The sequence below is a fragment of the Juglans microcarpa x Juglans regia genome, chromosome 5S (assembly GCF_004785595.1).
Source record: "Juglans microcarpa x Juglans regia isolate MS1-56 chromosome 5S, Jm3101_v1.0, whole genome shotgun sequence".
NCBI classification, from domain to species: domain Eukaryota; kingdom Viridiplantae; phylum Streptophyta; class Magnoliopsida; order Fagales; family Juglandaceae; genus Juglans; species Juglans microcarpa x Juglans regia.
The window spans coordinates 24,054,950-24,127,038 of record NC_054603.1 but is presented as its reverse complement, the minus strand read 5'-3'; the positions used below and the strand labels follow the sequence as shown (position 1 = coordinate 24,127,038).

General features: G+C 37.9%; 5 protein-coding genes and 1 long non-coding RNA gene across 7 annotated transcripts; 3 read left to right on the top strand and 3 right to left on the bottom strand.

Annotated features, from left to right (window-relative positions):
• Window positions 1-21,698: 21,698 nt before the first annotated feature.
• LOC121267238 lies at window positions 21,699-22,346 on the top strand. The gene has a single exon (XM_041171083.1). It carries the CDS (start codon window positions 21,699-21,701, stop codon window positions 22,344-22,346), a length of 648 nt encoding a protein of 215 aa, XP_041027017.1.
• A 10,660-nt stretch (window positions 22,347-33,006) lies between these two features.
• On the bottom strand, window positions 33,007-33,759 carry LOC121267237. The gene has a single exon (XM_041171082.1). The coding sequence runs from the start codon at window positions 33,757-33,759 to the stop codon at window positions 33,007-33,009; it is 753 nt and encodes a 250-aa protein (XP_041027016.1).
• A 3,441-nt stretch (window positions 33,760-37,200) lies between these two features.
• On the bottom strand, window positions 37,201-44,674 carry LOC121267003 (superoxide dismutase [Cu-Zn] 2). 2 transcript variants are annotated; one of them, XR_005940963.1, is made up of 8 exons: window positions 44,492-44,651; window positions 44,318-44,419; window positions 44,080-44,175; window positions 43,964-43,995; window positions 43,612-43,687; window positions 42,416-42,483; window positions 37,738-37,791; window positions 37,201-37,537 (listed from the first exon to the last, which is right to left on the bottom strand). XR_005940963.1 is itself a non-coding variant. In XM_041170887.1 (7 exons), exons 1-7 carry the CDS (start codon window positions 44,571-44,573, stop codon window positions 37,509-37,511), a joined length of 471 nt encoding a protein of 156 aa, XP_041026821.1. In that variant the 5' UTR covers window positions 44,574-44,674; the 3' UTR covers window positions 37,201-37,508. The 2 variants fall into 2 exon arrangements, 1 of the variants encoding a protein (XP_041026821.1); XM_041170887.1 differs by lacking the exon at window positions 42,416-42,483 and having other exon boundaries at window positions 44,492-44,674.
• A 1,634-nt stretch (window positions 44,675-46,308) lies between these two features.
• On the top strand, window positions 46,309-46,758 carry LOC121267236. Its single transcript, XM_041171081.1, has one exon. The coding sequence runs from the start codon at window positions 46,309-46,311 to the stop codon at window positions 46,756-46,758; it is 450 nt and encodes a 149-aa protein (XP_041027015.1).
• A 10,848-nt stretch (window positions 46,759-57,606) lies between these two features.
• On the top strand, window positions 57,607-57,959 carry LOC121267002. The gene is made up of 2 exons (XR_005940962.1): window positions 57,607-57,724; window positions 57,884-57,959. It is a non-coding gene; the product is annotated as an uncharacterized LOC121267002 (long non-coding RNA).
• On the bottom strand, window positions 57,954-62,749 carry LOC121267001 (tubulin alpha-5 chain-like). The gene is made up of 5 exons (XM_041170886.1): window positions 62,493-62,749; window positions 60,469-60,683; window positions 60,174-60,373; window positions 59,195-59,703; window positions 57,954-58,434 (listed from the first exon to the last, which is right to left on the bottom strand). The coding sequence occupies exons 1-5, from the start codon at window positions 62,603-62,605 to the stop codon at window positions 58,122-58,124; spliced, it is 1,350 nt and encodes a 449-aa protein (XP_041026820.1). The 5' UTR covers window positions 62,606-62,749; the 3' UTR covers window positions 57,954-58,121.
• Window positions 62,750-72,089: the final 9,340 nt, after the last annotated feature.

The following is a 72,089-nucleotide window of genomic DNA, read 5'->3' as shown; positions in this document are numbered from 1 at the left end:
TTGGAGTTGATCCAGTTGGAAGAAGTGGGGGATTGACAATCTTGTGGAGGGCAGATACAGATTTGGAACTTCTTAATTATTCATTAAGACATATTAGTGTTTGGATTAGTGATGAGAATCTAAACACTAGGTGGCTCCTTAATGGATTTTATGGCAATCCAGAACTGAGTAGAAGGAAAGAATCATGGGAGTTCTGAAGAGGCTTAAACCCAGTAACACAGCTTGGTTAGTGATTGGCAATTTTAATGAAATTATGTTCCACTATGAGAAAGAATGGGGAAGAGCAAGGCCTGAGAGTTAGATGGAGTTGTTTAGAATAGCTCTTGAAGAGAATCAATTGTTTGATTTGGGATATATTGAAGATATGTACACCTAGAGTAATAAACATGCAGATGGAAGCTTTACAAAAGAGAAATTGGACAGGATAGTAGCAAATAATTGATGGAAAAGTATGTTCAATGGAGTTAGCGTAGAAGGTTTAGCTGCGATATGCTCAGACCATTGACCTCTTGTATTTTCCTTTACAAGAGGTTTTAGGAGGCAGTATAAGAGAAGAACATTTTTTAGATTCGAAGCTAGTTGAATTAAAGAAGAGGAATGTGCAGACTTAATAAAGCAGGAATGGCAAGGTTGTGGTTTATTTTTGCATCATCTGGAAAGAATACAAACAACTCTGAGTAATTGTAGTAGTGCTCTATCCAGGTGGAGCAAGTAGAGAAGCCTAATTATTGAGAAAAAAATCAAAGAAAAATATGAGCTCATTAGAAGGCTACAAGCAATAGAGGGGCCTCAGAATGTAAATATGATCAAAACTCTGTAGGGTGAAGTAGGTGATATGTTAAATCAGGAGGATATAAAGTGGAAGCAAAGAGCTAAGAGAATTTGGAACCAATTTGGATATAGAAATACTAAATTCCCATGCGTGTGCCACCCAAAGGAGGAAGAAAAACCAGATTCTACAAATCATTGACTTTGAATTAGTTCTTAGAACAAACCAAGAAGGGACTCAACAGGCTTTCTAGAACCATTACATAAAAGTCTGTCAAACAATGGATCCCACAGTAGAGGCTTTAGATAATTGTTTACAACGTGTGGAGGCAAGAGTGACAGCTGAGATGAATATGGATTTACAAAAATAATTCACCAGGGTGGAGGTTGAAGAAGCACTTAATTAAATGGCCCCTTTAAAATCCTAGGTCCTGATGGGTTTAGGGCCTATTTCTATCAATCCTACTGGACTTTAGTAGGGGATGAGGTTAGCACAACTATTCTTAAGTTCTTAAATGGTGATGAATTTGTCCCTTCTATAAATTTTACTTTTATTACTTTGATACCTAAAGTACAAAAATCTAAGTCTGTTAGTGAGTTCCGTCCTATAAGTCTATGTAATGTATTGTATAAAATAATAGCTAAAACTATTGCCAATAGACCGAAATAGACTGAAAAAGGTGTTGCCAGTGATCATTTCATCAAATCAAAGTGCCTTCATTCCTAGAAGGCTCAACCCTGACAATATCATTGTGGCGTATGAAGCTCTACATTCTATGAAAACTAGGAAAAAATGTAAAGAATGAAGTATGACTTTAAAATTAGACATCTCTAAAGCATATGATAGGGTAGAATGGAAGTATTTGGAGGGGATTATGAGACTGGGATTTGGTCAGAAGTGGGTGCATTTAGTTATGCAGTGTGTTACAATAGTGAATTACTTAGTGTTAGTGAATGGACAACCATGTGAAAGAATAATTCCTACAAGGGGCTTAAGGCAAGGAGATCCATTATCTCCTTACCTTTTCCTCTTTTGTGCAGAAGGGCTCAGTTCATTGATAAACTTCTTAGAAAATAGAGGAGATATTCGAGGCATATTAGTGTAAAAAGGAGGAAGTAGGAAAAATCATCTTCTTTTTGCATATGACTGCATACTATTTTTGTAGAGCCAACTTAAAAGAATGGGGGAATGTAGCACAATTGTTGGATTAGTATAAACAAGCTTCAGGTCAATGTTTAAATATGCAAAAGGCCAACATCTTCTTCAAGAAAAATACTAGTAGGGATATTCAAACACAGATAGTGAGAGAATCAGGAGCAAGGTTGAGTGGAGATTTTGAGAAAATCTAGGGTTGCCTTAAATGGTTGGAAAGTCAAAATACAAAACCTTTAGGGGGATCAAAGAGAGAGTTTGGCATAAAGTGAATAATTGGAAGAATAACTTTCTCACCCATGCAGGCAAGGAGATCCTCATCAAAGCTATAATACAACCAATCCCTACGTAGGCTATGAGTGTGTTTAAAATACCAAAGCGATTGTGTAAAGAAATAACTGACATTATGGCTAGATTTTGGTGGGGCCATATGAAGCAGGAAAGGAAGATTCAATGAAAAAAGTGGGATCAGATGGGTATATCAAAACTGAAAGAGGGCTTGGATTCAGGTATATTGATTGCTTTAACCAAGCCATGTTGGCTAAGCAATGCTGGAAAATCCTTACTAATCCTACATCTTTGGCAGCCAGAATTATGAAGGAGAAATACTACAAAAGAGGAACCATCATGGAGGCAAAGTTGGGAGCATGTCCATCACAAATATGGAGGAATATATGGAGTTCCAGAAATTTAGTTAGAGAAGGGTTAAGATGGAGGATTGAAAATGGTAGTAATATAAAGATCTGGGGAGATAAATGGTTATCATCACCAAGTACATTCAGTGTACAATCTCTAGTGAAAATTCTTAACAAGGAAGCTAATGTAAATGAACTCATGGAAAGTGAAAAAGGTTGCTAGAATGAGGCTCTAATTAGAGAAATATTTGAAGAAAAAGTGGTAGAAGTTATTTGCAGTTTGCCAGTTAGTGGATTGGGGTCGGAAGATAAATTGATCTGGGACTTTACTAAGAATGGCCTGTTTCAGTCAAGAGTGCATATCACTTAGAAGCCAACAGAAGAAGAAGAGAGGAAAGGAGAAGCATCAAGTAGTAAAGAGAGATCTATTGAATGGAAAAAAATCTGGGATATGAATGTGCCAAATGGAGTCAAAGTTTTTCTTTGGCAAGCCATTAGTAATGCTCTTTCTACCAAAAAGAAGCTGTTTTTGAGGAAAATAACTGATAATGCTAATTGTCCTATCTGTGAAACAGTAGTGGAGACTAGTAGTCATGCTTTATGGAGTTGTCTTGCATCTACTGATGTTTGGGCAGATGTAACACCCCGCCTAATTAACCATTAGAATTAACCTTAAAATGCCCTTAGATTGAGCTTATGATTTTGGGCTTTAAATATTATTATTATTATATTATCTTTTATTGCTTATTTTATTTATTTACTTTAGTGTTGATAGTTAGATTTATTTAGACCATGACACTTAGTGTCATTATTATTAAGCGTGAAGGATTAGAGAAGCAGACCCATTAGTAATTCTATTAAGGCCTTTGTCAAGATCCTTTGGATCAATTGGCAACACCTTAGATTTTCACTAAGAGAATCAAAGATCGAATCCCCCCCTCCCCCATGTAAAAAAAAAAAAAAAAAAAAAAAAATTCTATCAAGGCCTTTAGAACCTTAGGACAATTATGGGCCAAGCTTTAGAAGCCCTAAAACCAAGCTTCTTAGAAAATCAAGACTTGATAGGATAGCCTTGGCCCAAGTATGAGGAATGCATAAGGTCTTTGGGCCAAGCTTGGTATAGATTTGACCCAATTAGGTTAAGGAAAGCCTTTCAAGCCCCATCTTAGTAGATTTTGAGGCCTCTTTTAATCTCTCAAAATCTGGAAACAAGGCCCACTTTCACTCAAAACCCAAAAGCCCATGAATCACTAACCCATACTCATGGCCCTTTTAAGCCCACAAGGCCCAAAATCTTGTTTTGTTCTATTTCACTCTTCAATTTGAAAGTCCAATACACCATGCCATGGATTTTCTCAAGCCTATGTCATACCCTAAGTACCCAAATTAAGTTTTAAAATTTGGTTAAGACCATTAATCACCTTACCCATGATGAGTGATATTTAAACCATGCTTTAGAGCTTAATTTTCTTTCTTAATCTTTTTAGCCTTTTTTATATGAAATTTTCTTGTTTCACTCTTCAATTACATCATTCTTAGATCATATTAAGACCCTAGATAAACCTCCACACATGTCATTAGAAGAAATGACATATCAAATCCCAAATTACACCAATTGGCACACATGTGTGCCCTTTGTGTGCATGGACTGTTTTGCCCTTAATCCTAATCTTTTTGTGCCTTTTCTCAAAGGCACTATGGTCTTTAAACACCTCATATGATCCCTTTAAACCCAGACCAAGCCTTGGATGAGATTTGATTTCAAAAACCAAATAAAAAACCAAAACCGATTGCACCAAAAGGACTAATTGGATGACTATCGAATTGGTTGGGTTTCAACCACCCATTTGCCATGGTTGGGCCACCACCCCATGCCACCTCTAGCACCACCCAATCCCCAAGAAGTCCTCATGGTCATCATGAGCCTTGACTAGATTTTTCACCCAAAGTAGGCACCAAAAACCGTAGGCACCCAAGACCACTTCACTCGGCAACCACCCTCCCTTGCATCATCTTCCTTGAGCTACACCTCTTTGATCACATAACAGCCAACCCTCCACCTTCTACCACCTGAAAAAGCCTTCAAGAAGTGACCTTACACCTACACAAAACAGCCTTGAAGAAGAGTCAAGAAATAAGTCAAGGCTATGATCAAATATGTCCAAGGAAAACCACTTGAACCTGTCAGCCCCCTTGGATGGTTTTGATGGTTTTTCTCCTCTTTCTTCTGCACCACAACTTGACCAGCACCCTTAGGAGCAATGTAGCACCTGAATTGATGAAATCATGGTGATTTTACGGGACTATTCACTCTGCACAAGTGACACCAAGTGATGGATGCAAGTTGAAAACTTTAGCCCTTACACCACCGCCCACCTCAACCAGTCCCCATGGATCAAGGCCAATGTCTCCACCCCCTTGGCCACCTATAAAAAGCCCCTCCATCCCCCTCATTTGTCCACACCTCATCTCCAACTCCCCCTTGAGCATAGAGAGCCATCTTCCCCCTTAGTTTTGAGAGAAACCGAAAGGTGAGTGAGTTTGAGAGTTCTTGGAAGTTCTTGTGAGTTCTTGTGCTAAGAGCTTGAGTGGGCTACGAAATTTATTAGTATTCTTGCCCTGGATCTTAGTTTACATGTCAAATTATGGTTTAAAGTGTTAAAATGATTTTTGGATGAATTTAGAAAAGGTTACCATGCATGATTCAAAACTGGATTTATTAAGGATGGTTTAAGTGTTTAAATTGTATTAAGTGGAAATTTTAGTTATGGTGTGGTGCCCCCAGCCCTCGCTTGGGATTGAACGGTAACTGAGATGCCGGGACATGTAACACAAGGCTACACAGCCTTCGTACATGACAGTAATATACTATGCACCTAAGTACACTAGCAGTATGCAATAGTGTAGCAGCGGAAGATTAATAAAAGTTGGATAAACTAAGCAATGTGATAAGCAATTGCAAAGCAAGTGGCACCATACTAATATTATAACCCAAAAACATTGTCCAAACATAAAGATGAGTCATAAAGGCGTAATTTCCCAAAAATCATGAAGCATAGTCTAAAATTCCCAAAACACGGGATTTCCGCAAAAATAACATAGATCCACAAAAGTTTGCCATAAGTACTGTTGTCTTCTTCTTCTTTTTTTCCTTTTTTTTTTTTCAAAATACTTAAGCTCTCATGCTCTTCATAAAGATTTGGGCTTCACACATTTTTCCAAAACCTTATCCTTGTCCTGGTTGTTACGCCGCTTGAACTCCGCAATGAATTCAAGTATACCTGTCATCTCCCATTCAATGGCCTCGAGACGCTCTAGGATGGAGGGCTCGGGCCGACTCAGAGCCATCTTAGGCACAATCCTCTTTGGAGGAGGAGGTGCCGTTTTCTTCCTCTTGGTCATAGTCGTCATTTACTAAACTTGTCACAACTTCTATCATTCCGGTTGGGGAATGGTAGTTGAAACTACCACAATGAGATTTCAAGAAATATCAGCAAGTAATCACACAACATACCACAGTTAACACAACATACCACAGTTAACACAAGCATACAAAAGATATATCATGATATGCGTGCATGGACATGTACTTAACTTATCCCTTTGACCAGAACTTAACTTATGCACTTGACCATTATCAAAAGACTTGTAACAGAGACTTAAGCTTTTCATAAAAACTTCTTAACTTTTTCTTATTCACGTGAACTTATTCAGAACTTGCCTTATTAGAACATATCACAAAATTTGCATCGAGTGATCCTTAGAACTTATACTCATATTCTTATTCAGGAGTGGATACAACATGGTTCCCCTTAGCACCGCGTGTTCCTGCTAGTTACTGTACATCAACAGTCCGTGCACCATGATGAATACGTCATAAACAGAGATTCATATTAACTCGATCTTACTTCGTCGGGTTACATGCCTTATGCACCCACTAGCGTTAGGTACTTCCTCGCTCCTGTATCATTTAAAAAGAATCCATTCGAGACTCGTCGACGATACTTTGTCGACCCAGGGGTTACCACTTCATTCTTAAGCACTCTAGAGTATACAGAGGAGTTCCACTAGGACATTCCCTCGCCCTAGTACTTGGGGTCGTGATAAAACCTTTTTCTTTGAAAACACTTTGTGAAAACACTTCTTACTCAAATGCATGTGACATGAGACTTAAACATGTTTACTTATACTTGACATGTGACATATGAAATGCCGCGCATGAAACAACCAAGCATAACATATTCATTTCGTAGCATGATAATATAAACCATGAGAGATATCAAAACATATACATGGAACCATGAAAACTTGCTTAGGCAGAAACTCATAGGCACAAAAACATGAAGATTCATCACATAAACATATTCCAAACCTCAAGCATATATTATTAAAATCAAAACATAGTAAACTAAGACATGAAATCATAGGTTTTTGACTAAGTTCGAAAGCTCCAAAACATATTCAAACTGAAACTTCATATTACATAAACCATCAACCTCAAACAAGTGAAAACCGAAACTCATAGGCATATTTCATAGCATTTTCATCATAAATCCGAGATATATAATTCCTTCCTTAGAGTTACTCAAGATCATATTAACATATTCAAACAAACAACCAAGAGATAACAAACAAAGCAATCAAAATCACGGAAGGATTTACACAATCATATACGAATATTAACCAAGAGTAAGTTGAGTGTATACTTACAAAATTCTCGTAAAGGAATATTAACAAGCTGTAAATCCAAACATACTATATTAGAAAGACCATCTAAAACTCTATCTCATGATCTTGAGTGTGTGTGTGGATTTCTAGGGCATCACTTGGTCTTAAACCATTCAGCTTCTAGGGTTTTTAGGTTAATACCCATTCATTTCACTCATAAGGTAAAACAAAACCTAAAGTAGGCAAGAATACATGTGATGGTCGAAACATGGAGGATGAACTCCCCCTTCACTAACCAGCCTCAAAGGTTTCACTTGAAAACCCTAGGTTATTTCCAAGAAAATGGTAGAAAGTATGTGTGTTCTATCTTTTTCAAAGTCTAATGAGATCTGAATCTCATTTTCGGATTGAGGAAAGACTTGTGTATGTGCAAGACTTAGAGGAAACCGATCATTACCTTGCTAATCCTTGGTAGTGCTGAAATCCCTTCTCTTGCAAGGATCCTCCTTATTTGGTTGGAAAGAAAACACAAGAAAATAAAGGAACTTTCAAATGAACATGGGAGAATTGTGTGGAGAGAGTGGAAGCTCATGCATATCCGAAAAATGGCAAGGGAAAAGCCCCCTAGGCGTGAACCCTTCTCTTTATATATGAGACCCTTCACTTCCCTCCTTGCTTGCATCCAAAACCGTTGCATGGATGACAAGAGGCAATGTTTCTTCTTCTCCCTCTCCTTATTGCCGAAATGCCTCTTGGAGTTCTCCACTTGGATTGCATTGGGAAGGGACACTTTGGAGGGTGGTGTGTGGGACTTCTTCTCCTTGGCCGAAATTCCCTTTCTCCCCTTTATGCCCTTCCTTTCCTCAAACAAGTAAATATCTCTTCAAGGGTAACTTGGTAAAACCATACATGCCTTTTCCTATTCCCAACAAGTGACTTTTGGCATGGAAGACAAGTGGCATTGGGCGTGTGCCATAGCCCTAGCCGTCCCCTCTATTTTTTCCTTTCCCAAGATGTTTCATCTTCCAAGTATTCCTTCCCTAGGTGACCTTTCATATACCATTGGTTCAAAATACACTAAGTGATAAGTGGCAAGTGAATGGAATGCTTAGGAGTGTGCTAGCCGAAACCCTAAGGGCAAACTTGTCCTTGATACAAAAAGTCTCTTCACAAAAATCTTTTAGAAACTTGGTGCATGCTTGACACATGGCAAAAACTAACTAAATTCGAAATCCCAAAGGCCTCCCTTCTGTTGCCTATGCAAAACTTCTAAAAAAGCTCTATTTCATTTCCCTAGGCTCCCCTTTCTAAGAAATCTACCTTGGAACTTGAATTCTAGACAAAAACAATGGGCTAGGCGTGTAAGTCCATCCTGGTGCCTTCCTACACCTCTCTTTCCCCCTTAACCCACTTTCAAGACTAGGTTCAAGGTGTAACAATCTCATGGCACATGACACTAACAACTTAGAATTGGATCATGGGCCTAAACCATTGGACCTAAGTTTCCAAATAGGGCCGAAATTCCAAAGTGAACTAGGGCCACTTTCCTCTTGGGCTCAAGTTGCTACATCAAAGGTTCTAAGGCATTCATTTCAAAGTAACTAAGGCTCCTAAAATGCCTTGGCAACCTAGAACAAGTTCTAAGGGCCAAGCCTAGACAAAAACTCAGGTCATCACATATGGCATGTCTTAGCATACTTTGATATGATTTATTAATGCCTTAGAATGATCATGGAATGATAGATTTTTTATTAGAAGCATGCCATGATAGGTTTTGATTCTATCCTGTTTTGATCATCAAAATATGCATGGGTTCGGATGTACTTATTATGGGGTTAGTTGGCTCAGAAAATGTTGATGAGATCTTGGACACTTTGGCCTCTTGTAAGACTAGTTCGGATGTACTTATTTGGACTCAATCTGATAATGGATGTTTTCTACTAAATCGACTTGGGATTATGTTTGCATCAAGGGATCGCATTTAGATTGGCATCCCTGAGTGTGGCATAAGGTGACTATTGTTATATGGAAGGCTTGGTTTTCGGTGTTAAGTGTTGATGATCGTCTCCGCCGTATTGGTATTCCAATCGTCTCTAGGTGTGATTTTTCTTATGTTGTTGGGCATTATGAAGATCAGAACCATGTTCTGTTTGAAGGTGAGCTACCCCATAAGGTGTGGCAGCTCTTTGGAGTCATGTTCAGTGTCCTTGTTGGCAGAACTTGGAAGGATAAGGTGTCCTCTTGGTTTCGTCGAGCAAAATCCTCTACTTAAGTGGTTTTAGTTATGGGGATCATCTCGATGATTATCACCTAGAGACTCTGGAGGAGAAGATGTTCGGCCCGTATGGAGGGTCTTAGTGTCTCTTTACTCGATCTTTTTCATTCCATTAAACACTTGATTGGTTTATTATGTCATGACTCACAAAAAATTTCTAGCTTGTCTAATTTTGATGTGCAGGTGCTTCAATGGTTAAATATTCCTACTGTCACCCCTTTAGCTCGCAAGTGCCGGGTGGTTCAAATTGAATACAGATGGTAACAGTCTTGGCAACTCAGGCTCTTCCGATGTGGGTAGTATCATTAGAGACGATCATGGCAAACTGGTCCAAGCCTTTGCATCTCATATTGGAGTTGGATCTAATAACAAAGTTGAATTACTAGCCCTTCTTCATGGTCTCAAGGTTTGCATCTCTTTGAATTTAAATTTTGTTGAAGTTGAACTTGATTCTTTAATTGTAGTCTCATGGTGGAACCGAAGAAGATGTAGGGTGTGGTACTTGGAGGACTTCTGGGAGGAAATCAATGAGATCAAGGCATCCATGACCTGCTCCATAAAACATATTTTCAGAGAAGGAAATCAAGTGGCAGCCTGGTTGGCTAAACAAGGGGCAGAAGGATCTAATCTTGTTTGGAATAGCTTGGGAGATTCTCCTCGTAGGTTGAAAGGCCTTATCTTATGGACTATTCTGGGCTACGATCCTTATGTTTTTTCTAGTTATTTTTTGTTGCTAGCTGAATTTTTTCGCCTTTTTTTGTGGGATCTGAATTGCAATGTTGGGTTTTTTTTTAAGTTTGATGCATGGGATGCTTCTTTGAATATCTGTATACCTCATGGGTCGTCTTCTGTTACCACAGTATTCCTCCGCTATAAGTGAGGGCAATAAATAAAATTGGGGCTCCGTCCTCTTTTAAAAAAAAAAAAAAGCATGGGTTTTTAGGAAGTTTGTGATTAAGACATGAAGTTTGATGTATTCCACCTAGGCTTGATGATTAAATATTTAGAAACCTTCTGATTAGGATAAGAAGGAAAATACATGTTTTGGGTAAATTTTGTAAGCATGCCTTTGTGATTTGCACTAGAAACACTAAGCTTGATTAATGAAGGGTTAATGAAGATTATGGTTTTTAGCCTTGATTAAGTGTTGGGATGAACTTGTTTACCCAAGAATTGGACTTTATCATGTCATTAAAGACTATAGTGATTGTTTGTGATTAAAGAAAATTACTTCAGCATTGATTCATTGGGATCAATAGTTGAAAACACACTAAGCCATCAACTAAAGTGCATGCCACGGGTTGGGTATGTTTGAGCTAGTTTCATTTTGAATTTTACAATTCTAAGTGTATAGATGGTTTTAGAATATCAGAAATATGAGGTCCATAAAATTTGGTTAAATTTGAGGTTTGTTTGTAAATAGTGTAAATTTAGGGCCTTAGTGACAATCATTGAAAGTTTTGGGGGTATTTTTGTAAATACTCATTTTTAAAACCTTTGTTTGTGAACCTCATCCATAGTAGTATAAATCCTAACTTAGTATGAATTTGATTTCAGATGCTATAATTTTTTTCAAACTCAGGAAGTTTGTAAGTTGGCCTCTAACTTACAGTTTAATAAATTATTTATGATTTATTGATAAATACTTCATTCATGTTATAATTGTCATTTTGAGCATAAAATATCATGTTATATGATAGATTGAGTGTATACTTACATGACATGTGATATTTTCACCATTTTTACATATTACATCTATAAATGTCATTTTCATATGAAAACTTGCTACATATGCACATGTCATGAAATATTTTTTTTCAACATAATATGAAAAATAATTTTATCACGACCCCAAAGGCTAGGATGAGAAATTATTCTAGTGTAACTCATTTGTCCACTCTAGAGTGTTTAAGAATGGAGTGATAACTTCTGGATTGATGAAGAACAGTCAACGGGCTTTGAATGGGTTCTTTTTAAAGAACGCCGGAGCAAAGTCAAATGTTATGACATCTAAGACTAGTGGGTGTATCTGTTATGATATTATGATGTTATGTTATATTATCAATGCATTGAGAACGAGTCTGTAGATAACGTAGTATCAACGTGAGTTATACTACAGTCACGGGCAGGTATTCACATTAAACATGGAGAACTGTGAAGATACCACACGTTACGATATTATGATTAATTATGAATTGCTAATAATGATGAAATGTTATGATGAAATTATGTTTTTGATGGTTGAAGTAAAAATGTTCTCTGTACAAAAATATATATCTCAGTTTTTCTGAAAAATTTAAGGAATCTGGATGGGAGACACACTAATTTTTCTGCATTTCATATTTATCATTCTTCATGCATAATTTATCTTTGTGCAAGTTGGTTGTTTAACTTACTGAGATTTTAAGTAAATCTCACCCCTTGTAGACCTACTATCATTTCACTCAGAATGATAAGTTGTGTCAGAATTCAAAGAGGACGAGGTAGATGGAGCGCTGGATCCTACTGACTGAGGAGGAGGCAGACCTCCAGATGAGACTGGACTTGATCCTTATGTTTATAGTCTTTGTCCTTCATACTCTAGAACGCATGAAGCGGTTCATTTAACTTTGGAGACTTTTATGTTTAGCTTATGCTACTATTTGGTTTTGAACCAATGATGGTCATTAATGCATTGGGATGTTTTTAGTTATTCTGGCATAAGTTACACCCTTAATCCATTGTAAATATTGCATTTTGCTAATTGCATTTATAGGATGCATTGTGTGATGCCCACAGATTCCGCTTGGGATCGGAAGGACATCCGAGGCGTCGGGACATGTAACACAAGGTTACCTGCCCCCTTTTATGACATATAAGATGCAATGTTCCTAACATGCATCTAACATTATGCAATATTCGCAGCAGATAATTTTTTTTTTTGAGCAATACCATGCACCAAACTCATAATATCTCAAATACTTAAAACATACTTCATACATAAAGGCATACTAAACAACTGAGATCACAATACTAGTCCAAAATGGTTGTGAACAAAAGAGTGCTGGAGATTGAACTTCACAAAATACAAGTAGTAATCTAGGGCAACTACATCTATGTCGCACCGTCGCTTAGTCGACCTTTTCCAGTTAAAACGATTCCTGGTTCTCCTTCAGATCTTGTAACAAGATCTACCATTCTGGGGAATGGTAGTTGGGACTACCACAGTGAGATTTGATTACAAATCTCAGCAAGTTAACAAAAAACCTTCACACAGGTTAATTATGTATGCATGGCAATAAAGGTATGAATGCACAATCAAGTCAATAGTAAACATAACATAACCTGACATAACATGACATTAAATAATAAGCATAACGTGACTTGACATATCATGGCATGAACTGACATAACTTGAACTGAAACTGAAACTTAGCTCGACGTGACATAAACTTGAAATTTGACATAAACGTCAGCTTGAACATAACATAATGTGAAACATGAATTGAACGTGAAATACATTAACTTGGAATCTTTCTCAGTAGACTTAATTAATAAAGTGACCATACGGGTGTTGCACGGGTCCCCTTGAGCAGTGTGTCCCTGCCGATTACAGCATCACAACACAGGTGTCTATACCAGTTGTGAGTGCGTTAATACGTACTCCACAATTGCTGTGGCCCCACATATTCTACGTGTCACAATTGATGTGTCTCACGTAGTGTATGCTCCACAATTGTTGTGGCCCCATACTTCATGCTCCAGAGTTATTGTGGCCCCATGATTTGTTTGTGCCACACTTGTTGTGGACACACGTAAAATAAAGTGGCTCCATCGGCGTTAGTGCTTGGCGCACTTCGGTGACTAGCTAGTTAGGCCTCATTCGCAACCTGTTGACAGTACTTCATCAACCCAGAGAATTTTACACCTATTTAGACACTCCAACGTGAACAAAGGAGTTCCACTAGGATATTACCCTATCCTAGCGCTTAGGGTCGTGATTGACATGAATAACTTAACAAGACTGTTCTCGAGATACACAAACTATATTCGAGACGGGATGACATGAATACGAAAGGATAGAAATCCTGATGTAGCGTAACGTAACATGAACGTAAGATAACAAACATGACATATGTCGAGACATAAATGAAACAGACAATATTTCATAACATGACATGCATGTAACAGACAATTTTGTAACATAGAATAACATATAACAGACAGCATTTCATAACATAGTATAACATGTGACAGTGAATATTACGTGATATGACATACGTAATGTGACTACTTGTAATAGATAGTAACATGAGACAGAATATATTGTGTAACAGATAAGTATTTCATGACAGAATAATTCGTGTAAAAGATAAACATGAGATGACATAGCATGGCATGGCATGGCATATAAAACAAAGTGCGAACATAAAATGTAGTTCCCTTACCCATCACACATACACAGTAACCTGATAGTAAGTTAAGAGCTAACTTACCTCGATAGTCGCATTCTACGAAAAAAAAGTGCGAAACACGAGAAACTGAAAGAGGGTATTCTAAAAGTTAGAAATTAATTACTAACGATTAGAAATGTGAAAAGAGATAACTTAGAGTAAAATTACTATTTTACCCTCTACATGTGGGAAAATGATCATTTTACACCCAATTTAAGGATTTCACGTCCTAACTCCAAAAATTACCAAAATTTACATTCTTCATGTAAATTTTATCCTAAACTTAAATATCAACTCAAAAAAATTTAAAACCATTCACAACTATGGAAAACTCACTATGGCCGAGACCTACAGTCATTGTGAGAAAATACCTAAAATGGGTCGAAAATGGCCACGCAAAAAGACACAGAAATCTGCTCGAGAGAGCGCTTTTGAGTTTCTCTCTAAGAACGGGGGAAATAAGTGATAAAATGGAGTAAAGTGTGTCTTGCACGACTTTTGACTCCTAGAGGAGGAAGTTATGGGCTTGAAAGACCCTTGATTGGAGTTGGCTATGTGACATAAAGTGGAGAGTAATGAGGCCAAAGGACTGCCTGCAACAGCTGTGAGAGATGGAGGTTGATGGAGTGGATTTCTCCTTCACATCAAGGCACTATTGAGTGCAGCCAATGGCAGTGGATGGTCTGCCATGTGGGGGAGGAAACTTCTTCAAGAAGTTTTGCCAAGGTGGCCAATTTCGTGGGCCTTGGTGAGCCCCAACAAAGTGGGCTTCAATTTGGAGTTTAAACGTGGTTTGGTTAGGGTTTGAGATGTTATCTAGCCCAAAACCAATTTTTTTGGCCCAATCAAATTTTTCAAAGTTTAAAAAGTTAGATAATGATGTCATAACAAGGATTTGATTAATTAATAGCATGTGAAAGTGATTTAATCAAGTGATTAAATACAATGCTAGAAATCGGATTAAAAAGGGTTTGGAGGCCAACTTTAGGGTTTGGGGAAACCGTTTTGGGTTTTGGTTTCAATCAAGCTTTTGGGGTTTCAATTGGATTCTAACCTTTTAGGGTTTTTCTAGGGTTGAAACCTTCTTTGGTCTGGCACAATTTGGTTGATCAGATGAAACAAAGTTTTGCTTAGGTGGCATGATCTCACACCTTGATTTCCTTCATAAATCTAGCTAATGGTTTCTCTTTGTGCCAAGTGTCTAATACCATTCACTATGTGTAGCTAAGATCTTGCTGAATATCCAAATAAAACTTCTTTAACTTAATTTGGACATTCTACATTGTGATTTTGAAAACACTGCACTAAGTGCGCTAATCGAGGTTACTATTCACTCCAAAAAAAATGCATAAAAACCTAGTATTGAAAAATTCTAAATATTCATATTAACCTATAGTGAACATCATTTACCAAAATTCAACCCTGAAGTGCCCCTAAAAATAATTTCACAATTTCGAACAGATGCTTCGTCCGAAATTATGAAAATGGGTTATTGCGCCATAAAATCCTAAATAATCAACTGAGTCTAATGACGTAGACCATAACGCATTCTGATACTTCTAACTACCTCAAATAATTAAACTTATATTTCTAGCACCATAGTGAGTGATAACAGTAACCATGTTGACAGATTAAAACCTGAGCAATTGGTCTATTCGTAAAAACTTATGGGATTTTCACGAGGTTCCTAAAGTCAATAGAAATTTCACTAGTGAATTTCTAGTGGGTTATTACACATTGCATATTAACTGTCATGTACGGGGGTATGTAACCTTGTGTTACATGCTCCGACACTCTAAGTCTCTGTTCCATCCCAAGCAGAGGTTGGAGGCATCACAGCAGATGATCAAAGTCCTGTTAAAAAATGACACAGCAAAGAGGTTGATTTTTCCAGTATTTGGGAGGATATAATGAATCGGGTAAAGGCATATGAAGTGGAGGAAGATGTTATTTTAAAAAGAATTTGGTATAGAAGGAATAAATTCATTTTTTAAGAGAAGTTTGAGAGCCCAAAATCACTAATAATTTAAGCAAAAAATGAGTTAGATGATTTTCAGCAAGCTCAAGGCACATTGAGTAAGCAAACCAATTCAACTGAAATAGTAAGCGGAGGAGTAAAATAGCAGAAACAAGGTGAAAACTTCCTCAAAGCTAATTGGGATGCATCTTTAGATGTAAAGAACAACAAGATGGGAGCTAGTATAATCATAAGGGATTGGAAAGGGGAGGTAATTGTAACAATGTGTATGAAGGAAGAGTCAATATCCCTTCCATAGATAGCAGAAATTAAAGCTTTACAGAGAGCTATGGTTCTATGTTCAGAAATTGGACTACACAATGATATTTGAAAGTGATGCTAAATCAATGATTACAGAGGTTAACATCTCAGAGGAGAATTGCTCATTGTATGGTCAGCTCATTAAAGACATTAAACGCTTTGGTAGTTGTAGAGACCAGTGGTTCATTAGATTCACACCAAGAGAGGGGAACGTTGTTGCACATTTACCAGCCAAACGAGCATTATTATGTGAAGAAGGGTGGTTTGGATTGAAGAGTATCCAGAGTTCATAAAAAACTGTATTCTTATTGAGAAACAATGTACAGATCTTATCCATATTTGATGAATGAAGTTCTATATTCTTTCAAAAAAAAAGTAGAGACCCATTCCTACTTAAATATGTTTTGTGTTTTGTCTTCCTCCACAACAGACAGCAACACCATTTGATACTTTATACACCAACGTGATTTCCCTTCCGTAATAGTCATCGGCCAGTTAGTCTCAACAATTTTGTCCTCTTCGAAATGTGCAAATGCCGACTTCGGAATCTTCCTAGATGGCTTTTTCAGGATCTCTCTAGACATCGGTTGGTATCGGACTTGCTTCTAGTAATGTGTGCACCCTGTAGCCGATCGTAAATCTCATCAATTGGACTGCCCCTGGTATTGATCTTGTTCTTGATCTTGGGTTTGCTCATCTTCCTCATCATCTTCTTTGTTTCCTTTTAGCTCTTAAGACTGTGATGTGTAATAAACTAAATAGGAAATTCACGATGAATAATAAACTATGAGACTTGTAATGAAATATCAAAACTGTATTAAGATAAATTAGTATTTTCAAGGAATACTCAACCTCACAGAAAAAAGCTTGCTAAATATTCTTCAAGATGAATACAATGAAAACCGTAATTCCGTTTTTCTATATTCCCCCAATCTGCAGGTAACTACCCATGCCAATCAGTGGTTTACAAGTGGACTAATAAACTGAAAGTGACAAAATAGTAAAATACTAAAATAACGTGAACAAACACGCCTTTGGACGGACTCTCCTCCTTTTTCTCTCTCTGGAAAAAGGGTGGAGCGAAGTGAGTGGGACGTGGAAACGGTTATAACGGAAGCAGTGGAATCAGGGTGGTGTAGGGTGGTAAAGAAGAATCCTACGGGGCTGTAGGCATGAGAGTACGATGGTCGAAGGTGTTTGCCAGTGTATCTGCGGAGAAAGGTCTCGTCATAAGCGACCTAAGGTGCTCGGAAGGTGGTCTTTGAGAAGGAAGTGGGCGAGCAATGGAAGAATTTAAGGTTACGGGAAGAAGTCTCTGATATTGTTATTGAAGATAATGTTCCTAAGGAACTGAGATACAAGGAGCAAAGAAGCTTAGTGGGAAGAATGGCTTCATCCAGGACCGTAAGCAGGGAGGCTTTGGAGGCAACAATGGCGAAGCTATGGAGAATCAGTAAGGCAGCTAAGTTCATAGAGGTTAGTTTGAACATGTTTGTGGTCTTTGAAAACCAAGAGGATAAGCAAAGAGTTTCAGTAGGAAGGCCTTGGCTCTTCGATAACAATCTGTTAGTACTAAGGGAGTTTGAGGGTCATATTCCTCTTCATCGCATAAGTTTTGACCATGAAAGCTTTTGGATCAGAATGCATAACTTGCCTTTATCATGCATGATCAAAGAAAGAGGAGTACAGATTGAGAGTACAGTTGGTAAGGTTGAGGAAGTTGACGTTCAGGATGATGGTTGTGGATTGGGAAGTTATCTGAGGGTTTAGATTTATGTGAATTTGACACAACCTTTGGTAAGAGGTCGTACTCTGAAGATAAAGGGAGAGAGCGTCTGGGTCCCTTTTAGCTATGAGAAAATGCCACGCATGTGACGCCCCAACTCCCACGTACAAAAAACACTAGAATCGTGACGTTGGGATGATGACAACAAGGGTCACACATCCCAACGATAGTGTCAAGTGTGTGCAACATACAAAAGTGCACAATAAAAATCGCAGCGGATAATATAAATAAGTCAACTAAGTACCAGAAATTTAAATACAAATATTCAAAACAAATTATCTTTAAAAAAAAAGTTATACAGTCATCCCAAAATATATTACAAAGCCAAATACATAAATAATTGATAAAACAAATCTCAATATACGGGAGCAATCCCAGATCACTCCTTCAACGGAGCCAAGCTAAGGCTCGTCATCCTCATCTACATCAAAATCTACGATACCATAAAATGGTACCACAGGTAAGTAATAATCCAAACAACCCTCGGGATAAAAATGCATTAATGCAACCAACAAGCAGATCCCAAAATCTCATTTTCCCCGAAAATGATTTATTTCCAACACACGCCAAAAATCTCATTTTAGCCAAAAATATAATCCGACATTTTCCCAGAAAATGATATACACAAAATCTAACCATTTATCGGACACTGTAGGCAGGAATCGCAGGCGAGACTATACCACCATTCCTGCTTACCACCATCCCTACCGCGTGTACCGTAGGCGGGACACAACCACCATCCCTGCTTACCACCATCCCTACCGCATGCACCGTAGGCAGGAATCACAGGCGGGACTCTACCACCATCCCTGCTTACCACCATCTCTACAGTTCCTTTTCACACAATGAATATTTATCAGAGCACTGTAGGCGGGAATCACAAGCGGGACTATACCACCATCCCTACCGCGTGCACCATAGGCGGGAATCACAAACGGGACACAACCACCATCCCTATCGCGTGCACCGTAGGAGGGAATTACATGCTGGACTCTACCACCATCCCAGCTTACCACCATCCCTATAGTCTTTTTTCCTTTTTCTCACATGAAAATCCAATTTTCAATAAACACATGAACACGAATGTAATTACACGAAAACCCAGTTTCCTTACAAACATGATCATGCGTGCAAATATGCCATGTACATGAACAACATCATACCAACAACCAACAATGCAAACCAAATACACAACAACTCAGTCCACAATCCATCCGACCCCCGAACTCCTCGGACTCAGTCCAGCATGTCCAACCAGATCACAATAATATGAGTTAGTGCAAAAATATATTTAAATCACGATAGTTCTTTGGAGAAATACTTACTGTGCTATATTATAATTTCCGAAGGATCACAAAGCTGCAAGAAATGATGGCTCAGCAACAAAACAGTGTAAAATACATTGTGGCCGTGGGTCTCAAAAACTCACTTTTGAACGGGGACGAACCAAGACCCGAAATTGATAGGGTAGGGCTTAGAGGTGTCAATGAAGCCAATGGTGGTGGTGGTTTACCGTGGGTGGCGGCGTAGGAGGAGGTTTTAGGTCAAAAAGCCCAAAACGGAAATGTTGATGGATGTGCTTCACCGGTGGCAGATCGGAGCTAAGGATGGGTGCTTTGGGTTGCTAGGAGGTCGAGGATGAAGTGGTGAAAAGATGGTGGCCAAAGGTGGCACGACGGCGGCGCGCGAGCTCAAAGGGCGCCGCGGCTTTGCATCGTGCGAGGGAGGTAATGGCGGTGAGGGAGGAGCTGGGAATGGAGGGGGAAGGCCGCCGATGGGTGGAGAAGGAGGAGGAAGGGGCGGTGAGGTGCACGGCGGTGCAGAAATTCTACAACCCAAATGGGTTTCACACGGCCAATGGGGAGAGAGAGAGAGAGAGAGAGAGAGAGAGCGTGGGGAAGGAAATCCAGGGTGGGGGAGGTCGCCAGAGTGTGGGGAAGGAGGTGGGACGGGCGGTGTCGCCGGATGGTGGAGCACGGCGGCGGGCTGGTGGACGAACGACGCAGACGCAGGGGAGAGAGGGAGAGCAGGTCCCACGGGGAGAGAGAGAGAAGGAAGAAAAAGAAAATGGAGGAAAAAAGAAAAGAGAAGGAAAGAAAAGAGAAAGAAAAAAAAATGAAGGGAAAGAAATGAGGTCCAATCCTCATATCTTGTGTCACAAAAAGGATCCAACGAAAAAGATTTTAAAACAGCATCTCAATTAAAATAATTTAAACGTAATGATAAAATGAAAATAAAATAATTAAATCCAACAATCAATTAATTTAAAATAAGGAACAATTTAAATGCATCACAATAATAAATATTAAGAAAACATATCAAATTTAATTTCCACAATTTAAAGATCATAAAATAAACCATTTAAAAATTCGATAATTTTAAAACAAGAGAATAAATTTTTGAATTAATAAAAATAATTCTTCAATAAAAATATACTAAAATACAGGGTGTTACAACGCATCTGTTTCTCCTATGGATGCATTGCTCATGGGACAAATGGTTGTTGCAGTGTACTAGAGGATTCAGAAAATAAGGAGGAGCAATATGGTACGTGGATGAGGGCCTCTCAGTTTCAAAGGGTTAATAATGCTATTAATCTTTCCAGGAGGAAAGAGGGGTTAAAGACGTGGAGGAGGGAAGATACTAGGTAGGCAGTTTCAAGGTGAGGATAAGAGAGAAAATAAAGATGCAAAGGGGCGGGGGGTAGAGAGGGAGATGAAGGTGAGGGGGAAAAACTGAGTGGTGAGGAAGAGAGAAATGAAGTTTTTTCAGAAAGCTCTAATAAGGGGAGGGAAGAGGATTTTGCTCCTACTACTAATACAGAGAAGGTGAATATGAAGGCAAGGTTAGGGCAAAATCATGTAGAGAAGGGCCTGATAGAACTGTTTGAGGTGGAGCTGAGAGATGAGGCAGTTTTTCAAGCAAGTGGTATGAGCATTGAAAATGGGGAGAGAGAGCTAAGGCCTCTTGAGGATGCAGTTCAGAATAAGGGGTGGAAGGAAGATGAGTAGGCCATAAAAAAAGGAACATGGAAGTGGAAAGCAAGGAAAAATGAAAGAAGGACTGTACAGCAGTTACTATAGTTAATAAAAAAGAAATGACGAATTTGTGGCAGAAGGAAAGGAAAGTGGGACAAATAGGAAAAAAAAGGAAATGTAGCAGTGGTGTGGAGGGAGAAGACAGTGTGGTTGTAGTGGCGGAGGCTGAGTTTCAGCCCCGCCAAGCATTATAAAAATCTTAAGTTGGAACTGCCGAGGATTGGGAAATCCTTGGACAGTTCAAGATCTCTGCATGATGGCAGAGAAAAATAAACCTAGCTTGGTTTTCATTATGGAAACTAAGATTAGAAGAAAAAGGATTGAGTTTCTAAAGAAGAGGTTAAATTGTGAGGGCTATATTACGGTGGATCCAGTGGGAAAAGGTGGTGGTTTGGTATTATTTTGGAAGGTTAATGTGGAATTAGAAATTGTGAACTATTCCCAAAGGCATATCAATGCTTGGATTTGGGATGAAGGGGTTGACAAGCGATGGTTGCTAACTTTGTTATTATGGTCAGCCTGAAAAGGCTAAAAGGAAGGAATCATGGGACTCGTTGAAATCTTTTAAAACACAAACTCAGGTTGGATGGTGTGTGGTGGGGGATTTCAATGAAATCCTTGTTAATAGTGAAAAGGACGAGGAAGAGTGAGACCTGAGGGTCAGATGGTTTTATTTAGGGAGGCTCTCATTGATAGGAACCTTTATGACTTGGGTTGGAAGGGGGACAGATTTACTTGGAGTAATACGCATGGTGATGAATCATTTACCAAGGAAAGGTTAGATAGGGTTATTGCAAACACTGAGTGGAGAGAGGTGTATAAGGAGTCACGGGTTGAAGTTCGGGTGGCTAGTTCTTCTGACCATAAACCTTTGTTAGTTCACTTAATGAAGCAAAAAGAAGCTGAAGGGGTTAAGAGAAGATCTTTTAAGTATAAGGCAAGCTGGGCCTTAGAAGATGATTGTGAACTGGTTCTAAAGACAGCATGGAGGAAGGAAGATCCTTCAAACAAGGTGGTGAAGTTACTGGAGAATAGTAAAGCAGTTTTTCAGAAGTGGAGTAAGAAGCTAAATAATGAAGGAAAAAATGACATTGAGGAAAAATCAAGGTTACTGCAGAGGCTTCAAGAGAATGAAAATAGTGGTAATGCACTAGAGATAAGGAAAGTGAAAGAGGAACTGAATCTGTTGCTGGAAAAAGAGGATCTGAGGTGGCGTCAGAGGGCAAAGACAAATTGGTGCAAGCTTGGAGATAGAAATACAAAGTATTTCCATGCTTGTGCCAAACAAAGGAAAAAAAAGGAATCTTATTAGAGAAGTGATGAATGAAAGTAATAGGAGAGTTACTGGAAATGAAGAAATTGAGCAAACTTTCAGGAGGTACTTTATGAATCTTTTTCAGACAAACAATCCCACTAAAGAGGAGATAGAGGACTGTATTGGAGGCATTGAAGCAAAGGTTACCCCAAACATGAATAATTGGATCTCGAGGAGCTTTTCAAGGGAGGAGGTGGAGGAGGCAATTAAGCAAATGGGACCTCTAAAGTCCCTGGGTCCAGATAGATTTGGAGCTTGCTTTTTCCCAAACCATTGGAAGGTAGTAGCTGAAGAAGTGTGCCAGGTAGCCTTATCTATTCTAAATGGTAACTCTATGGATTATGCTCTTAATTATACTTTCATTGCTTTGATTCCAAAAGTGAAAAACCCTAAGATGGTCAGTGATTTTAGACCAATTAGTATGTGTAATGTCATTTATAAAATTGTGTCAAAAGCTATCACTAATAGATTCAAGAAAATGTTATCAACTATCATTTCTCCCACTCAAAGTGCTTTTCTACCTGGGAAAATGATTAGTGACAACATTATGATAGCTTATGAAATACTTCATTCAATGAAAACAAGGAAGAAGGGGAGGGTGGGAAGTATGGCCATCAAGTTAGATATGTCCAAGGCCTATGACCGAGTGGAACGGAAGTTCTTAGAGGCAGTAGTGGTAAGACTTGGTTTTTGTGAGAGATGGGTGAAGCTCATAATGAAATGTGTATGTTCAGTAACTTTTTCTGTGTTGATTAATGGAAAGGTTGGTCACATTTTTAAGCCTTCAAAGGGGTTAAGGCAAGGTGACCCTTTGTCACCTTACCTCTTCATCCTTTGTGCTGAGGGGCTGAGCTCGATGCTTAATAGCTATGAGAAATAGAATCTGATTAGAGGTGTACAAGTGACTCGAGGGGGACTAGTATCAATCATCTCCTCTTTGCAGATGATTGTATACTATTTGGAAGAGCCAAGTTGGAAGAATCGGATAAGATTCAAGAGCTGTTAAATAAATATGAACAAGCCTCAGGACAATTTCTGAACAAAGGGAAGACTTCTGTTTTCTTTAGTAGCAATACCAATGAGGATAAGAAAAGGATTATGGTGGCTGGGGCTTCTGTGGTTGGTGGTAGTTATGAGAGATATTTAGGTCTTCCAGCTCTGGTAGGAAGATCTAAATACAACTCTTTTAGAGTATTAAAAGATAGGGTCTGGCAGAGGATTTCCAGCTGGAAAAACAGCTTCCTTTCACAAGCTGGAAGAAGTATTGATAAAGGCTGCGCTACAATCCATCCCTACATATACCATGAGTGTGTTCAAGCTCCCTATGAAGTTGTGTAAGGACATGAATGGGTTATTTTCTAAATTCTGGTGGAGGAAGCAACACATGGAGGGGGTATCCAATGGAAGAAATATGAATTTTTGGGATTGCAAAAAGGAAAGGGAGGCCTGGGATTTAGGGACTTGGAGAGCTATAATTTAGCTCTCTTAGCTAAGCAGGGATGGAGGCTTCTTAAATATTCAGATTCTCTAGCAGCCGTGGTTTTTAAGGAAAAGTATTTTGGGCAATCAAATTTTTTGGAGGCAAAGCTTGGCTGTCAACCCTCCTTCTTATGGAGAAGCATTTGGTCTGCAAGAGATTTGCTTCTTGAGGGATTAAGATGGAGAGTGGGGGACGGTAGTAAGATTCAAATTTGGGGCTCTAAATGGATGCCAACACCATCATCTTTTTCAATTCAGTCTACCGTGTCTGTGCTGAGGGAAGATGCAAAGGTGGAAGAGTTGATTGATAAGCAGAATAGGGCATGGGATGAAGGTAGAGTGAGAGCCATTTTTTGAAGTGAAGAGGCTGAGCAAATTCTTAATATTCCCTTAGGTAGAGGTAATGCAAAGGATAAAATAATATGGGGTCCATCAAAGAAATGGGCTTTTACTGTCAGTAGTGCATACTATTTGCAACTTGAAAGATTGAGAAATAGTAGAGGTTCAAGTTCAGATGCAGAAATGGAAGAAAAGAGAAGGAGGAATATTTGGGATTTAGAAGTTCCAGGAGTGGTCAAGCTATTCTTATGGAAAGCAGCATATAATTTGCTTCCCACCAAGAAGAACTCATTTAAAACGAAGGTAGTCCAGGATCCAAGTTGTCCCATCTGTTTTACAGAAGAAGAATCAGTTATGCATGCTCTTTGGGAGTGCAAAGCAGCAAACGATATATGGGCTGATGAGAGAAGCATCATACATAAACTGAGTTGTAAGGAGGCTGATTTTATGCAGCTATGGGAGAAATTGATGGCAAGACTGAGCATGTCACAGCTTGAAGAGATGGCAGTTCTTTTTAGAAGAGTGTGGTTTAGGAGGAATGAATGTGTTTTTGAGGAGAGACTCTCTGGCCCTAGGAAAATCTTTACTTCAACTATAGAAGGACTTGAAGAGTACAGGACTTCTCAGAGGGTTCAAAGGCAGGATGTTCATCCATCAAGTGCAGATAGGAACAGACACAAATGGCAGTTACCAGAGGCTCATTTCGTGAAGGTTAACTGGGATGCATCATTAGCTTTAAAGAGGAAGAGAATGGGAATGGGAATTATGATTAGAGACGAGAAGGGAAAGGCATTGGTAGCTGTTTGTGATCAGAGTAAGCATGTTCAGGATCCATCAGTGGCAGAATGCCATGCACTTTGGAAGGCATTGGAGCTGTGTAATGAGTTGAAAAAAGGTTATGTTTGAAGGAGATGTCAAGGCTATTGTTTCAGCTGTTAACAGTGAGGAAGAGGATCTATCCAGTGTTGGTTTTTTCGTTGATGATATATGTCCAGTATTCAGAAACAGACCAAATTGGTATATACATTTTGCTTATAGAGAAAAAAATAGTGTGGCCCATACATTAGCAAAGGAAGCTTTGAAGCTAGAAGAAGCTAAGATATGGATTGAAGAAATTCCAGGTTTTCTTGTAAACTGCTTGGAAAATGATAAACTTTGTATTACTTAAAGTTTGATTAATGAAGTGTGAGGTTTATTTCAAAAAAAAAAAAAGGTAAAATACTAAAATAACAAACTACAAACATGAGCACATGACTCTTCCCAATTCTTTTCCTGTTATTCACAGCTGCTGTGTTGTCTTCCCAAAAAGCCCCATTTCCTTACTTGAACTTGGACTCATCCGTAGGCCGACCTCCAAGGCCTTTCTGCACCCTCAGAATCAAGCCCAATTCATGGGCCTCATAATAAGCCCTCCCTCTCAAAAAACTTAGCCCACCAGGTAGAGATAAGCTTCTTGAAGCTTCTACAGAACCTCCCAACTGCTAACCTCGACAGAAGCCCCCACCCACTTCACAAGTACCTCCGTGTGAGGTCTGTTTCCATGGCGGCTCACACGTCAGTCCAGCGCTACTTCTGTCTCGGGCAGGACTTCTCCGTCTTCATTGACTGGTGGAAGTGATGGCAAAGGCTAAATCTGGGCCCCCGAGCTTTTGTTTAAGGCAGGAGACATGGAAGACGAGGTGGATCCTTGACTCCACCGCCCCCAGGCACTGGGCCACCCTAAAAAGGCCATAAAACCTGGGGGGAAGTTTTAGATTGTGCCTTGCCACCACTGACTTCTGGAGGTAGGGTTGCAAGCAGAGGTAAACTCATTACCCTACCTCGAATTCTCTCTCTATTCTATGTAAATCTACAAACATTTTCATCCTTTGTTGTGCAAATTGGAGGTTTTCTTTCAAAATTTGTCTGATTTGTTCTCTAGTTCTTAGAGGTTTGTCTACTATGTCATTGGATGTAGTCCCTAGTACATATGTTGTTAGCTTAAGAGGTTGATAACCGTATAAGGCCTCGAAAGGAGACATCTTTGCAGAGGTGTGCTAAGAGGTATTAGACCACCACTCTGCAAGAGATAGCCACTACACCCACTATCTAGGCTTAGCCCCCCACGTAGCATCTTAAGTAACCTTCCACAGCCTTGTTCAAGGCGTCGGTTTGACCATCACTCTGTGGATGGTAAACTGAGCTATAGTTTAGGGAGCTATAGTTTAGGGATGTTCCTTGTAGGGTAAATAAAGCCTTCCAAAACGTACTGAGGAATGTAGGGTCTCTGTCAAACACAATGGCCCTAGGAAAGCCATGCAATTTGAACACCTCCCTTAGAGCATCCTCATTGGCTTGGCCAAATGCATATTTAAAATTTAGCCAATATCACACTTTTTTACATTTGCCTATTCACTTAAATTTAATTTCCACATTGGATTAGCCATTCACTCTCTATATAATAATAAAATATTATTAAATTAATAATTTTTTTAATTTATTTATATCACATTTTATAATTCTACCAATTTAATATTAATAATAATTATATTCTAATTAAAATAATATTAAAAAAATCATATTTTTAAAGGTCATTTAATGCTAATAACCAAAAATTGAGAATAAACTTATCTAAAATTCTATCTAAATTTCTTATTCACTAATCAAATATCTAGCTACACATTCATTTCAATGTCAATAAAAAATCTGCACCTACATAAACACCTACAAGTGGTTGGAGTGAGAAATTAATATTTTAATATTTGGTGAATCAATTGTGATTCTCCATCTTTGGCCAACCACTGTAACATAAATCTAAATTGTTTTAGAGATGCACAATCCAATGTAGGGTTTTTTTGGCACAAATTATCTAAATTTTAGCCATTCTTCAACTTTGGCTAAGCCAATGAGGATGCTCTTAGGTATACTTGAGCAACATCACTAATAGTGTAAAGGTGTGACAGACTCATGGAGTGGCCATACTTTGTGAGCCTGTCACTAACCACTAATATCACATTGGCCCCCTTGGATGATGGGAGGCTCTCCACAGAATCTATAGAAATTTCCTGCCAAGCCTATTCAGGAATGGGAAGGGGCTGTAAGAGGCCTGTAGGAAGGATGTTTTCATTCCTGTTGGCCTGGAAAATGTCACAACATTGACTATGTTTTTTATATCCTTTTTCAACCCATGCCAAAAAAAAAAAAATCTCTCTTGGCACGTTGATAGGTCTTTAGAAACCCAGAGTGACCCGTTGTTGGATTGCCATGTATGAATTGTAAAACCCTCTCATTGAACCTAGAGTCAGGGTTAATAACAAATCTCCCCCTCTTAAGCAGCAGTCCCTGCTGCACTGAGTACCATTTAGGCAAATTCTGATTAGACTGAAACCTTTGTAATGGATCCAATAGCTCAAGGTTAGAGTTGTAACTCTGCTTGAGTTCAATTACCCACTCAGCAGTGGGAAAAGAAATAATGGCTAGTAGTGCATTTTCTTCCTTAGAATCCCCATCCCTTCTTAAGTGGGCATCTGCCACCTTGTTCTCTCTACCCTTCTTGAATTCAATTTTAAAATCCTAGCCCATTAGCTTGGTAACCCACTTTTGCTGTGTTGGGGTACCCACTTTCTGCTCAAGTAGAAATTTTAAGACTTGTTGGTCAGTACCCACTTTTGCATGAGCACTGCCCCTATGCCACATCCACCAGCATCACATTCTATAGTGAATGTTTTTGTAAAATCTAGGAGCCTTAGAACTGGGGGTTGGGAAACTGCCTGTTTAAGCTGCTGGAAGGTCATTGTGGTTTCTTGGGTCCAAGCAAAGGCATTGTTCTTTAGAATGGCCGTTAGGGATGCAGCTATAAGCCCATAGTTTCTAAGGAATTTTCCGTAATACCCAATCAATCCAAGAAACCCCTTAAGGCTTTTAGGGTTCTAGGAATTGGCCACTCTAGCATGGATGCCACCTTGCTAGGATCTGCCTTAACCCCTTCTCTTGACACCACATGCCCCAAGTATTCCACCTCATGTACCCCAAAGGTTCATTTTGATAGCTTGGCATAAAGCTAGGTTTTTGCTAGAACCTCCAATACGTGTCTGAGATGACTCAAGTGATCCTCTAGGCAGTGACTATACACGTATATCATTAAAAAAAAATACCTAGCACAAACATTCTTAAAAAAGGTTTAAAAATTTCATTCATTAACCCTTGGAATGTCAAGGGTGCATTGTTAAGCTCAAATGAGATCACCAAAAACTCATAATGGCCTTCATAGGTACGAAAGGCCATTTTGGAAACATCCTTAGGGGCCACATACATTTGATGGTACCTGGACCTCAAGTCCAGTTTAGAAACTATAATTGAACTGTGAAGTTCGTCAAGCAATTCTCGATAACTAGGATTGGGAATTTATCTTTAATAGTTTTTTGGTTGAGGGCCCTATAGTCCACACAAAGGCGCCAACTTCCCTCTGCTTTACGTAGCAAAAGTATTGGGGAGGAAAAAGGACTTGAGCTTGGTCTAATCATTCCAGACTTTAGCAATTCTGTCAACAGTTTTTCAATCGCAATTTTTTGGTAAAAATGGTATCTATAAGGCCTTGTAGAGATAGAAGGGTTCCTTTTAGAAGGATTTTGTGGTCTTGTGATCTCAATGGTGGTAGACCCATAGGTTCTTCAAAAATACCCTTAAAACTATTGTAATAACAGGTTCACCCTAACATCCATATATGTTTGAGTGTGACTATCAAGCTTTGGCAATAACTCCATAGCTTTTAGCTGTATCAGTATACCCTTGGACCCATGACTAATATTAAATGTCACATTTTCCCCTACCTCAAGGATGTTCTACCCAGCTTCAACCCTTTTTGTCACAACCTCGTCCCGGGAAGGGCGGGATCTCGACGTACACACATTTCCTTTTCTTTTCATTTTTTTCTTTTCTCTCTCTTTTCTCTCTCTAGTAACATGCAATTAGCATGAACATGACACACGTGTACTCTAAATTTCTGATCTAATAAAGGGAACACCTAATAGACATTCTATTCGAATATATTCATCCATAAAAGACTCTCAAAGTTCATACGTTCATAAAAACATAACCCATCATCCATAAACAAAACTGTTCTAGTTAGGGAAGATCTTGAGCTTCTGTCTCTCCCTCTGTAGTAATGCCTTGCTCCCGAGCCTTTCATCATTACCAAGACATTTAAAACATTTAATATAAAAGTGAGTCGAATACTCAGTAAGTAGTACACCATGCAGTGAACATACTAGGCATTTATTCTTTTCTTTTGAAAACATGCATACATAAACATTTAGCTAATTCTTGACAATGCTTTCATGCATAACAGTTTAAGGGATAAGCCGTACTTTCATGCATAAACATTTAAGAAATAACTATGCTTTCATGTATAAACATTGTAAAAAATAATCATACTTTCATATTTCACTTTCTTTGGCCGGTACACACTATTACGCCCAGTGTGTTAGGATTAGCGGTCTTCCTTTGGACCTGGATTCCACCCGTGGCCATAGTTGGGAATCCCTTTCAGTCAGGGGGTAGCACTGGGTGCACTACTAGTACTACTTACCCAGCATTACAATCTACCCATTCCTTTGGTACCCTTTTCATTCATATGGCCGTTACGTATTTTCATACAATAAGACATTCATTCATTCAGTCCTTTCTTTCATTCATTTCAATCCTTTCAGTCATTTTCATTTAACAGTTCATTCATGGAAAACGTTGTTTAAAAGTATGAACTTAAACATCATCTTTTCATTTAACAGTGCATTCACGAACAAAAACATCATTTTAAAAGTATGGGTTTAAACATCATTTTTCATGGCATCTATAAAGCGTTAGTTCATTGGGTAATTTAACATCAGTTCATAGAGACATCTTAGAACGTTCTCCTCGCGTCATTTAAAGCATAAGTTCATATGGACATTTTACAACACTTTCTTCGCGTCATTGAAAGCATCGCTTAAAGCATGAGACGTTCCTTTCCTTTGTAATCAAGACATTTTCATCATCTTTCTTACTCCGATGCACATGCATTTTTTATGAAAATATACATTTCCATGCTGTACTACATATAGAAATAATTAATAAGTTTATTAAGAGAGTATGTATGGAAATCTCATGACTTAGAACCTACGTGCATGTATTACCTTATACACATACATACAATTATAATCGATATGGTGTTTAACAGGGGCTATCAAGAAAGGCTTGTACATATTATATACATTTACTCTTTCTTTAGAAGAACATTTGAAAAGAGAGAGAGACATTCTTTCAAAAAGAGAACTTGGTGTAAGAAGTATGGTCATAGCTACTTACCTCTATGCTCCTCGATACTTCCAACTTCAATATAGATCCTATTTCAATAAATAACATAAACGTGTTAATACTCATACAATAGTTTTTAGCCCTCCATTTAAAAGAGAAAGCCAAAATATTACAATCTAGCGTCCCCCATCCTCTCTGTCCTTCCCCTTTCTCGGACTCGAGAACCCCTGAAGCGCACTGTAAGCATCTCAAGGAAAAGAGAGAAGTCAAATATCGTAGGCTTTAGATAAGATTCCCTAGTAGATAGCTAAGCTATCACAAACTTGAGTAGAAAAATTGAAAGTGCGGAGTACCTCCAAAAGGAAAGACCAATCAACCTGATCATATATTTTAGCCATATCCACTTTGAGAATAATATTACCGCCATGGGCTTTCTTATTAATATAATGCACCATTTCCTGCGTCAGGGAAATATTTTCAAAGATGTTGGGACCCGGAATGAAAGCACCTTGCTCAAGAGAGATCATGCTTGGAAGAAGACTTGTCAACCGATTAACCAGAATTTTTGAACAAATCTTATAGAACACCGAACATAGGCTAATCGGTCTAAACTTATCAAACCCAATAGAAACATCAACCTTCGGGAGTAAAACAATGAAAGAGGCCGAGTAGAACCGAGGCAACTGCTTAGAGAGGAAAAAATCCGAAATAGCTTCAAAGATGTCCACTTTAACAATTTCCCAACATCTCTTAAAGAAACCTGCACCAAAACCATCTGGACCGGAGAACTGTTAGAAGGAATAGAAGACAAAGCCTTAAAGATTTCATCCATAGTCGGAATACAAACAATACGGCCATTATCATCATTTGAAATAACATGCGAGATAAGATAAGACAAGTCCGGCAAAACAAGGGGAGGATCTGCTTGAAGAAAACCAGAGAAATACTCAACCGTACCCTGATGGATGGCTTCAGGTGACTCGAACACGATCCCATCCGCAGCTCTCATGCCAGATATGCGCTTGCGCCTCTTATTAGCCAAACATGCATGAAAAAATTTAGAATTTCTATCACCTTCCACCTTCCATTTTAACTTTGCCATCTGAGCCAAACGAATATCCTCCCTATGTCTCCAAGAAGACAATTCCTGAGAGGTCAAGACTAACTCCCTGTCATCACCAACATTCCATTCATGTTGAAGCCGGCTTTCAAGCCTTTCCACCTACCCCTCAAGATGGGCAATATGAGAGGTAGTTCGACCAAAAACCCTCTTATTCCATTCTCAGAGTACAACCCGAAACTGTTTAAGTTTAATAGCAAGCTTTCATAAACCCCCACCAACCACAGGAACCATCCAAGCCCTCTGTACCCATTCAAAAAATTATGGGTGATCAACCCACATTTGGTGAAAACGAAACGAAGAAGGACCATAAGAGAGAGGATCAGCAAATAATTCAATGTGCATAGGACAATGATTCGAGGTGGACCGAGGAAGATAAGAGCAAATAGCATTAGAAAAAGGGGACAATAAAGTAGCATCCATAAACATCCTATCAAGTTTTGCCCAACTCCGGGATAACCCCTGTTGGCCATTGCACCAGGAGAATTTACTACCCTGAGTTTTCATATCAATCAAACCACTCTGATCTATCCAACTATTAAAATCATCCATAGCAGCCCGAAGCCTAGGCCGACCTCCCCTCCTTTTCGAGTCGGAACGAATAATGTTAAAATCACCTGCAAATAAACAAGGCTCGGCTCCAACATGATTCAAGCACAAATCAGCCCATAACTCCTGTCTATCACTCCAAGAACATTTAGCATAAATGAAATGACATAACAAAACCTGATTACCGGCTTCAACACGAGCCAAAATAAATTGAGAAGTCATACCAGTAATATGAACCACAACGGCATTATTCCAGAATAACCACACTTTCCCACCAACAGCTTCCTTAGACGTGCCATTCTCAAAATTCAAACACCTCATCAACCTGTGAGCTTGATCAAAATTAGTAAAAGGTTCCATTAAAACAACAATAACAGGCTTGAGAGACCCAATCAACTTCTTTAACCGACCTTTAAAGGTACGATTCCCTCTAATGTTCCATACAAAGATGGAGCCAATCATAGAGAAAATTTAGTGGTTCGGGTTTGGACCCGAGTAGAACTCCTGACTTTCACAAACTGTTTTTTTGAATAAGTTCTTTTGGCAACAAAAACACCCTCTGACTCCTTGTGATAATCCTTCTCCTGAGGCAAAACATCCAAACCAAGATCAGGTTCCGGGTCTAAAACCAAGGTCCCTTCAAAAAGCAATTCATTGATATTTTTTGGACTCTCATGCACTTGTGCCTCTACGGCTTCCGGAAAATCCCTTGCTTCACGACATACATTCCCTGTTTCAGTAACTATCTCAGGGACTTGGTGTACAAGAGTAATAGACTGCTCTTGTACGGGACCAACGTAATAGGGTCTCCAGTCAACTCAGCAACCACCCTCTACGTCTGACCAACGATGGAGATTGCTGATTACCCATCTGCAACTCAGACGAGGACGACTGCACCAACTAGAACTCATCAAGAATTTTCCCAGAACTCGTATGACCAGCCACCTCAGAAGACACCACCAAACTCTTATCCTGTTGTATACTCGACGGACCCCCTGCCTCTAGTTCCTTCCCAAACTCATTCTGAACCGTAGCTTGCTGAACCACCTCAATCTCAGGGGTCTTATCCTTCAGATCCTCTCCATTAGTAACACGTTTTTGCCAAACCCAAGTCTTCTCCCCATTCACAGCCTTCCTAACACGGCACGTACGGGAATTATGTCCCTGCACTTTGCATCTACAACAGAAAGCAAGTAGAGTTTCATAAATAATTTCTTGTTTGCGGCTTGAGGGCATACCAGGGACTCCAATCCAGAAAAAGGGGATAGGTTGAACTGCCACATCCATCTCCACACATAGACGAGCTCCATCTGTGCGAGTTACACATCGGGTAGGATTGTCTCTTTTGATGAACTTGCCAATAGGAGCAGTGAAAATACGTAAAAACAACTCATGATAGAAGTTAGGAGGCAAACCTGGGAGCACAATCCAAACCGGAACCATGGAGGGTTCCTCTTCCTCACTGAAGTCAAGATTCCAGTGGAACGCACGATAGAAAACTCCATCTATATCGCAGGCTTCACGAGACAAACCTTTCAGGAAATCATCCTCAGACGAAAAAACGGACAAAGACGTTGCGAGGACGCTGCATAGCAGAGACCATTGGGGTACCTTCCAAACCCCAACGACAGCGTATGAAAGCTCTAATGGCATCCAGAGAGGGACGGATCCTAAGAAACTTTAGGACTATAGAGTATTTGAAAGGCTCAGCCGAATAGGAGATCTCCTCTTTCGAAAACTGAAAATATAAAACACCATCTGAACTCTTAGGCAAACAAGGGGGGACAGCAACCTCGGGGAGAGGCTGGGGCACAGCCACAGCGAGTTCTGCAAAAGAACGTCTCCCAGCCGCGATTGCATGCAGCCCTACATAAAACGAGACCGTATGAGAAAAAGAAAAGAAACCCTAGCAGAGCTCTAGAAACAGCTTTCACATGAAAAATTCTAGATAAAAAGTCATATAAATTCAATACTATAAAAAGTCTAGATATTATATAACTAAATTCAATACTATACTAGTATGTGCTAATTATTATAGAATAATATAATTATACTATAATATGATTAAACTACTAGTCTAGTATATGTAAACATCGTAACATTACTATCATTCATAGTCAAATATAGAAATAATATACTTGGCTAGCTAATAGTGAGTCATATGTAATAGTCTAGTATAATAATATGTAATTAGAAAAATGGGGTAATAGTCTAGTATAATAACATGTAATACTATTATAGTATAATAACATATAATTAGACACTAGAGAATTAGTAATTGTTAATAATCACTAGTAACAATGAAATAGGCCATGTTTGGGAAGTGAGATGACTTGAGACCATCTCATCTATTCTCAAAATTTCTCATAATTTTTTTTCCAAATATCATTCAAACACAAAATATTTTTTAATTTTAAATTTTTAACTTTTTCATCTAATCATTACCTAATCATTACAACTTTTTCAAATTTCCAAACAAAATATATATATATAAAATAAATAAATAAATAAAAACTAGACAGCTTTTCAGATTTCAAAATAAAAATAATTTTAAAAATTATATTTAAACAATTTTTTAATTTTATAATATTTTTATTCAACTTTTTCTCTCTTTTTCCAAAACCCAATAAAGCATCGTAACTCAAGTTCTAACTTTAAGCTCCCCACGAGTCACGACTAGGGCTACAAATGGTCCGGTCCGGTCCGGTCTGGAGATGGACCAAATGTTCATCATTTTTCCGGACCGGACAGGACCGAACACCCAAAGGGAGCTATCGGTCCGATCCGGCTTAATTTTTTTTATTTTTTTAAATAATTAATAAAAAAATTTATTTAAAATACTAAATTAAATTAAGTGACTTATTAATATGGATTATATAACAAACTCAATAAAAAATATTTTATATAGTCAATGATAATAAATTTGATGAAAATTATTTTATTAATTTATATAATTACTATATAATTAACCAATTGATATTATATATTAGTTAATTCATAGAATATTAACAAATGTTAATAATATATTTAAAATTTTATATTGTTAATAGTGATATGTTAGATGAATATATATATATAATATTGTTAATTTATAGAATATTAACAAGTATTAATAATATATTTAAAATTTTATATCGTTAATTGTACAATTATTATATATAAAATATATTTTTTTTTTTCATTCGGTCCGGTCCGGTCCAAAAAAACCTTGGACCATGGACCGGACCGAAAAGTTTCGGTCCTCTAAAATGTGGACTTGACCGGACCGGTCTAAGTCTCGGTCCGGTCCAGTCCGAACCGAAACGGTCGGTCCGACCGGACCGTTTATCACCCCTAGTCACGACCTCAAACTTGGCTCTCCAATCTCTCTCTCTCATCTCCCCCTATCGCTCTATGCATTCGTAGCTCCTTTCTTTTGGCTCGGTCAAGTCATTCTCAACTTACAGTCACCAACCACCACTATCCCTTACTATCAGCTCATTCTCATCCAGGTGTCCCCGACGTCTCCCCTTTTGGGTATTTTTCTCTCTCTCATCACTACCCTTGCTATTTGGAGGATGCATGTGTTTGTGAAACTTAGATCTGTTTCTATTCATACACGCATGATATGAATGGGTATCGGGCCAACTTCTCGGTTTGAAGAGCGAAAGTGATCAAATTAGAATGAGAGCTACTAGAGATACAGAGAGATCCCACAAAGGAATCTCACACACTAATGTGATACACTGCTAATGTGCCACTTTTTTCTCTCTCTTTTTCCCCCCTCTCCTCGTGCCTCTCCCCTCCTCCCCCTTTCCCAACCCCTCACTGACATTATCGTCGCAGCCTCTCACCAACATCGTCGTCGAACCATCCTCACCCCTTGCCAACATTGCTGCCGCACCCCTCACCTTCTTCGCCACTCGCCGACATCACCCTTCACTGCAACTCAGTCATCTTCCTCGCTTCCGTTGGTCAGAAAAATAAATAAATAAATAAAAAATAAAAATAAAAATAAAAAATTAATTGGTGTGAGTTTGTGGGATCCATTTGTTTCTATAGTATTTTTCAACTAAACACAAAATCTGACTCTACACCAACTTCGATCCTTTTTAACAAAGTTGAAGCCGTATCAAATCTTTGGTTAGTCGGAGTTTGGACTCAAACTCCAATTAATTTGTAGTCAAAGTTGGAATTCCTAGATACCGACTGGGACAAAATCGATGCTCAACTGTTAGGGACCTTCTTCCTTCAAGAACAAAAAAGAGAAATAAATAAGAACTAAAAACAAGAAATCCAAGAACGGAAATCTTGTACGAAAAACTCTGGATCTTATTCTAGGCAAAATCTTCCTCTACTGTAATTCTTCTACAAGTTTTTCGATATCATTTTCTTCTTTCTTCCACTATTATATTCTGCTTATACAAAACGCACCATATCACAACTAACGTTCGAATTATACAAAATGCTCCGTTCTATTTATTCACAACACAATCCTAAACGCCCGTTTTGCTAATACAAAATGCCCATTCTCACTTTGTATATAAAACGACTCACTTCATTAACCTACACGCACCGTTTTGAACTCACTATCACCTCCCTTCCCGTGCACATAACATCAACCCTAACTATTGTCAACAGAGTGGCTAGACCACTCCGGATGGTTGGACCAACCCCGCGACTTAGGGAGCGGCATTCCAAGGGTGGCCAGCCACACTATGGCCATTAAGATGAGGCCAAGCCACCCCACTATGGCCACAACAGTTTGCCTGGGCCACCCGCACTTTCCAAGCTAGATGGACCACACGAAAATAGTATTACACGGATGATCCAGCTACCTCCTAGCCACCATTTTTTTTTTTATATAGTTTTTTATACATCTAATTTTTTAGGTTTTAAAATATAAGTTGGGAGGCTTTCTTAGAAAAAAGAATTTAACTGGAATATTTTGATGAAATTCTCACCAAAACATAATATGTTGTTACCAAACCAAGGAAAAAAAGAGAAGATAATATCAATTAAAGATATTCTCATTCCCTTAAGAATAGATGTACCTATTCCGCAAACCAAATGTACCTAATTCTAAGTTGAAAACCAAAGCAACAGTTCACAGAGTTTAAAAAATAATGGACTGGTGCACGATGGCAGTAACTTTTGACAAGCATAACTGGGACGTCTGGTGGCATCCGGCTGTTTTGTATGCCACTGTCATTTATTACCAACAATTTTTCTGAGCTTGCTGTTATGCCACCGTCATGATGATTAATAACCTTACCCCATTGTCATTGATGAGAACTACTTCCAATTTTTATCATGTAAATTCCAAGTGTTTTCCAAGGACATTACAGAAATTTTCTACGTGGTTATTGGGTAATAGTATAAACTACACATTGCATCATGGTTTCTCTTACAAGCAATGCAGCCTAAACTGACGATTGAAGTCCAATGATACCTGACCAAAATTTGATTAAAAAAATGTCAGGCTCTGTATGTATGAGGGATGGAAAAAGAGTTAAATCGAAAAGGTTCAATAGGAACTGCCGCCGGAAGGTTTCACGACTGCATTCCCTACCTTACCCAACCAAGAAGGCTAGTTTTGCTGACCAGTTAGAAATTGCCAGCAAATGCACAAAGCTAAAGAACAGAAATTACCACATCCAACTCTTGCACCTGCATTCCCGGTAGTCTTGCTCAGTTCATGTCCACCTGTTGCATTAGCCTGTATAATTAGCTCAATTTCCAAGAGGAATGTGATGATATACATGTAAACATAAATACAGTTACGGCTGTGTTAAGGATAAAACCAAACAAGGAACTTAGAAATATTTTAGTAATCCTGGATGGCCATGTGCGAGCATATATCTCATAATTCTTGCATTTACCAACGAGAAACAATGCCCACTTTGAGCATGCTTCCAAAAACAATCTTGCAGATAAAAGCTTTCTACACCAGAGGTCCAGGCCACCAAAAACGTCTAGGCATCTTCAAAATAACATCATCCCTTTACTTCATGCATATATAGGAAAGACCCATAAAGGTTTCTTCACGCAATACCAGAAACTATCCTTAATTCCTACCTCAAAATAGAGATCCAAATCCTAAGTCCCATTCTAGGCATTTCTGGCTCACAGGAGTTGCTCATATTTTTCCCATGTAAATTTATCACCTGCACAAAATTCTGTTATGTAATTTCTAGAGAATCTTGGTGAAGAGGCAGAGTTTTTGTAATTGTTTTTTGAGTAAAGACTTTTTGTAATTAGTTATTGCATTTAAAGTTCTCTTCATATTTCTTGCTTGCATGACCTTCCAGAGGCATGATTCCTTAAGGCAGGTGTACCAGACAATCCATACTTGCATGTGATGTTAAGGATGTAAATGCTTCTAAAGTAGAATATGATGGCATACAAAAAACTGGCACTGTTGGTCTAAGTTAAGCTTCTGGTCTAACCAGTTGAATGTAAAAGGATATTCAATGAAAAATCCTCAGCAAAAAGGGTTCACTTCTTTTCTCCTACTATGACACATGAAAGTACAAAGAATCTCCTTGGGTTCCAACACATCAAACACGGTCAAATTTGAACAAACATGGTTTCTATTTTTGGAAAGTCCTTCATAAATAGGGTATTGAAGTTCAAACGAAGGTCTCAAGGTCGAGATTATGAAATTAGGGAACTAAAATGTCTGCTGCTACTTTTGCACTCGGAGAGTATTGAATAGATGAACATTTGGGAGTTATGATCAACACTTAAAATGCCCAAAGGTTGGGGCATTTTCATATTTTCACGATTTTTTATAAAGAATAATGAAATTGGGACATAGAAATCACCTTTTTTTATTGGCACCAGATATACTAATCCTAGAGGTACACACTCTCGGCAATGAGTTTCCTACAAGTACACCTTGAGTAATTCAAGGGAAATTCCCCTAGTCCAATAGCCCGTAGAAATTGTTTGTGCTCAAGGGTTCAAACCTTAGACCTAGAAGGAGCATCCAGCAAGACCAAGGCCCTTACCACTTAAGCCAACCCCTAAGGGTTTTTGTGAATGGTATATTGAGAGAACTTTTCAAAACTTTGTAAATTTATGAGGAAATCATCACAAAACTCTAATCATATTATTATGGGAAGAAGTTAAAAAAAAATTATGTGGGCTATTATTAATGAGGTGGCTGGCCCTAACATGTGGACTAAAGGGATTGGGTTAGGGCCCAATGGGTGGGCTACCACGTATGGATTTTAAGCGTCTTTAAATGGGCCAATGGGTGACCTAAGATGTAGACTGAAGGAATTGAGCTATTATTTTTAAACCCTAGAGCTCAATTTTTAAATGGGTTCATCCTCACGACAGTTTAAGGAGATGCTTGGGGAATGAGATAAGATGAGAATTTTGTGAATAGTAATAAGATGGTTTGTGTATAGTAGTGAGATAGTTTGAGTTAAGTATTTATTGGATTTTAGGAAAAAAGAGAGAAAAAGTTGAATAAAAAATATTATAAAGTTAAAATATTGTTAGAATATAGTTTTTTAATATTACCTTTATTTTAGAATTTGAAAAAGTTGAATTATTTTTGTTTGAAAGTTTGGAAAAGTTGTAATGATTAGTTTGAAAAGTTGTAATGATAAGTTTGAAAGTGATTGTGTTTGAATAATGTTTGGGAAGGAAATAAGACGAGATGAGATAAGATGAAATGAAATGAGATGGGATAAGATGGAAATTGTTTTCAAACATCCCCTAAATTTTAAGGAGTCTTAAAAAAAGTATATGCAACATCCTATCCCTAACAGGAAATGGGTGCAATTCATCTGCACTATAATGTAGAAGTACTAGTCGAACTTAGAGCTCAATGTTATCACTTAGAGATCTGACTTTGCAGCACTCTATGTGGGACTTGGCAGGCTTGCAACGCCATCAAAAACTATCAGAAATACGAAAAACCATCATAAATATTTTCGCACATTTCTGAGTTTACGGCAAAATATCACTACTTAATTACCTATATTGGGATCAATTTTACAATTAATACATAGGGGTCACTGGCTTTGGTAATTAAATTTCAAATACACTGAATTTCATGTGTGATTCAAATCAAAAGTTCTAAGTGCTACAGGAATCCCTAAACTGTGGGCCTGATCTTCCTAGAATTGATTAAGCATTGACTAATCTAGAAATATTGTCAGCATAGTTAAAGATTCAGAATTTGAATATTTTTCATTTTATTTTTTCTTTCAGTCACTATTAAGAAATAAACAGTCAAGCTGGGTTGAAAATAATGATTTTGATTGCCTTGTTTTACATATATTAAAAGTATAAAAAGCATTATGTATGTTAAATCATCGTGAAGGGCACTCCAATTGGCTTCTTTAATAGTTCCCATGGATTGAGACAAGGTGACCCACTATCTCCTTACTATTTTTCATGGTCAGGGAAGCTTTGAGTAGAATGTTGTTCGCTGCCAAAAAAAAATGTTGTCTGCTGTGTTTGGGGGGTGCATTTATGACGGGCTTTTTGGTGAGGGATACTCATAGGGGAATTCTTAACATTTTTCATTTGTTATTTGAGGATGACACAATAATATTTTGTGATGCAGATCAAAATCAAACCTAGTCATTAGGGGCACTCCTGTACTTTGAAGCAGTTTCTGGAATCTAAGAATTGGTCCCAGTGGGTAATGTCAACAATGCGCGGAGTTTGTCTAGTGCTTTGGGATGCAATGTATGTTCTCTAACCATGAAGTACCTTGGTCTACTCCTGGGTGATCCTTTCAAAGCTAAGGCAATTTGGGATGATGTGCTTGAGAAGGTTGAGCATAGATTGGCAAGACGGAAGAGACTATACTTATCAAATGGTGGTCGCACCACATTAATTAAGAATGCCCTTTCAAATTTACCCACTTATTTCCTTTCCTTGTTTCCTCCTCTGGTTGGGGTGGCGAATCGCATTGAGAAGCTTCAATGTGATTTCCCTTAGAGTGGACTAGGTGAAGACTTTAAAGTTCACCTAACTAATTGAGAAAAGGTGTGCACTCCAATTTTCAGTGGAGGTTTGGAGGTTCAAAAAATTTGAGTGCATTCAATTAGAAACTCTAGGGGAAATGGTTATGGCATTATCAACATGAGAAAGAAGCATTGTGGAAGGTGGTGATTGACTCTAAATACGGTAGTGCTTGCGGAGGATGGTGCTCTATGGAGGGGTAAGGAGCTTATGTAGTGGGGCTGTGGAAAAACATTAGAAGTGGTTGGGAACATTTTCGTGGCATACGAGATTTGTGGTGGGGGATGGCTCCAAGATTAGATTCTGGCATTTGTTGCAGAGATAGAGCTCTGAAAGACTCCTTCCCTATGGTTTATAGGATTGCACATGGACAAGAGGCATCGGTGGGGGAATTATTGGAGATCTTAGGCAATACTCTTCAATGGAATGTCTCCTTCCTCAAAGCAGCCCATGATTGGGAAGTGAGCACTTTTTCAGAGTTTTTCAACATGTTGTATTCCACAGAGCGATGAAGCCAAGAGGCAGATCAGATGCTGTGGACTCCTTCTCAGAAAGGGAAATTTTCTGTAAGCTCTTACCATAATAGGACCACCTTTCAAGAAAGCATCTTTTTCCCTTGGAGGAACATTTGGAGTAGTAAGGCACCGTTGAAGATTGCCTTCCTTGGTTGAAGATTGCCTTCTTTGTATGGAAAACTTCCTTGGGGAAAATCTTGACCATGGGCAACCTACATAAATACCAAATTGTTGTTGTAGAATGGTGCTATATGTGCAAGAAAAGTGGTGAAACAGTTGACCATTTACTACCTTGTTTTGAGGAACCTATTCAACATAATAGGGCTAGCATGGGTGATGCCAGGGAAGGTGGTTGATCAGCTTGCCAACTAGAGAAGACTATATGGTGTTCTGCAAATTGCAGTTATTTGGAATATGGTCCCCATTTGCCCTATGTGGAGTATCTGGAGGGAAAGAAATGACAGAAACTTCAAATATAAAGAGCGTTCAATGGAGGAAATCAGGTCCTTTTTTTTTTTCCTTAAATATGTTATTTCTTTGGATAATAGCTATAGATTTCAATGGGCTTAATATTTGGGAATTCCTTGTATCTATTTGTTCTTAGCTCTAGGTAGGTGCATACTCTTGTATACATCCTATGTACTAAGGCTTTGCCTAGTCTTTTATTCTCATCAATCAAATTTCTTACAAATAAAAAAAAGTTATAAAGGTAGTTGCAAGTGTTAGATCTCATATTGGCTACTTACTAGATAAAACTGGGTTTTATACCAGGTGAAATTAGATTTTATTGGTCATTCTAGGAACGTTTCAAAACATAGACCAACTTTTTGGGGTTACAGGACAGATGTGGCTAGCGCTTTCCTTAGCTCGTTACATATGTTATTAGAGCCACCTAGTAAGACAAACCATGTAATATAAGCTGTACGATATGACCCTAACAAAGACATTAAGAATTTAATATTGAAAGTATGTTGGTTCACACTGGGAAAAGGAATAACACATATAAAGTGGGTTAAGTATCCAAAATTGACTATATGCAAAGTGAAATAGACTTTTACAAGTGACTATAGAGATGCTTATATTAACTAGTCTTTTTGGGGTAGTGCAATTACGGTAGAGCTTTCCCTTTATAGTTATGCCATATGTGTAAGAGCTTAGAAATTAAACGTAAAAAGAACTGGGCTTTTCTAGCCCACATAAATGCCCCAAAGCTTCCATTTCTTTAACAAAGTGTCAAAGCTCAATATGCTTCTTCCTCTATTGAGTCAAGATGATGAAATTCCATGAGAAATTGGAGTTCAATATACACTTTAGGTGAAAAGAAAAAACAAAAGTTAGATTTTTGTATAATTACCTAAAAAAAAAAAAAAAGAAGAAGAAGAAGAAGGTTTTGTAATCATAATCATCCTCAATACAAAGATTTAAATTGATTTGACCAATCAAACACCAATTAGTAAGGTAAAATTAGCCAATTTCTTTTGTGTGGGAGACAAAAGCTTGTAAGGTTGAGTAAACAGAATTAGAAGGGGCAAATTAAACTTCCCCCCACCCCCCCCCCCGCGAGGCACAAGGCAAAAAATTCTGATATTGTTTTTTAGAGAAGAAAAATTACGAAATGACTTGGATCTATGGATTTGAAAATTTGAGTACAAGATCATGCAAGGAGTTCTACCCTCATCATGGAAGTCACAAATTCAACCACCTGGGTGTACACAGGTAATGTGAACTTGGTAACTAACATGGTCTCAGAGCTTGGTTTAACCAAAGGGTCTTTAGTTAGAATCCCGGAAACCCCCCAGTGAGTGCCTTCTTCCGTTCTTCCCATGCAAGGCCCACATACTAATATTCAGAGGGATTGCACACAGAAGGGGGGCCATAATGTGAGCTTGATATTTAATGTTGGCCTACTTCCTTGTAGCTTGAACTTCTACGAATGACAGTGTCTAACAGATACTTCGACCATCTAAGTATATATCTCTATGTCCCATAAACATTGTCTGAATGACTTTAATAATCTTACCTCTACCAAGATCATCAGGATCAGCGTGCACAACAACCGCCCTCCCAAGTATGGAATGAGGACCACTGAGCAGAATCTACAGATGATTATGGCAAGAGAGGGAAAATTAAAGATATGAGACAAAAATTCAGGTGAATTAAACCCCGCAATGACACCGTGGAAACATAAAACGTAAAACAACTCGAGGACAGTTTCCAAGAACAAAAATCCATCCATTGGGACTAACAAGAAATCATAAGTACCAATCAGAAGAAACTAACTGGCACGAGAAAAATACATTGAAATAAAAAGGAAAACGTAACAACTATAGAACTGACGTCTGGAACCTGATATTACAACCTAAATTGATTACCTGATCATCCTTGATGGAAATTTCAGCTACTCCTGAAGAGTTGAAATTATGGTATAGATGAGAAGGTATCTCATTACCTCTATAGTATCAAATTACACACACATAACTGCACATACCATCTGGGCCTGCAACAATGTTACCCAAATCACCAGCGTGACGCTCTTTATCTATAGGAGATCCATGATACTTCTTCAGTGGGTTGAAATGAGGACCTAAAATAATAAATTTGAAACATAGCATCCATCCCACAAATTAAACAATACCCATAATCGTAAAGAACATAATATTGCACGAAAGATGAAGATTCAAGACAAAACGTATAGACAGAAACACAGAGAGTGCCAGAGAAGATGCCAGTGGAGTTGCAGCCATTGGTTGTATCGCCAAGAGCGTGAATATGGAAGCCGTGAACCCCAGGTGAGAGTCCGGTAATCCTCCCTTTCACATGGGTTGAGCCTGTAACATACAAGAAAAATCAGTACTAAAACACAAATTCAACTGTCCCATGAATTGGACATAGAGAGAGACCGCAGGGGTTCTGGACAAAATGGAGAGAGCCTCTAATGTTGTTGTCCCCGGAGATGAGAGCCACAGCTTTCACAGTACTCATTGTTGCGCTATGTCGTGTGCGACTGTGCGGGGAGCTTGGGCTTGTTAATACTTCGAGTGCATTCTCCCTGCGTCTTCCAAATTTTGGATAAATTTAAAAAAATGAATCACAAAATTTTTTAATTTATCTCATTTCGTATAATTATTATAATTTTTTTAAATTCTTACATAAAATAAAATAAATAATATATTTTTTAAATTTAAAAATAAAAATAATATTAAAAAATATATTCTAATAATATTTTATTCAATTTTTAACTTCCATCTTAACTCATCTTATCTCATATGTAAAAACTAAATTTATATCTTACCATTTCCATTCTCAAAACAACCGCACAAGGTCGCATGGTAGTTACACAAATATTTTTAAAATTTCTCATTTTTTTTTTAAATCAAACCAAACACCTTTATATTTTAAAAAAGTTCTCTATCAGCTTCTCAATTCATTAAATCATTATCATCGTTATCTAAGCACAATAATCAACATAATTTTTTAACAACTCCAAAATTAAAAAACTATTCAAAAAATTATAATTAAATCAGATTTAACAGCGAAAGCCTCAGGCTCTTTACAATAACCATAAATCCATTCAAGGACCCCATGTGACGTCCTAAAATTTTATTTAGGATTTGACAGAACTTTAAGCGTGAAAATATCTTCATTCATGGCCGTTAAAGATGCAATATAACTAATATCTATCTAATCGTATGTTATATTCGCAATAAATAATTTTTTTCTTTGAACAATACTATGTACCAGAAGTAATATATATCCCAAAACATAAATATATTTTATAAAATTCCCATGGTAATTGATACTCAAAAGTTTACAATACTTATCTAATAGGTCTATAACCACAAAATTATTGGAGATAGCTCCCCAGAAATAATTTCTGAAAATAAAACTATTCTACTAAATTGTTGAGCTGCTCACGTAACTTGGCTATACTGTCCAAAATACATCCAGAAGGCGGATAACCATAATTATCAGTTCTTCATTGTCTTTCTGTGGACTAGTCAGCCTTGTCCAGTCCTCGAAGTGCCGATTCTCAATATCCTCACACATTGTCTAGCATTTTGAGGGGAATAGTATTATTCGAGATAGTGCCATGTAGTACCAAATTTAGTTGATTGTTAAATCACTGTGTGAATTGTTTTTTGGTGAGTTCGACGTGAATTCCTCATCTTCTCGGCATTGTGTTCTGCGACTGGGTATTCTCAGCACTTATGTGCCATTGTGACTGTAGCAGCACCCTCGAGTGGGATTTCTCGACTTCTTCTGGTTGTTCTCGGGGGTTTGTCTTTTGATTCTTGGGGGTCTGTTTTATGAAATTGCTTGTTCTTCATTTCGGTGCTTTGGGTTGCTGCGCCAGCACTTTCTGTTGCTGAGATTGTGGATTTCGGCACTTTATGTTCTTGATTTTGGCATCTTCTCATCTTTTCTGGTTCTGCTCTGGTATTTCAGTGTTGTTACTGGTGACTATCAGCACCGTCTGAGTGCTTCTTGGTTTTTGGCGCAGTCCCTTTTTTTTTTTTTTTTTTTTGGAGTTCTTTGGTATTTGCAGCAACTGGGTTTTTTTTTTTCTCATTATCGATGCCTTTCAAATTATTGCTTTTGGCCTGGGTGTTCTCTCCGAATGTAGGACACATGGTTGTAGCAACTAGATTAATTTTTTTTCAATTCCTTCATCTCGTCACTGCAACAACTCTCTGGTAAACGTTCTTATGGTTGCATCATGTCATCAGATAAGTTTGATTCCTTTCATCTTCGTTTTACTAGAAAGAACTACTCTGCTTGGGAGTTTCAATTTCAATTATTTGTCAAAGGAAAAGAATCGTGGGGTCCTGTTGATGGGACTGATCCTGCCCTTACAGATGTAGCGGCTTTGTCTAAGTGGGAAATCAAGGATGCTCAGGTTATGACCTGGATCCTTAACTCGGTTGAGCCTCACCTTGTTCTTAATCTGAGGCCTTATAAAACTGTCGCAGACATGTGGAAGTACCTAAACAAGGTCTACAATCAAGACAATGCGACTAGGAGGTTTCAATTGGAGTATGAGTTGGTTAATTTCACACAGGGAAGTCTCTCCATTGAGGAATATTTTTCTAGTTTTCAAAATCTTTGGACTGACTATTCTGACATTGTTTATGCTAATGTTCCCACTACAGTTCTCTCTACTATTTGAGCAATGCATGAAACAAGCAAGAGAAATTCTTGATGAAGCTTCGTTCGAACTTTGAAATTGCACATTCTAATCTGATGAATCATCATCCTGTACCATCTCTGGATGCTTGTTTGAGTGAACTTCTACATGAGGAGCAGCATATAGTAACTTAGGCTGCCATGGAACATCGGGCTACTGTTAGTGCACCCATTACTGTGGCTTATGCAACACAAGGGAGGAATAAGGGTAGAGACATGCGTGTTGTCCAGTACTTTAGTTGTAAAACTTTTGGTCATATGGCTCAGGATTGCCCCAAAAAGTTCTGTAACTACTGCAAGAAACAAGGTCATATCATTTCTGCTTGTCCCATTCGACCTGAAAGGAAGCAGGGTACTGCTTATCTTGCCTCCGTTGGTGCCTCTAGTTCTACTGCATTGTCTGCTGTCTGGCCGGTTGTTCCTATTCCTGCTCCTATAGCCTTAGCAAATCCGAACACACTCACACCTGAAATGGTACAATAGATGATCATTTATGCTTTTGGGCTCTCAAGTAATCATAAGGTTTCTTCTAAGCCATGGTATTTAGACTCCGAAACCTCTAACCATATGCCAATACTGTTGTTCCTCTTTTCAATGTCAGAAATTATGATGGAAGTCTGAAAATTAACACCACTAATAGCAGTTCTCTACCTATCAGTGCGGTTGGTGATCTTTCATCTTCCTTAAATGATGTTTTGTGTCTCCTGACCTCTCCACAATCTTATTTCTGTTGGTCAATTGGTTGATAATAATTATAATGTTCATTTCTCTCATTCTGGTTGTGTTGAGTAGGATCAAACGTCAGGGAAGATGATCGCTGAGGGGCCTAAAGTGGGACAACTCTTTCCTCTCCACGTTTCTCCTTCCACCATTATCCCTAGTTTTCCTTTACTTTCATTTGCATGTAATGTTGTTGGTTCTGAAAATAAGATGTAGCATAGACGTCTAGGCCACCCAAACTCTAATGTACTTCGTACTTTGTTTAATTCCGGTTTATTAGGAAATAAAGCTTGTTCTTCTCTTGATCTTTCTTTTGATTGTACATCTTACAAACTTGGCAAAAGTAAAGTTCTACCTTTTCCTCATCATGCATCTCGTGCCTCACAATGTTTCGATATTATTCATAGTGATTTTTGGAGAATTGCACCTATTGTTTCTCATGCGCATTATAAGTACTTTGTTATTTTTATTAATGACTTTAGTCGCTTTACTTGGGTATACTTCCTACGGGCTAAGGTTGAAGTGTTTTCAGTATTTAAGCTCTTTCTTGCACTTCTTGAGACTCAATTCTCTACCAGCATCAAAGTCTTGCGCTTTGATTCTGGCGGAGAATACATGTCTAATGAGTTTCAGGACTTTCTTCAAAGAAAATGGATTATCTCTCAGTGCTCTTTTCCTTCGACACCGCAACAAAATAGTGTTGTTGAGAGGAAAAATCGTCACCTTCTTAATGTGGTAAGAACCCTTTTTACTTGAATCATATGTTCCTCCTTGTTTTTGGTGTGAAGCGCTTTCTACTTCGGTTCATTTGATCAATAGCTTACCCTCTCCTACGTTACATCATGTTTCTCCTTTTTAAGTTGTTTGGCCATTCTCCTTCATATTATGATCTTCGGGCATTTGGTTGTGTTTGTTTAGTGCATCTTCCTGCTCATAAACAATATAAACTTACTGTTCAATCTGTTAAGTGTGCTTTTCTTGGTTATGCTATACCTCAAAAACGTTATGTTTGTTATAATCCTCATGCTCGTTGTATACGAATTTCTAGGAATGTGGTTTTCTTTGAAAATCAATATTTCTTTCCATCTCATGTTGAGTTGTCATCTTCATCTTTATCGCTTATGCGTAGCTTCTTTGATTCTCCAATGATTGTGGAAAGATTTAAACCTGGTTTTATGTATGAACGATGTTGTCGTCACGAGTCTGATTCCACTTCATCTATGCCCCCTCCAGATCTCGACCCGGCACCTGATCCTGCTCCTGTTTCCACCACACTTCGCCTGTTTACTCGTCCTTCTTGACCCCCTAATTGGTACGGTTTCTCATCCCTATCTCTCTCGTAACTACTTTATCCTCCATGTCCATCTCATCTTCCTTCAAATAGGCTATGGAACATGAGTGTTGGCAAACTGCAATGCAAGCAAAACTTTAAGCACTTGAGGATAATCATACTTGGGATATTGTTTCTTGTCCTCCTACAGTCAAGCCCATTGGAAGTAAATAGGTTTTCTCTATAAAGCTTCATTCTGATGGGTCTTTGGATTGATACAAAGCTCACATTGTAGCTTTGGGTAACAAACAGGAATATGGAATTGACTGTGAAGAGATATTTGCTCATTTTGCCAAAATGACCACGGTTCGAACCATCTTAGCAATTGCCGCTTCATAGTCATGGCAACTACATCAGATGAATGTGAAGAATGCATTTCTTCATGGTGATCTCCAAGAAGAGATATACATGAAGCTTCCATCTGGTATGACTACTTCTTCTCCTCGTGATGTTTGTAAGCTGAGGCGTTCTCTGTACAGGCTCAAGCAGGCTCCCCGGGCCTAGTTTGAGAAATTTCATAATACACTTCTTACCTTCAGCCTTACACAAAATCAGTATGATTCCTCTCTTTATTCCACACGTCTGATGCAGGTATAGTTATTCTCTTGGTTTATATGGATGATATTATCATTACTAGCACTGACTGTGGTTTGATTAATAAGTTTCAAAAGATGTTACATGCAACTTTCCATGTGAAAGATCTTGGCCAGCTCACATACTTCTTGGGACTGGAGGTTCATCATCGGGCCAATGGTATTTTCTTGAACCAGCATAAGTATATTCAAGATCTTATCACCTTGGCTGGTTTGGAGGACACTTTTTCTATTGATACACCTACGGAGGTAAATGTCAAATATAGAAAAGATGAAGGGGATCTTCTGGATGATCCTACTCTCTATCGGCGCTTGGTTGGGAGTCTTATATACTTGACCACTACTCGACCGGACATCTCCTATGATGCTCATCAGGTCAACCAGTTTATATCTTCTCCTCAGCACCTTCATCTTGCTGCAATTTGCAGCATTATCTGCTATCTTCGGGGGTCGCCTACTAGTGGATTATTCTTTCCTACAGGCTCATCTATTCAACTTATTGCCTACAGTGATGCTGATTGAGTTGGGTGTCCGAATACGCATCAATCTACTATGGGTTGGTGTATGTTTTTGGGTGATGCCTTAATTTCTTAGAGATGTAAGAAAGAAGATCGTGTTTCTAAATTATCTACTGAGGCTGAGTATCGTGCCATGTTTATTGTTTGTTCTGAAATTGTATATGTTAACAAAATTTTAGTAGACACTTGGTAAGATCTTAGTCACACTTGATAAATAGTGTAAAACACTTGGCACTAATGTGACCACCTGCTCCTTTTTCTCTCGGTTGGTCACGAGTCTTGTCTTTGTGTTCTAAATCCCGAAGCTATGTTTTAAATATTGCAGATGATTTTTAAATGGAGCCCAGTACTTTAAAGCCTTCAAAATATTTTAAATGTCCGAAGTTATTTTAAATGGGATAATTTTAGTGTTATTGAACCAATCTTGATTTTCAAATAAGCCTTTTTATATTGTGAAGTCCCGAAAATAATATAGCTTTAGCAAATCATTTTATTTAAATGATTTTAGTTCTTTAAGAGTATTATTTAGTATTCATTATTTCATTTTATGTTAAAAACTCTATTTGTTTAGATGAAATTATTTCTCTTAAAAATGTTTAGCAAACTTCATCATTTTATTTTATGATGAAAGATTATATTTTTAGAATTTAAGTTGGGTTTTAAATTAGTCTTATTGTATTTCTATTTTAATTTCTATTATTTAGTTAGTTTATTTTCAGTGTTTAAATTTCCACCGTTGGATCAGATTAGATTTAGGACCCCCAGATGAATGGCCTAGATTAAAGCCCCAGCTCCCTCCCTTTTCCCCCTCACTTTTCCTTTCCCTCTCTCTCATCCCTCCCTTCAGCAACCACACGCCCCTCTCTCCCTTCTCCTCGGCTCCTCCCAACGCTGCCAGCTGCTATTGCCGCACCACCACCAGGTCATCACAGGCCATTCCTCCTCCTCGCCGATCTCTCTCTTCCTCCATGAGTCTTTCCTTCTCCTCTCACGAGTTTCCCACTGTCTCCACCTAGATTTGTCACCATGTGCCACCCCACCATGTCGCGATGCCACCAGCCCCTTCGCCGGTGCCTTTTGCCCCACCTAGCTCAGCCCAAGGCCTCCTTTCTCTCTCTCTCTCTCTCTCTCTCTCTCTCTCTCTCTCTCTCGGGTTCAACCCCTTTTGGGTGCCAACACCACCGTGCCTCTCCAGCAAAGCCACCATGAACCGCCACTATGAGCCTTCTCCAACGCCGTGCCCAGCAACCCAAGGCTCTCCCTCTCTCCTTTGCTCAGTTTGGCAACCCACGGCCACCAACTCTCCCAACACTGCCATGCTCCTCCTGAGCCACCACGAGCCTTCCATGACCACCCCTCTCTGTCCCCTCTTCTCTCTCAGTTTCCCTCCAAACAGCCCTTTTCACCACCATACATAGTCGAGCCAGCCCCCAACCACCATGATGAGAGTAAAGTCCACCTCCTACAGCCACCCCGAAACCCTCCAAACCCTAGATCTAGCCGAGAAATCCTAGATATGGTTCTCTGAGATAGTCTAGTTGTAAGGTCACGTCAGTGATTACCAAGGAGCGGCCACGGTCAAAGCTAGTGGCTTCCGACGCCACGGGGCCTTGCCGGACAGTGAGCAACGCAACAGATCATCCCGACCCATGGTATAAACCCTCTTCCTTTTCCTCGTTAGTAATTTTATTGTGAAATTTGATTGTGTTGTAGAGTTCGTTGTGTTGTGGAGTTCGTTGTGTTGGGTTATGTGAACGGAGCAGTTGTGGTGGTTTGTGAGGTTATGTATTGTGAAGTGTATTGTGCCATGTTGTGGACTGTGCTATGTGAAGTATAGCATGAAGTGATGGGATGGGATGTAGTGTGGAGTTTGTCATGAAGTGTTGGGAACTGTGAAGTAATGTCCTAGAGTAGGTGTGATGTGACCGTGTAGTCAGAAGTGACAGAGTGGTGTAATGGTGACGTAAAGGGAGTATGGCAGGATGTCATGAAGTGATGGGGAATACATGTGGAGTTGTGCACGTGATGAGTGAGGAGATGGTGCAGGAGTGAAGTGGCAGGATGCTAGGTGAAGCGATGGATAATGGTGTAGCTTAGAAGTAGTTTCGAGCTACGTTATGTGATGGGAGGTGTAGTTGTAAATGTGGTTATGTCTTGTTAAGTATTGAGATGAACTGTGAAGTTGGACGGGTAGCATGAGGGGTCATGCTAGTCAGGTTTAAGCGAAGGTTAGTATCGGAGTATGGATCTTGTTTACACAAGTGGGCATTAGTGGATTAAATGTTGCTTTTAGGTGATAAAGGGGGTACGATACGTGTGTAAAATGGTTGACACATATGCTGGATAGATTTACCATATGTAATGGATAATCTGTCTTAAGTATGAGTACATGATATTTAAGCCTCAAGGTTTGCTTAAAGTTTTGTATTATGCATGGTTAAGATTACGGTGAAGTATTGGTTAGGTTGTACATGAATAAAGGAAGAGATGTATGTATTGACTTGGATGGGGTTGTATAACTTGGCAAGTCCAGATTATGCATCAAGATAGATGGTTTAGTAGGAAGAGAATGATGGAGGAAATTGTGTGTCTTAGCCTTTAAGGTGAATCAAGGAGGTTCGCCTTGAAGGATAAGAACGTGAAGTAGGAGGTAGTGTTTGGAAAAGGTGACCTCAAGAGAGTCCCAGAAAGAGGAAACATGATAAAAGAAAACATAGAAGATGAAGATAGACGGAAGAGTGTGTCTAAGTGAGGAAAGTCCAAGTGAAGTATAGTTGTGTTTCTAAGTTTAGTTACTTATGCACTAGAAAGAGAATGATATTAAGATTATGTATGCATATAGGTTACCATCTGACACGCACATAAATGGACTACATAAAATGAGTATGGCATGAAGTCTAGGTAGGTATAATGTTCATACTCTTTTAGAGTTTTCCAATAATATGAAAATGAAAAAGGAAATATTTCTCTTTATGATGCTTTATGAAATGATATTTATGAAAGTATGCTAAGTATGAATGTTTAAAGGTATATGTATGTATGGCCTTCCTTGGCAGCCCCTATTTATGTACCCAAAGTAATAGTTGTATGCATGTAAATGGATGTTATATGTAGTATGTATTGTATGTATTTTTCATGAAATGAAATGTTGAGGTTTATGTCTGATGCTTTAAATGATGCGATAAAAGTGTATTTAAATGACGGTATGAACTGATGTTTTAAATGAGGCTATGAAATGAGTTTTAAATGATGCCATGAAATGATGTTTAAGCTCATGCTTTTAAATGATGTTTATGAAATAAATGGACAAATGACTAAAATGAATGAAAAGGAAATGACTGAAATGAATTAATGATGAAATGAAATGTTAAGGTTTATGCTCAATGCTTTTAAATGATATTTGAAGTGACGCGATGAAAGTGTATTTTTAACTAACGCTATGAAAGGGATTTTAAACGAGGCTATGAAACGATTTTAAATGATGCCGTGAACTGATGTTTATCTCATGTTTATGCTTTTAAAGGATGTTTTAAATGATGATGTTTAAGCTTATGCTTTTAAATGATGTTTATCAAATGAATGGACTGATGAATGAAATGAATGAAAAGAAAATGACTGAAAGAAATGAATGAATGAAAAGGAAATGACTGTATAAATAAAAGTAAATGAATGTTTTAATGTATGAAAATACGCAACAGCCATGACTGAATGAATGGTACTAAAAGACTGGGCAGATTGCAATGCCAAGAAAGTAGTACCGGCGGTGCACCCAGTGCTACCCCCTGACTGAAAGGGATTCTCAACCCGTGGCCACGGGCAGAATCCAGGTCCAAAAGAAGACCGCTAACCCTAACACATGAGGCGTAACAGTATAAAACAGCTAAAGGAAAGTGAAAAGAATGAACGAATGAATGAATGCATGTATGCTTTAGTTTCTTTATGAATGAAAGTACAAGGTGTGGGAAACATTTTAAGAAATGAAAACTTTTTTAAAGAAAAATCTCACATTGTAATGTTTTCAAATGAAATGAATGCTTATGTAAAGTATGCATGATGAATGATGAATGCATGAATGAAAACCTATGTTAGTATATTTTGACTATATGAAGTACTGTTTACTGAATATTTGACCCACTTTAGTTTTTATGTATGTCCCTCCCCTTCTCAGGGACAACATGAGGACGAAGGGTTAGAACAGACATGGCCCAAGGGAAGAGTGATTGAAGCCTAGGCAAGTTTTATGTAACATATGAAAGAGTATTTTGTAAAATAACTTTTTATTTAAACTTAATTATTTCCGCTGCAAAACCCTCTCTTATATTTATAGAGTAGATTTTAGTTTTAAACTTAGAATCTTTCATATACTGAGAATGAAAGATAAAAAGTTTTTAAAGGATTAGTAATTCCCATCTTCTTTTCTTAAAAACTATTTTCTAAAAGTTCCACCACGCAGACATGCGTTACAACTAAGAGGAATCTTGAGATGGACATGTGAAAGAATGGAAAGAAAATCAACCATTGTGATCATGCCACCTAAGCCACACTGTGACACCCCAACCTCCGTTTGGGATGGAATGGAGACTTAGAGCGTCGGGACATGCAATACATGGTTAAATACTCCATTCATAACAGTTAATATGCAATGCTTCCTAAAATGCAACTAGCAGTGTGCCATAATCGCAGTGGAATTAACAGTGATAGAAATACTTGATACCAGAATGAACTAAACATCCTAATGATTAATAAACCATAAATAAATACTTCATCACTTAAGAGGTCAACATAAGTTCAACATAAAGTGGGAGATAGAATCTCCCTAATACAAATACTACATAATTAGATCAACTCTCTCATCCGCTCTATAGTGTACCCACCTACGGTTCATAAAACCGTAGACTTTGATGCAGAGGAAGGTTAAGAGCTTGAAGGATGGGCCTCACCTGAGGAGTGAAGACCTAGGGACTTCTTCCTTATGTTGTTGCTATGATGCTGCTTTCTTTTATCTAGTCGGATGACTGTATTAATTTATAGATTATTTTGTTAGAGTTTGTAATTTGAATTTCTGGTACTCTTAGCAATTCATATTGCCCTTTTTTACTTCTCCGCTGCGTTTATAAATGTACACTTTTAAGTTGCATCCTTGCACACACTTGCTTTCACATTGCGCTTGGGGTAGTGATATGTGCGGTCAGCACCTTGGCGTCGCGACTCTCTCCAAATCACACGTAAGGGTTGAGGGTGCCACATGTGGTATCAGAGCGGCTCGGCTCTAGGTAAATTCATAAGTCACTTAGGTACACTACCAGAATTCTATGCTTGGGTAGTGAGGGTTTGGGAAATGGAGGGGAAGAGGCATGGGGGGAGGCGGTAAGGGGAAAAACAAAAAAAAAATAACTCTTAGCTTAAACTGATGTGGCACCTGTAGCACTGTTCCACGTCAGTTTATGGGATCCTTTTGTAGAATCCATTTATGTCTTTAGTAGTTTTCTTGTAACTTACACTATAAGATATACATGAACAATACTCGATCTCAACGCCTTGAGATTGCCTCTCTAAAACTTTAGTTCTCACGTAGATATACAATTGAGGGCAAGAGAGCAAAGGGGTAGGGAGAGGAATTTAAAATGTTTCTTACTTTAGCGTTGACCACAATGACCATCTACGGCTCTAGATTTAAAAAAAAAAAAATTGAGTTTTATTCTTTAGCTTTACTGCTGTTGCAACTGTGTGAAAGTTAAAAATGCATGTTGGTTTGTCGAGAGAGATGTAGTCAGATTTTACTTAATTTTTTGTCATTTAACGAGGTGGATGAGAGCGCTCTAGCGACAACAATAATAACACAAATTCTTTAATTTTAATTAAAAATTAGCAACTAGATTATGAAAGAAAAAAAAAATCAATGTAGTAATGGATATCCAACCATAATTAATATATATAACTCGCCAACACATTTAAATATTCAATTAAAATATGATTAGAGTCCAATAAAATTAATATGGATAAACAAATATAAAAGGAAGTAAAATTCGTTTGTTTTCGCAGATGAGATGAGTTGAGATTAAAGTTAAAAAATTGAATAAAGTATTGTTAGAATATATTTTTTAATATCATTTTTATTTTGAGATTTAGAAAAGTTAAATTATTTACTTTATTTTATATTGGAAGTTGGAAAAGTTATAATAATTAGATGAAGATGAGATGAGATGTTTTCTAAAAACAAACGAGACCTAAAGTGCATTCTGGCAAAAAATACTATAAAATCTATCCATCAAACTTTATTATCAGTTATTAACACTGTTACTACATTTGTTATTGGTGTGGCTATGTCTTAGAGCAAATGATTTATTATATAATAATTCTTTTCGAAAGCCTTTATGTCACACAATATTTACGTAGTATATTTTGATTTAGAAAATAAATTTTAAAATTTAAATATTACAAATCAAATTATATCATATAGATAATGTGTAATATAAAAGCTTTCAAATAGCACTTGTATTCAAACATAGCGGCAAATGAACTTAATCCACTTGACTTTATTTGAGGAAAGAAGGAATAGATGTAAGAAATTGGGCGTATCAACTCAGCAAGGAAACATCCCTGTTACAAAATAAATAATAATAATAATAATAATTACCGTTTTATCTTTGACCTCTAGAAAATATTAAAAACTCCATAGGCTGATGACTAAACTCTTGCAAGATTAGATGGCTAAACTCGAAGTTTCTAATTCAATCAAAGTATCGATCATCCACTCACGTAAAGTCGGTCTATTTTTTCATTTGCCGTAGTACGGATTTGTAATGCCCTGGCACTCGTTAGAATCTTCAGGACAGAAATTGCTAGGGCATGGGTGACAAAGCTCCCTGCATTCATGGTAGTAGAAGCCATTGAAATAGATGGACAGTTGGGCAGCAGAAAATATTGAAAAAGGCATCAGCCGATGGTCTCTGATAACCATAAACAATGGAAGATAATTCTCAACTTTAGTACTTGATTCTTCCATGAAAAAGTCAGTGCACACTTATTTGTAAATAATATATACAGAGAGTAGTGCTAGACTGCCGCCTAGCAATGACCGTTGAGCGTGTCGCCTAGTATAAATTTATCCTTTTATTTTTTCCTTCTTTTTCTTTTCATATTTTTTTAACATATTTAAATATTTTTAAAAAAAATACTCTAATAAAAATCGCTTTCTTAATCATTAAGTAAAAAAACTAAATTAAATACAGGAGAGCGGTCAAAGTGAGAGGGCAAACTCAGACGGCATACTAGCATTTCTCATATATAGATTCTTGCAAGTTGTAAAATGAATGATAAAACATAAACAATCAAGCAATTTTAGGAAGTTAAAATTTGGAAAAGATGCAGTTGTTGCTTATGGAAACTTTTGCAATATCTTCTTGCTATGAAGTAGGATCTTGTAGTCGTTGTTGACCATTGGAGATGAATGTTGTTTTGCCGTGATCATTTTTTCCTTTGTTGTTGAGAAATGACCCTTGGAAAGATTCTTCTTGTGAATACAGAATACCGATTACTGGCATGACTTGCGTTAAAACAAATAGAAAGCATATAACAGCGAGATCAAACAGTTTAGGAGAGAGCGCCAGGGATAGAGTAATATCCCAACCGGAGGAATCACCCTGTGTATTTTTTCCTTTTCGCAATAACTGGAGGAAAGACCTACCCGGCTTAACAATTTCACAAAATCACGGGCATCTCTGATTCTCTCTTGGTTTCATTTCTTTCGGTATAACATTAGTTTCATCTCTAATTTAAGCGCTTCTGGTTATAATGCACTATTATTTCGACATTTTATTCGAACGGTATGTTTCTTTTCTTCATCCCTTTTTCCTCTATTTGAGAAGATGAATAGTTTCACCAAATTGTGCAAACTATGCATATGGAATATCATGCATGGCCGATCAGCAGACAATAAACACTGAGCTCAATTTCACTTGGATAGCACTAGGGATTCTATCAGACATCCAAATTTCAGGTACTTCATCTCAATGGATGAAAACAACTAAAAAACCATCATAATAATAGAACCAGCACACAAAATAGAGAGCGAGAGAGAGCATTCGCCATTTGAAACCATGGATGAAATTATTACAATTTGCAGATTGAGAAAAAAAACTAGATAGATGCAGAAGGATAGGCGGAATGCATAAAAATGATACTCTCAGTAATCTTCTCCCTCATCTTCGTCCTCGACACCTTCTGCCCCAACCTCCTCATAGTCTTTCTCAAGAGCAGCAAGATCCTCACGGGCTTCTGAGAACTCTCCTTCCTCCATTCCTTCACCAACGTACCAGTGGACAAATGCCCTCTTGGCATACATGAGGTCAAATTTGTGGTCAATTCGAGAGAAAACCTCAGCAACGGCTGTATTGTTGCTTATCATACAAACCGCACGCTGCACCTTGGCAAGATCACCACCAGGTACCACAGTTGGTGGCTGGTAGTTGATGCCGCACTTGAAACCAGTTGGGCACCTGAATTTACATGCATAACAATATCTCAATTCATAATGAAAAGATATACAAAAACAAAACCAATCAACAATGGATCAACGACAGAAAACAAACTGACAAGAATCTTATTTATAGCATATGCCCAGAAAAAGCAAAAAAAAAAAAAAAAAAATCAGTATAGTAGTATCACAAAATTGCCCCTGAAAAAAAAAAAAAAAAAAAAAAAAAAAAAAAAAAAAAAAAGAAAAGAAAAGAAAAAATCCCAACCATTGCAATTAGGTCTGCCAATTGATCCAAATCTATAGGTTGACTTGCGAATTGGAGTTTTGTGGTTGAAATGTGTACAATGCACACTTGGGAGTTTTGAAGAATGGGGTGGGCGTTGGGGGTGAGATGGGAGGGGGTGTTTATCTTCATAGTGAGGGTGGACCAGAAGACTATGCAGGGGGAAGGGTGTGGGGTGGGGCTTTGGAAAAGGGGGTGGGGGAAGAGGGAATGAAGGGCTTATGCTTCAGGACCAGTCATTTTCTGCTCTGCATTTCCCTTTTCAAGGATTGGCCCATTATCCATACAATAATTTTGGTTGACGAACTCTTACAAACAATTTGAGCTGAGACTAATTTGTACATTTAGAGGACTGTGTTTTTTTGTAAGCTGTTTGCAGCATTGTAACAAGGTTTCAACTGTTTGAAAAATTTTTGTTCCTTAATAAATAAATTGTTTTCCTGATAAAAAAAAAAAAAAAAAAGAAGAAGAAGAAAGGAAACTAGAGAGAACTGACCAGTCGACAAATTGAACCGTCCGCTTTGTCTTAATGGTAGCAACAGCAGCATTCACATCCTTTGGGACAACATCCCCACGATACATCAAGCAGCATGCCATGTATTTCCCATGTCTTGGATCACACTTGGCCATCATACTTGAGGGCTCAAAGACTGCACTCGTGATCTCAGGAACTGATATTTGCTCATGGTAAGCTTTTGCAGCTGAGATCACTGGGGCATATGACGAGAGCATAAAATGAATACGAGGATACGGTACAAGGTTAGTTTGAAACTCTGTAACGTCCACGTTAATGGCACCATCAAACCTCAAGGAAGTGGTCAAAGAAGAGATTATCTGGGATATCAAACGATTCAAGTTGGTGTAAGTTGGCCTTTCAATGTCCAAGGATCTCCTGCAGATATCATATATAGCTTCGTTGTCCAGAAGAACAGTCACATCTGTGTGTTCAAGTAAAGCATGAGTAGAGAGTACACTGTTGTAAGGTTCCACCACAGCTGTAGATACCTGCACATGGGTTGCGGTATCGGAGTTTCATATGCAAAGCATGAAAACCATCAGGCCAGAAGAAAAATTTAAAAACATAAATGTGGGATTATAAAGGGAAAGTCTATCAAAATCGTCCGTCCAAACAATATTTCTCTTCCTCAAGTGTCTGCTCATGTCCCATTTATTATTGAAGAGTTCCAACAATCTTCAAACTACAGAATTTGCCTTACTGAAAGCCTCAAGTAATCCTTTTAAACTTGGATTATGGAGATGGCCATTTCATGATATCTCTCTCTATTCTTTGACTTCAAATTTTAATTAGTAGGGCAAAACACAATTGATTATCTATGCATAAAAAAATCAGGTAATGGATTGAATTTAAAGAGAAAAGTAACTTCTATCAGATGTTTGGTGTGCTATCTCTAGTAGCCAAACTTCCCTGCATTTGGCCTTTCTGATATTTTTCCAAAAGAATTGTGAGGAAGTACCTGAGGAGAAGGATAGATTGTGAAGCCAAGTTTGGACTTCTTCCCGTAGTCTACCGACAAGCGTTCCAAAAGTAATGAACCCAAACCAGAGCCAGTACCACCACCAACAGCACTAAATACCAAAAAACCTTGCAAACCAGTGCAGTTATCAGCCAATTTTCTTACTCTGTCAAGGCATAAGTCGACAATTTCCCGCCCAACTGCAGCATACAACATGCAATAAGCGGTTTTCAAGACAACAGTAATGAATAGCATGAAATTGCCACACCTGACAGTGCAATAGAAATGCTTATACCAGTATAATGTCCTCTGGCAAAATTGTTCGCAGCATCTTCCTTGCCAGAAATAAGTTGCTCAGGATGAAAAAGTTGTCTATAAGTTCCAGTCCTAACTTCATCAATGACAGTAGGTTCCAGATCAACAAATATGGCTCTAGGCACATGCTTGCCAGCACCAGTCTCACTGAAGAAGGTGTTAAAAGCATCGTGTGCAACACCAACTGTGGTGTCACTGCATGAAAATAACAACGAAACTCATAAGGTCAAAAAAGAAGACTGGAAATAGAAACAAGATGTGTCCAAAACTCGTGTACAGGAAAAAAGAGTTCTCAAGTTGATATCTACAGATACTAACTGAATACCTGTAAATGCACTACAAAGTAATTCAAGAAGACTTTACCAATATCAATCCAATCATCCAGCACACAACTAATAGAGGAATTTCTTAAAATATCCATCTCAATTTAATCTCCGAGTCACGTCAATGTGCCACATCGCTCAAATAAATGATAAAAATTATAATGAAAGGATAAGATAAACAAAAAAGTTTATCAAAGTTGTCAAAACATGTTTTAGCAGTTGCCTTCCTGACCTGATCAACTATCACGTTCTGCGGGCCCTAGCGGAGCCGTAGCAACAGAATCACAAGGCAACGTCCAAGGGATACAGAAGCATCAAAGAAATTAATGCCCCTGGACCACGAACTCGAGATATGATTTCTGCACATTATAATGATGCAAACTCAAGATAGGATGTCCAGTATGTCAAATAACACATTCTTCAGCACATTGATAGGTACAATGTGATTGATGGACAAATTTCCAAGTCATTAGATCAATTTAACCTTTCACCAAGGCAGGAAAAATATATATTGTAAAGTTAATTTTTGAGATTCAATGGCATATCTTTATTGACCTTTGAGGTTTCATGGTGTATGACATATCTTTGAGATCAATTTAACCCTTGAGATTCAATGGCATATAATACAAGAAATAAATTTTAAACTTAATCTCTTTCATTATTTTTGTAATAGATTTCATGGAATTTTACTTTGGTGGGTACAATTGTTAAAGCTCTTTGAAGTAAATTAATAAACTAAAACTTGAAAATTTCTATTTAGCGTCCTCTTAATTATCTACCTTTCACCATCCCCTTATGTGGCCTTAAATAATTAGCAAATAAGTGAAAAACAATAAATGTTTTCCAATCATTTGATGCCACATCAAGGGGATAATGAAATGATGATGATTAAAAAAATGATGAATAGCATTTCTTTAATACCTAAATACTAATTACATTGGCATCACATATTCTCAAATTGCACCTATCAGTCATGTGAATGCGTAAATTCATATACCAATAGACTAGAAATGAGAGGTAAAACCATATCAATTGAGCTTCCTCTAAAGCTAGCAAGAGAAATGAAAAGCAAAAGCCAAAAAACCAACAAGAGAAAGCAAGACCCACTTTAAAAGCTTACTAGCAATAGGTACGATTGGGAAAAATCAGCCACAGGCAAAGTAGCTCAACTCAAGAAAAACCAAAAGGTAACGATTCCTCCATGATAGTGAAAAACAGAACGACCACTACGATGAAAAACACCAATGTATCATTACCAATTGGCGAAGTCATGTCTAACAGCTATAGAACATCTCATAAATTAGGAAATTTTGCAACAACATCGCCTAGCTGGAGATGTTAAAGAAATAAAAAGATACTACAGTACAGCCCCAAAGATCGAGCAATAATAACACGAAACCTAAAAATTCAATTTCGAGAGCGTCAAAAGACGTCTCACCGCACATTTAAGAACAGCGGAAGCAAACTAAGATTTATTCTGAATCAAGGCTAAAAAACGAACGATAAGATACAAAAACCCCAGATATTTGAAACCTTCTATTCTTCAGCATCTCTATTTTATGAAGCGCTCACTCTAGTCTACCAGAAAAACCAGAAACTTCAGAAACCAATATTACTGTAGATGAAATGAAATTGAAAGCGAGCGGGCTAGCGAACAAAAGAGAGCTAGAGAAAGAGAAACCTGGGCATCATTCCGTCAGGTTGAATTCCATGTTCGAGGCAGTAGAGCTCCCAACAGGAATTTCCCACCTGAATCCCTGCTTGACCTATGTGTATGCTTATGATTTCCCGCATCTCTCTCTTTGTCTGAGGAAATCGGGGATTCGGGGGAACGGATTATTGAGGATGAATTAAGGGTGAACCAGATCCAGAAGACAGATATTTTGCTCTGAATGACAGCAAATATCTCTATATATATAATATAGATATTTTGCATATTTTGTGAGGTGGAGCCGGCGAAATATTTAATTTTAATGCAAATATTTAAATGCTTTTTTTAAAACTTTTTTGTTGGGGGCGAGGGACTTGAGGACCCGCCATTTTGAATTTTTCATGCTAACTGGCTGGTGGGGTCCAGCAAAGCTCGGCTGTCGTCCCATTCCTTGCACTTCACTCCGTTATTATTATTATTTTTTTTTTTCCCTAAAGGACCCTCTCAGTCAAGAGTCTCATTATTCCGATCGAGTTTGATTTTGAATATTTTTAATAGAGTCATGTTGATTTGACCAATTGAGAAGGTTAATTAAAATTTATATAATTGATGTTAAAAATATCTTATATTAAATTGGGTAAATTTAAAATAATTTAAATTTTTACTATAGTGGTTGGTCAAATATAGAGAACTACAATTAATTTACCAAACATTAAAATACTAATTTCTCACTCTAAATAAATATTAAAATATTAATTTCTTACTCCAAGCAAAAATACTATTTGGTTTGTAATTATGAAATTTAGATAAAATTTTAAATGAGTTTAATCAAATATTTTTTATTATTAGCATTAAATGATTTTTGAAAATATGATTTTTTTAATATTAATTTAATTAGAATATAATTATTATTAACATTTAACTGGTAGAGATACAAAATGTGATAAAAATAAATTAAATAAAAAATTATTAAATTAATAATATTTTATTATTATATAGATAGTGAATAGATAATCTAATGTGGGGGTTGAATTTAAATAAAATAGGCAAATGTAAAAAAGTGTGATATTGGCTAAATTTTGAAGATAAATTTGGTCAAGCCAATGAAGATGCTCTTAATAGAGTCGGCAGAGTAATCCGCTCAAGTTAGCTCTTTCATTTTTTTTTTATGTTTTTTTAATATATTTAAATATTTTAAAAAATAAAAAAATATATCAATACACTTAAAATCATTTAATCACTAAGTAAAAAAAAATATTGACAAGCAGTCAAATTGAGTAGTACAATTGAGAGGGTAAACTAGTTTTTTCCTTTTTAATAATGAATCGGTATACCAACTCTAAAAATTTTAAAATTTATATCAAACTGATTAATTATTAAAATCAAGATTTTTTATTTTTTCAATTTCGGTTTTGTCGAGTCTAATTTTCTTAATTTTATGGATAAATAAAATTATACTTCAATAAAATTTTAGCAAGTGATTGGTCTATACCGCTCATTTTATATTATATTAATTTTATGTGTCATAAAATTAAAATCTATTCGTTATATTAAAATTCAAATATTATATTAAAAATTATAAGGTTAATTTATGCTATTTCAAAATCAAATGTTATATTAAGACTCATAAGATTAATTTTATATTATATTACATGTTCATAGGGTTCTAATTTCGGTCAGAAGAGATCCAACTCATACTATATTAATTTTATATTATTAGATTAATAAACATGAATAATAAGATTTTAAAATTTTATGTTATCTTAACTAGCAATTTAGCATATAATCTATATAATATTATAAAAAATCATATAAAAAAATTTTATATATGATATAAAAAAATTAAAAATAATATATATATACCGGTCTGGTCCGATTCGAATCGGTGTTCTAAAAATTAAAATCGGAACTAGACCGATCTTCAACCGATTTTACTAAATAGAAACCGGTATCGGAATGGACTAGTTCACCTATTTCTCGATTTTTTTTTTCTTTACAACCCTATACTCAACTAATTTTTGCAATATAAGATTTCTTTTACTTTGTGTGAGAGGCTCTTTTATCTCCACTAGATGAGCCCAAGTGTACCGAGTAAGAGGCCCATATAATGGGCCCGACGATCTAGAAAATTGCAAGTGCACCATACACTCACTATCATGAGATCATACTACACAATGGGATTAATATGGTAACTGTCACAAATCAAAGATATTTACCTCTAAGGAAACAACGAGATATTTGAGATGTTTATCCTCGATATGTTAATCATTTCCTTCTCAAATCATATCTCGGAAATTTGACGATCAAGACCCCAAGATTTGGGGAAGGGTTGAACTATCTTTATCAGTAACAATCCACCCATATATAAAGGACCAACATAGGCAGCCCAAGGTAATAGATTCAGATACATCATTGCAAGGCAATACACACATATTTCTAACTTAGACATCAAAGGTGCACCAAGCCACCCTCTTTCCTTGTTGCAAGTTAGCAGTCGAGATCAATTGGCAGTGAAACACGTTTGAAACTTGTGTATTTATATTTACAAGATTGATGTAGATATGGGCCAATACACAGACTCAAAAAAAGAACCGTGTCTTTTCCAGTTTTCCTCCCTCATTTTTAAGCCAGTAGCCTCCACTCTGACAATTATACAAGCATCCTCTTCGAAGCCATGACTCTAGTTTGTGCAAAACTACATTGTGGCTGAAATGGAACAAAGTTTAAAGCGTTTGATCATTGCCTCAGACCCATCAAAGTTTGATTGTACTGAGAAACACAAAAAGATGGTCGCATTGTTCAACTAATACAATCTACAAATATGAAGTATAAAGTCCAAATAAAATAAAAATATATATATAAAAAGAGTACAAATAGACATCAATGGCGATGAGAGAGAGAGGTGTCAATGGAGGACAAGTTTCTATGTTGAGTATTGAAAGGTTTTGGCTTTAAGGAATTCTCCACACACCAATTGGTGAGGAGTTCATTTGTATTTATAAACCTATTTTACATAGCATTAGTATCCTATTAGAACTGCATATCAGTATCTTATTGCAATTTTCTAACTCTGTACTCATCACAAGTCTTATCATGAAGCTTGGAGCATAGAAGCGTAAACCTAGTAGTCACTAATGGTTTAGTGAATACATCAGCCCCTGATCCTTACTTGAGATAAACTGAACATCAAGAGTGCATTGGGAGACATGCTCATGAAAAAAATAGAAATCAAGCTCAGCATGCTTGATTTGTGCATGAAATATTGGATTTGAAGTGAGATACATAGCACCCACGTTATCACACCATTAGCTTGTTCTAGGCGTGCTACATGGTTGGACTCTATAGCTCAGCATTCTAACTTCTACAGGCATAACCGCCTTGCTTCCATTGTTCAATGTGAAAGAGGTTTCTCCTATTGGGGTCTTAACAATGGTTCGATATGCCCATAAGACTCCTAGTAGTTCTTCAGCCCAATTTCCTTTCATATTCATTAATTTCTTTCTTAAAATCCTGAGCAAGGTTTTGTTAGTTACTTCGACTTGCTCATTGACTAGAGGGTAACCTGGGGAGGAATACTTAAACTTGATTCTTAACTCGGTACATCGATTGCAGGGGTGATCCCAATCGAATTGTAGTCCGTTGTCTAAAAATTATTCTTCAAGGTATACCAAATCGGCATACGACATAGTTGGCCCTTTACCCCTGAGCAGAGGAGTAAATTTGTCGTTGTCGCCTTAGATTACTTCACCAATGGGTGGAAGTAGAAACATTGGCCACTATCATGGTGAACAACATCACCAAATTCTGATGGTAGGGACTTTTAATGTCTTGATCGCTGCTTCCCATGGTAAAGTAGATTCTTCCATACTTGAGGCAGTTTGTGCCAGTTTGTCTGCCTTCCTATTCTCTTCCTGTGGTATTTGCTTAATTTTGAAATACAGGAAATGGTCGCATTTCTCCCATACTAGATACAAATATTTTTTTAGTTTCTCGCCTTTCACCGTGTACTCCCCCATGACTTGATTGACGACCACCTGGGAGTAGACTTTTATATCGACCTCCTTTGCTCCTAGTGTTTCTGTCGTGGCGAGTCTTGCCAGTAATGCTTCATACTCTACCTCGTTATTGGTGGTTTTTAAGGCGAGCTTTATTATGTAGTAGTAGTATTCTCCAGAATCAAGGGTGATATGTACTCCTACCCCCCCCCCCCCCGGCCCCGGGGCTAGAGCATTAGGATGAGCCATTGATAAAGGCCTGCAAAGTGCAGGTCTTCCCGTAAGTGCAACTTGAACCTCTTCCAAGAAGTCGGTAAACTCAGCTATAAAATTTGTCTGGATTTTTCCTTTCATGGCGTTGCGGGGAAGATACTCGATATCAAACTCGGCGTTGCGGGGAAGATACTCGATATCGAACTCACTTAGCTCGACTGACCAATTCATGAGGCGTCCGAAGGCATATGGTTTTTATAGCACTTCCTTCAAGGGGCCTCCGTTAAGATTTTGATTGGGTGGGCTTAGAAGTAGGGCCTTAGTGGTCGGGCAGCCGTCACCAACTCAAATACTAACATGTCCATCCGAGGATGATGCGCCTCGACTCCCCTAAAGGCTCAGCTAGTATAGTACACTAGCCTTTGGTTACCCTTTTCCTCTCTCACCAAAGCCGTTGAGACTCCATCTGGGGAGACCGATATGTATACGTACAGGGTCTCTACCCATCCAACTTAACTTAGGGCCCATTTGCGGATTGAGCTCATCTCAGCTTATCTGAAATCACTTCGTGTGATAGACTACACTGACCATCCAAACACACTCAAAATATATTCATAAGAACTCATCTTAAGTTGGTCTAAATAGTTTCATCACTATTTAGTGAGAAGACACCACACTGACATGAAGTAGAGGGAAGATCAAATCATCGACACCACACTTGACCACTCTCTCTTTCTCGGCACACAAATAACCTTCTTCCCCAAACCCAAGCCCTTCTCGGCACCCCCATCCTTTCTCTTTCCCGTCACTAGTTATTGTCATGCATTTCCAAATTGCTCTGTTCTTCAACGGCTGCACAAAGCTATAAAAATATTTAATATTTTTGATAAATTCGAATTAAATAAATTTGGGGACAAAACATGTGGGAAATTAATTTTAAATGCATTGGGGGATTTCCTCATAATATTGGTTATTTATTAGTAAAACATATAAATAAAATCATTATTTATATGGGACCATGAGAATGTTGTTTTGATAATTGATAATATTTATTATTTTTGAGAAATTGGAATTAAATAAGTTTGGAACAAAAAATGTGGAAAATTAATTTTTTTAATGCATTGGGGGTTTTCTAAATAATATTTATGTTTGATTGCTAAAACATATAAGTAAAATAATTATTTCATCACTACAACAAACAAATCATTGGTAGGACTCACTACTTTTCAACTTCCCATTAAAATGTAAACATATCTCAACTTATTTCATGCATTCAAACACATCTAAACATATCTCAATGGGACCCACACTCTTACACAAAACACACACAAACATCTTAACCCACTACTATTTATAGATAAACTCATATTATCTCAAATCATTTTAGCATCCAAACGGAGCCTTAGGAGTGACGGGTTGGACAATAATTCCTTTAACTTCTCATATGCTTGGTTGCATTCATCATTTAAGGACTGAAATTTCGCAATACCTTGAAGATAGGTAAACATTTGTCCATAGACTTGGATACAAACATGTTGAGAGCTGCTACCCGACCAATCAACCTCTACACCTCATTTATGTTTCGAGGCAGCTTCATATCTATTATTGCTCTGATTTTTTTTGGGTTGGCCTCTATACCCTTTTCTGAGAACATGAAGCTAAGGAATTTTCCCGAATATACTCTGAAGGCACATTTTTTTGGGTTAAACTTCATATTTTATTATTGTAAGATAGTGAAAGCTTCCCATAGGTCGGCTAGGTGATGCTTAGGTTTCTTGCTTTTGACAAGCAAGTCATCTACATAAACCTCCATATTGTGGCCTATTTGTTTTTTGAACTTACTGTTTACCAATCCTTGGTATGTAGCTCTAGCATTCTTCAGCCCGAAGGGCATCACTTGGTAACAATACCTCTCACAATTTTTTATGAAGGACGTCTTCTCCTAATCATCTAGGCTCATATGGATTTGGTTGTACCCTGAGCAAGCATCTATGAAGCTTAGCATGTGATGTCCTACTATGGAGTCCACTATCAACTCAATATGGGGCAAAGGGAAGCTGTCATTCAGGCATACCTTGTTTAGGTCGGTGACGTCCATGCACATTCTCCATTTGCCGTTTGACTTCTTTAATAATACTACATTGGATAGCCATTTGGGGTAGTGAGATTCTCTAATAAACCCTGCAGCTAGGAGCTATTCCACTTATTCATCTATTGCGGCATATTTCTCTGTACTGAAACCCCTCCTCTTCTGTCAGATCTTCTTGGCTTCTGGGTTTATGCTGAGATGATGCTCGACGATCTCATTGTCGATCTCAAGCATGTCTTTATGGATCCAGGCAAATACATCGTTGTGTTCAATCAGGACCTATTTTAATTGTAATTTGTCACCTTATCTTGGACCCCATTTTGGTTCCCATCCTCATTGTGGCTTCAGGAAAGTTTGGGTTTAGAACTACAAGTTCCAAAGGTTCATTTGCCACAAATTGTTTTAGGTTTTGTTCATCCCTCGTTTCAACTTCATGGTCGATAAGTTTAGGTGGCAGCATGGCGGCGCTTCACCAAATTCTAATCTTTGCGCCGTTCGTATGTCTTTTCCTCTGTTTTTAAGATTTTGTACATAGAATTCTCGTGCCAGTACTTGCTTGCCGCATACTTCTCCTACATTTGCCTCTTTCGAGAATTTCATCTTCAGGTGGTAGGTGGAGGTTACAACCTTCAAGCTATTCAAGTGAGCTCCCAAGAATAGCGTTGTACAATGAAGGGACCTTAACCAGTAGGAAATCGATTATGGTGGTGGCAATGCAAAGTCCTTTGGTAGCAAACGCAGGCAGCATTATAGCGCCCACAGGTTGAACCACATCTCCTGAGAACCCTTTCAATGGTGTGGTCGAGGGCTGCAATCGATCTGGGTTGATCCCCATTTATGTAAAAGCATCTCAGAAAAAGATATCGACTTAGCTGTCATTATCGATTAGAATTCTTCAATTAGTGTAGTTGGCTACTAACAATGTTACTACTAAAGAGTCATCATGAGGATACTGACTACTTCACAATCCTCCTCACCAAAGGATATGGCAATTGCCTTCTAGTTCGTTGCTTGCTTTTGGGGCCTCTATTATACTTTTTTGTATCTAGCCCTCTATGCATACGCCTTTCGACTGGTTTGGGGTCGCCCTCAGCGAATCCTCCTAATATGGTCTGGATTTTGCCCAAAGGTTCATTGCTCTTGGTTGGGCTTTGGTGAAGAGCATCTTCAAGATTTCCCCGCATCGTCCGTTGTCATTTTGGGCTTTTGCTTTTGTTTAGCCTTCGAGTCTGATCCATCCTCTAGCTTGAAGATTGCCCTCTAGGTGTTGAATGTTGGGCAATTCCACTTTTTTCCTCATATTTGTATCTTCTTTTTCAAAAGAGTAACAATCTTCTATCCTATGCCATTCCACTTGGTGGTAAGTGTAGAAACGGCGGTTTCTCCTACTTTGTTTGCCATCACCTCATGCACATCCCTCGCCTTCTACTAGCACGTTCAGATTTGTATGTGCAAGTCTAGAATTGGATTTTCTGGAAGATGATGTGTCTTTGTCCCATATCCTGTCATACTGACCTCTCTTGGCCTTTTTCTTGTACTTTATCGCCACTTAGTTTCTTGGAGATTTTTCCTGCTTGCTCTAACTCGGACCTCATTGGCATGGTTAGGGCCCTAAGGGTGTCTTCAACATTCATGAAGTCATCCACCCTCTCCATAAACTGGTAATATTGTGGGAGTTCTTCTTGCCAACTCTGCCATAAATAGGTCCATGTGCAATATAACTCCAAGGAATGTTGCTAGCATGATCTTCTTATCTTAGTCGTCAACGGTCATGCATTACTTGTTGAACCTGGTGAGGTACGCCTTCAAACTCTCATCCTCCCGCTATTTAACAATCAAAAGGTATGCCTCGGGTCGTCTCCTCCTTCTGCTAGCCATAAATTGTGTCAAGCATTGCTTGACAGGTTCCTCGAAGTTGTGGATGGAGCTCAGTTGCAAGGCTCCAAACTATCATCTTGCCACTTCCTGTAAAGTAAAAGGAAAAGCTTGGCAAGGGTGCTAGTTCCTTCATTATTTTAGCAAAAGTTCCTACGGCTCGAGCCAACTTTGCGCCTTGACCGAGATGACATTCAATCTAAGCTAGGTGTTTGATGGGATCTTTAGATCCATCATAAAATTCCTTTTGTGAAACTTTGTATTTTGGTGGGAGTGGCATCATCATTATCTCAGTGTTGTTGAGCAAATTGTAAGCTGTACCTATTTTCCTAGCCATCTTCTCATATTTTTCCATGAGGTGATGCAAGTCTTGGTCCATCTTTCTCTTCTCTTCATCGTCAAAGTTCGTCCTGCCAATGTTTTATGATTCTACCTCATTTTCTGATTCTACCTCATTTTTCTCAGCGTGGCTTGCTATAGCATTCTTTGCACTTTTATGCCTAAGAGCCTCATTTTGTTGTTGAAGGCGCTCCATCTCCAAAGTCATCTTCTTTCATCTCTCTTCCATTTCTATGAATCTTCCTTCCATTCTATTGTCTGCTTGTTCACTTGTTATTGTATCTTGATCATGGATCACTTGAGAGCGTGTTGCCACTGGCATACAAAAGACATGTTGAGATGTAGGAATTGATACCCTAGGTGAGTATTCCAAAGAGAATTGATACCCTGGGAGAGTATCATGGGCGGATATTATGCCGGATATTATCTTGCTCGTTATGTCATTAATTGGTTATTAATGACAGCCAAATTCAAATTTCATATGAACGTGTTTTGGCAGTTGGCCCTTAGTATCTATTGGGCCAACCTCTGATCTTCAATTTGTACGCCTTTGAGACTGTGGGCTAAACCCACTCTTTAAGAGAGACTATTTAGCCCATAAAATAGATCTAATATATTTTATAAAACTACGTTAATTTATAAATTTATTTTTTGAAAGTTTCTTTACGCTGGATCAAGTTTTTTCAAAAGATCAATATATTATTGTCAAATAGTTTTACTTAGGGGTGTAAATTGGTCAGTCCAGTCCAGGTGATGGACCGAACATCCATAGGGACCAAACCGGATCGGTAGTTATCGATCCGGTCTGCTCCGGTCGGTCCGATCTAATTATTTTTTTATTTCTTTTTTGTTTTCAAATAAATTAAAAAAATTATTTAAATTACTAAATTAAAATTAAGTGAATTATTAATGTGTATTATATAACTAACTCATTAAAAAAATATTTTATATGTTCAATGATAATAAATTAGATAAAAATTACATAATTAATTATACAATTATTAAATAAAATAATATATATAAAATATATTTAAAAATTAAAAATATATATTTTCTCAATTCGGTCAGTCCAGTTCGAGGAAATCCCACCCCGAGACTAAACTAAAGACCGAAGTT

What these genes read in the sequence shown, in the direction of transcription:
- LOC121267238 (XM_041171083.1), top strand. Translation starts at nt 21,699, where the DNA reads ATGGTTTTATTTAGGGAGGCTCTCATTGATAGGAACCTTTATGACTTG.
- LOC121267237 (XM_041171082.1), bottom strand. Translation starts at nt 33,759, where the DNA reads ATGCCATTAGAGCTTTCATACGCTGTCGTTGGGGTTTGGAAGGTACCC.
- LOC121267003 (XM_041170887.1), bottom strand. Translation starts at nt 44,573, where the DNA reads ATGAGTACTGTGAAAGCTGTGGCTCTCATCTCCGGGGACAACAACATT. An exon ending in TTTTGTCCAGAACCCCTGCG is followed by an intron (nt 44,420 to 44,491) that starts GTCTCTCTCTAT and finishes TGTATGTTACAG; the next exon opens with GCTCAACCCATGTGAAAGGG. An exon ending in TCCTGATGATCTTGGTAGAG is followed by an intron (nt 37,792 to 43,611) that starts GTAAGATTATTA and finishes CTAATGCAACAG; the next exon opens with GTGGACATGAACTGAGCAAG.
- LOC121267236 (XM_041171081.1), top strand. Translation starts at nt 46,309, where the DNA reads ATGTCATCAGATAAGTTTGATTCCTTTCATCTTCGTTTTACTAGAAAG.
- LOC121267001 (XM_041170886.1), bottom strand. Translation starts at nt 62,605, where the DNA reads ATGCGGGAAATCATAAGCATACACATAGGTCAAGCAGGGATTCAGGTG. An exon ending in CAATCTATCCTTCTCCTCAG is followed by an intron (nt 59,704 to 60,173) that starts GTACTTCCTCAC and finishes ACCCATGTGCAG; the next exon opens with GTATCTACAGCTGTGGTGGA. An exon ending in ACGGTTCAATTTGTCGACTG is followed by an intron (nt 58,435 to 59,194) that starts GTCAGTTCTCTC and finishes ATGTAAATTCAG; the next exon opens with GTGCCCAACTGGTTTCAAGT.